Source organism: Mercenaria mercenaria, chromosome 8 (genome assembly GCF_021730395.1).
Source record: "Mercenaria mercenaria strain notata chromosome 8, MADL_Memer_1, whole genome shotgun sequence".
Classification (NCBI taxonomy): Eukaryota; Metazoa; Mollusca; class Bivalvia; order Venerida; family Veneridae; genus Mercenaria; species Mercenaria mercenaria.
The window spans coordinates 85,911,350-85,983,438 of NC_069368.1; the positions used below are offsets into that span (position 1 = coordinate 85,911,350).

At 33.5% G+C, this 72,089-nt stretch overlaps 2 protein-coding genes and 1 long non-coding RNA gene across 4 annotated transcripts; all 3 read left to right on the forward strand.

Annotated features, from left to right (window-relative positions):
• Positions 1-30,242: 30,242 nt before the first annotated feature.
• LOC123566041 (uncharacterized) lies at positions 30,243-38,849 on the forward strand. Of its 2 annotated transcripts, none has more exons than XR_006689329.2 (4): positions 30,243-30,378; positions 32,131-32,264; positions 35,283-35,432; positions 37,962-38,849. It is a non-coding gene; the product is annotated as an uncharacterized LOC123566041 (long non-coding RNA). The 2 variants fall into 2 exon arrangements; XR_006689328.2 differs by having other exon boundaries at positions 35,283-35,410.
• A 12,351-nt stretch (positions 38,850-51,200) lies between these two features.
• On the forward strand, positions 51,201-53,518 carry LOC123528573 (uncharacterized). Its single transcript, XM_053549222.1, has 3 exons — positions 51,201-51,344; positions 52,025-53,229; positions 53,512-53,518. Exons 1-3 carry the CDS (start codon positions 51,330-51,332, stop codon positions 53,516-53,518), a joined length of 1,227 nt encoding a protein of 408 aa, XP_053405197.1. The 5' UTR covers positions 51,201-51,329.
• LOC123531757 (uncharacterized) lies at positions 53,254-56,707 on the forward strand. Its single transcript, XM_053550304.1, has 3 exons — positions 53,254-53,628; positions 54,163-54,265; positions 54,706-56,707. The coding sequence occupies exons 1-3, from the start codon at positions 53,556-53,558 to the stop codon at positions 55,160-55,162; spliced, it is 633 nt and encodes a 210-aa protein (XP_053406279.1). The 5' UTR covers positions 53,254-53,555; the 3' UTR covers positions 55,163-56,707.
• The last annotated feature ends 15,382 nt before the right edge of the window (positions 56,708-72,089 follow it).

A 72,089-nucleotide genomic window follows, 5' to 3' on the forward strand; every position in this document is an offset into this window, starting at 1 on the left:
CAAAGGTAATATTTCAGTATTGTAATTATTAATAACAAAGATAACCTATTTCTCCTCTGTTCTACTTTTTCTTTGGATGAATTTATAAAACGAATTACTCAGAGTTATGAACTTATATGGGACTTAAAATGAGATGAAGTCAGAGGGGATAAAATTATACAAGAATTTGCAAACGGGTGCTTGAATATGATTGACCTACAAATATTTTAAACTGGATAATATTAAGCTCGATTAAAAGAAAAGCAATAAATTAGATTAATGGATTGTGGAAAGGAAAAAGGCGCTATGTAAACGTGATTTCTCATTATACTATATTTTACATTCAATTTAATAGCTCATTGTTTACTGACGTCGTGTAAGTTACTTATATATGGTGCTCCATAGTGTTCTATCAAAAATACTGTATTATATGTTTGGACTTCTTAACTTTTGATGGATATACACTAACACTGAAGATTAAAAAATAATCTTCTAAAGAGAGGATTTATATTCTTTGGATATACTAAATTCAGTTTGGACTGTTTGTGAAATATTAGAATTAATACTTATTTGATTTAGATTTGACTAGGACAGGATTTGGATTATTCTTGCTTATTATAATGGGAATTGGTATTTGAATTGTTACTGATCAATTTGTTATTGATAATAATTGCTAGTTTATCTTTCTGTTACCTTTATTTTTTTTTAAATACAGCCTTAGACATAACAATTGTAAAAGCATATAAACATTTAGCGGCAATATCTCTTTTTAAATGCAATATAAATACAACATACATATTGAAATTCAAGCTTAAAACACAAATAACATACATAGAGTAAAATAAATTATACTGCAAGTCCAACAAAGTGTTTTGGGAAGATCATATGTAAATAAAATCTTTCCTTATCTCAATTTAATATTTAAAACATAAACCGTATTAAGGACATTTAGAATACAGACACAAAAACTATCAAATGTAAATCAGTTACAAGGGTCAGGGTTATGGTTTTCGGTGCTTCCGAGGGATCTACTTTCCAGATTTTATGGTTAGGGTGGCTTTAGTGACAAAGGTGCTCTAAAAGTTATTAAACTATCAAAGTTATTGCTTTAAAACTTGTAACACATGTTAACATTAAAAGCTGCCTCTGTATAACAAGAAACATAACTCCATCCTGTTTTTTTGTAAGTATTATGACCCCTTTTGGACTTAAGAAATATAAGATTTCTTGTTCAAGTTTTGTGTTTAGGTCAGGTCTTCTCCTAAACCATAAAAACTATTATTGAAAACATGCAACTCTTTTTAACCAACAAAAACTGACTCTGTTAAGCGAGAAACATAACTCCATTCTGCTTTTTGCAAGAATTATGACCTCTTCATGACTTAGAAAGTACCAGATTGATTGCTAAAATTTTGCGTTTAGGTCAAGTTTTCTCATTATCGGTCGAAGTTATTGCTCTAAAACTTGGATCAGTTATTCGGCATTAAAGCTGACTCTGCACAGCAAGTACAGTAACTCTTCATTGCTTTTGCAAGAACTTCGACCCCTTTTAGACTTTAAATAGCTTTGGTATGACAATATCTCTATTTTACAGAGACAAAAAGAAAATCAGATGAGCATCTGCACCTGCAAGGCGATGCTCTTGTTTTATTTCAGCATGCTTTCATGGTAACGTATGTACCGATACCTATATTTACTTTCGAAAAAAAATGTACTGCATAACACAGGTATAATTCGATTTCTTTTTTATATTTTTGAGTTCTTGTTACAAGTCGCGTTTACATAATTTTAATGAATAAATCCCCCTCCCACACTTTGAGTAATGACTGTCTACCACTGAGTACTAGTATATCATGCTTTGTTTAGCGTACCATTTATTTCACCAAAATCTACGTTACATTATAACACTTAAGACTGACAAATTTTTCAAAGTTACACAATGAGCATTAAGTATCAATGCTTACTTAACAAGCATCTCTAAATGACTTTTGAATAATTCTTTATGTAACTTACTTTAAAGTGCATTATTTCGCCAGATGCAGCTTATTTGTACATACGTTACTTAATTAGATTATGTCCTTTGTTCATTAAAACTATCTATTGATAGAGAGTGAGTGGTGCAGTGGTTTCCAGCACAATCGGCCTAGACTGAAGGCAGGAAAGGTGAATATCACACCTGCCTTTGGCTCCGCTGGAAATAAGTTGTTCTTTCTTTTACAGGTGGGAACTTTTGTCCACTACCCACTTTAAACAAGAAACGTTACCTTTGTTTAAAGTTTTACATCAAAACAAGTAAATGTTGTGTTATATACTGATAACCTAGATGAGTTTTCATATAGAAACGTAGCTAAATAGTTCCGAAAGTTTCTATGAACTCATTGCCCTATGCTGCTATTCTGCTAACTTCACATAAACGATTTTTTTGACAATACTGAATATTGTTCGGTAATCATGAGTTTACAAGTACTTGCACATGTTTTAGCGACTCTCACATACATCCGACATCATCCTTTTCATAACACATGTATTGGCTTGCAATATTTGTTGGTATATTCCACAGATGTCACTTAAACATTCACCATTATAAACAATATGACATGTGCAAAGGTCAAGGTCACATGCACCCTTTTTGTTTGTAGATGATATTACTTCTCTTTTATATCATACAGTAAAATAAATGTGTTTTTCATCAGTTTCAGAACTAGTTCAAAAACATAATTACGATTAGTTCTGATAGATATGTAGAAAAAGGTATAAACAATATTACATTTTCAGAATATGAACACAGACGCAAGTCACAACTTTGTTGTATATATTGGTAACACAGCGTTGTTATGATTGCGATAAAAACGCTAATATGCAGTGTAGATCTGCATTGACCAACGCTGGTATTAACTTTTCTCTAGTACCTAATTGATATCTTGCATTTGTTTATTAAGGTATTAGATCACTAACAGTAATGTTAATGGCCTTTGCTTGGTATATTCTGAAAGGTAACCAAGTTTTGCAATTTTTAAACAACTTTTACCGTGCCGTTTTTTATAAATTTTTTATAACTTATGGTATCTCCTCAAGCTAAAGTAGAGACAAATTGCAAAGTGATAGCAACTATCCAAAACGTTTGCAGATAATAAAATCTGAAAAGTAGATCCCTCGGAAGCACCGAGAACAACTCGGTTTGGTTGTGTCTGTTCATGAGCAGTAATGGAAAATGCAACACTGCTCACGATAACTCATTTTTCCATAAATTTTAATAAAAGAAACATCAATCTATTGGTAAACAATCATAAAAAAAATAAAAAATAAAAATGTCAATATCATTTTATTTTCTATGGTGTCTCAAGTAAACGGATTTTATGAGACCGAATTCATACTTCAACATTGAAGAAAAAGGTCAAATGCTGTGTTTCTGTTTTGAATTTTGCTTATTCCATTTAAAATTAACCTTAGGGCAGACGTAAAACCTACCTTATTTTTTTTCCTCAATATATAATCTAAGAGCGAAAGCAAAAAATAGAGAACTTTCACCGCGTATAACTCAATATTTTTAAAGATGTGTAACTCTACCCCTTTTGTTCAAGTAGTAATTTCACTTTGAACACAAAGAAATCGCTTATAAGATTAATCTTTTTCCATATTTGTACAAAAAATCAATAATAAGTCTAAAAAGAAGTAAAAACTTACTAAAAAAGGAAAATAAGGAAAAAACTGTGGTCCCAGTAGGGTTTGAACCTACGCCCCCTAAGAATTGCAGTAAAAGTAGGTTTATAATAGGAATTGAATACTCTTAAAAAGGAGGTTCTCTATTGATGGTCTAATACCTTAATTACTAACCTTAAATATGATATTATTATAATATTATTTAATTGCATTTGTATTTCTTATTTCTTACCAATATAAAAGTATAAAAATAAAATCACATTCGTTCTTTTAAATACAGATATTAATATTTGAAAACATTCAACAATTCTAGATTTCCAGACAAATTGAAAATACATACATTTTAATGAATTATATCGTATATATAGTTATAATTTATATACGTATGGCCATACAGTACATACCTCTTCATGAATTATATAATACATATAGTTATCATTAATATACATTGTCAGAATAATTTGTATGTTTGATATACTGAACACATTTAGCACATATAGTGCTTGACTCCCTTCTCATGCTATCATAGCTATACTTATTGTTGAATTGCTGTTAATAATAGGATTTGTAGCTAATTTGGGTTCATTATGTTGATAGCTGGATCCCAGCATCACACACTATGTTATATAAAACATCAAAATGGAACCAGACATTTTGTAGAGCAAGTTCTCGTTGTAAAATGCTTTGTTTAAATTTGGATCAATCAGAAGCAAGTTATATAAAAAAGCACGCCTGTTGAGGTATAAAAAGGTAGATGGATGGCAGAGAGTGCATTCGGTATCCAGCGATCGAAGAAGACACATCGAGGATTCAACTAATAATTTATCCCAGTACCATGAGAAGGAGGTTTTTGCAACTACCCTGCCAGGGCAGATAAATTTATTAAACAATAAGACGTTTGCAGTTCATAGACTAAAGAAGAGTTTCAGAATTTCAACAAGGTTTCGAGTTATAGGGCTTAGGAGTTTTACCTTTATGGTAGTTGAATGCTATATACTATAGCAAATATAGGCTGAGCATTGGAAAGTTAAGACAGAGACCCAGAGTTTGGTAATCTACTGAGAATAGGAGAGTTCCAGTTTATAGACGGTTCAGCGTTATTGCCGAAGTACAGCCAAGGAATCGGGGATATACCTATATGGTAGTTGGATACTACATGTAATAGCATATAGGCGCTGAGCATCCAGGACTTATACAGAGTTGCAACTTCAATTAGGAGGACAGAGGCTGAGCATCTATACAATAGGACTCGTATTTGTTGATTCAAAGACATTGTCTGACGGGAACTTCATCAAAAAGACCAGTCAAGTGTAGACTCTCCAGCCTAAAGGTGTTTGATCTGATCATTATTAATTGAAGATTGTTAGTTTGAAACATTTAGTGATTTGCCTGATCCCTGAATTTATTTAGCTCATAATAGAAATCATTCACAAATCATTGATACACGAATCATTTAGGCAAGGTAGCCAGAGGAAAATTCTACATATGGGATATTTGGTCTCACCAGCTATACGTTTTAACAAAGGACATTATATTTCGTTTGTCAGCTAGTCTAAGACATAGTCACCTTAGCAATCGGACCCATTTCATAGTTCAAGATACTAAAGGCGTAGGCACTTCCCTTAGTCTTATAACTCGTATCCTGACATACATATGCCCCACAGCTACTTTACTAATCATAGGTGCCATTAAGGTAAATTGATGTGTACAAGAACCTTTTCGACTTATCTTATTTTATCTTATTGAATTGTCCTTGCTATAACTCTAGAAGTGCAGAAGAGACTTTATTCAATCTGCATACAAAATAAGAAGATATTAAGAGACGGGCTTGTGTACAAGAACCATAACTTAACATTGCTTTCTTCATAATAACCTTCCTTGTAACTCCAAAATTATATATAAGGGACTTTTTGGAACTTTTTCGCGTTATGACAAGGCCCGTTGAGAGGAAGTGTTGCCATCTCTACGCAGGACTTACTTTTTCCAATTATCACCGTTTATCAAATTTATTTGTCCTGAACATTACAAATGGGAAAACAAGAAGTTTGTATAAACTGCATACAGGGATAGATACATTTACTGGAAAAGAAAACATAACTCTTATTGGTCCACAGTTTGTCACTTTTAAATTATCCCCGTTTAATATATTATAAAATATTTTCCAAGAAATGATTTAAGGGATTGTTTCTTATGAGAACAATTTAAGGAATTGTACACCAACATACCACATTCTTTTATCATCTTAAATTATGCTTGTCCTGAAAATAAGTGAAAAAAAATATTCAAGGTATTGAGTTGACATTTGTTTTCACATAATTAGAGGAGTTACAATGTGCAGGAAACTGTCTATATCAGTTTATACCCTTTTTGTTATATTAAGCCAACAAAGCTCTTTACAGTGAACATTTGTGTACGTGCCACTTTAAGAAATATCTCCCGTTAAATGCAAAAGTAGGTTAGACAACAAATTGTATATTGGAATCGTTTCTATTCTGCGGGATAAAGGTATTCAAGTTTATACAGCTTACATAACTAAACAATGTTATATCCTTCAAATCTTTCTAAAGAATATGCGTTTATTTGTTTTAAAGCTTTGTGATTTTTAATCATAGAATGAAAATATATATCTTACTCTTCTGAAAAGAGAGAAGAATAATTTATAGGCATTTTTTCTTTCAAATAATAATGTGATTGAATGTTTTATCAATAAAAGTAAGCATTGTTAAAGTTGATAACGATACCCTTTTATATGCATGCTTATGTATCTTTTCAGTACGCAATATGATCATGTTTATTTATATTGTATAGCACTTACTGCGACCTTTGACATATATTTGTGACATTTGAACTGAGAAGCATAGATAAAGGAAATTATCTTCAGAAAAAATCAGTAATATTTGGTTAAATAGTCTCACCCCGAATTAAAACAAGTCAGTGCTGTCCGTAAGACAGCGCGCTCGACTTTTTTCATTGCTTGACTCTAAATTAGAGCTTTGCCAGTAGAAGCTTTATAAAACTTTAACCAAAATATCTACGTTTACAAGGGGCATAACTCTGTATAAATTCAAAAAAGAAGGTGTCTGCTTCTTCTGGTGTAGACTTTGATCGTAAATAACTATTTAAAGTTACAAGTCAATAGCTTTGATATTAACAGAGATATTTAACTTTATCAAAAACTTTAACCAACATGCCGTGAATGCCCAGTCCAATATTACCTCTTTGTATTTTCGCAGTAGCGAACTGTGGCAAGTCTATATCTGCATGTAGTTCTCGTGTGGCTATCGGTGTGTTACATTATCGTGTTCGCATTAACCGTTAATTATAGGCTATAGCATATATTTTATCCATCGGTATTCAAGAAATTAGAAGTGTTAAAGACCCACCAATACCCAGTGGTCCACTTTCCTCTCACATGAACTTGGTGCAAATAATCGTGCATGCTACTACATTCATTGAATAATACATTTAGACATTAAATAAATTGTCTTAGCCCTATATCTGTAACTGTCAAATTGTAACTAGATACTTGTTATTTTTCAATTCTTCATGTAAAAAAAAAGTATAATTACCATCATGGAAATACAAAAGATTACAGTTATTTCGTGGTGTGTCTTAAAGGTAACTTAACAATAACCACTACTGATCTTGACATTTTATAGGGAAAATACAAGTATATACAACTCTCAATATGACTTAACTACTTGATCTTCTAAACGAAGATCTGAGAACGACCCATTCACATACGTCTTCTGTATATTTTGGATTTTCAGTATTGCTATTTTTATTTTAACCAATCAGACGACTTGTTCAAATGTCAAAGAGAAAAGAAAAATGTGCAGTCATTCCAGGTCTCGAACCCGGGACCCTTCGCTTTTAAAGCAAGTGAGCTACCGATTGAGCTAACCGGCTATCAGACACATTATGACATTAGAATTGTAAATATCAAAAGTCAAGGCTACAGGTAGATTTGCAAAATGTTGTAAGTTAAGCTCTGATTGGCTAGCGGAATGGTCGTCAGAACGAGGCTATGAATAGGTCGTTCTCAGATCCTATGCGTAGCGTAATAGGAGATGTACTTTAGTTAGATTGATACAACTCTCAAAATGAACTAAGTATTTAAAATTAAAGCTCAAATAAGAGCTGGCACTATTAGTGACTAACGCCCCCAAAGTCACGAAGTGTGAACAAAAATGCTACAGTTGTCTGTGCAAAATATGCCAGCATAGTTTAGGTATGACTCATTTTGCGACCTTGGAGCTAGGGTCTGGATTTTGAGTATGACACACCAGCTCATCATAGGGAAGAATCGTGACAAGAAATTTCTGATGAATGACAGAGTTATTGACTGCACAAGAAGGGTACAATGTTAAGCCTATGTGTGACTTTGACCTTGAAGCTAGGGGTCTTGGGCTTGTGTCTGACACGTCATTTTGATATAGGTAACGTTTATGCCATGTAATTTTAAAATATCTTAATCGATGGAAGAATTATGGAACGGACAAGAAACACACCATGTAAACTGTCAACCTCTAATTAGACATTTACGGATTAAGTCTACGTGGACTGTGAACACCTAAGACGATCGATTTTTCAAGGGGACCGTCTCAACATGATAATTTTAATTTATGTTTGGTAGGAAAACATTCCTATAATGATGGTAAGGTCTGGCTTAATATGTCACTGCACAGGATAATATTTGGATTTGTCTGTCCGTCCATCTGTTCGCCAGAGAAATGTTTTGTTATACATATCGCAAAAAGTATTTGATCGAGCGTCATAACACTTTCCTGAAATGTTCTTCAATATTATAAGTTGCGCATCTGCGACAAAGTTGAAAAAATGAGATCTTATTAAAGGATAAATTTCTCACATGCTCCAACTCCTTACGCCTGTACAACTGGCAATGGCTTCATCTCGTATCTCAAAAGTGCAAATAGGCAAGTAAGAACAAACAGTAAACCACATTATTTATTTTGTAATAAAGTAAGCTTCTCAAATAAATATATATAGGTACTATTTCTGTGAAATACTAATGTTTTATCAACCGGAGCGGAATATATTGCAAAACTTAACTTTCGTTTTGAACAGGCTCTATATCACGACTCTCGAAAGTGCTGACGTAAAACAGGTAATCTCTGATAATCGATCTTCATAAATGTCAGTTACACTGATTAGAACTATATTGCGCGTTTAACCGAAATAAGGTTCCAAATTGTTACAGAAAGTAGTCTTTTTGTTTTGCTACTTAGAGCCTCATCGGAAGTATCATTAGCCCTTTCCTCCACTTACTTTACTAGCCAACAAAAATATGAGGATCCAGTGTTTACAGGCTGTATTATAGCTGATATTGTTTCTAAATATCTATTTTCCTCCATCCCTCTGACTCTTACACCCTGACTACCAAAACATGAGACAACAAACAAATAAGTTTTATGTTGTTCTAATTTTTAAGTATTGTCCCAAACACCCAGATCCTTAAACCATCCAGTTACACTCCTACACCGACCGTCAGTTATCTTTGTAATTTTTATTCATATTCCTTTCTTTTTTAATTCCTTGTGTATCTTTTAGTTGTTTTAGAGCACCCCATCCTTTCCCAAACAGTTACAAATACGTCACAGATCACTGTTTTTGTAAGTATGTACAGCATGCAACTTTACAGGATTCAACTTTACCTCTACACATTTTAAAAGACAATGCGCTGTAATTATAATTATACATATTCTCGATACACACGAAGTACAATAAGTACAATAAGTTACCATGATTCCAATAATATGTTTGAGTTTGAGAAAACCCCTCAAATTTGATCGCTGTACAGAGTAAGTTTACATTTACATTTCCATGTCCGTGTCCGTGATAAAGGTCTATTAGTAAATGATGTCTTATCTATCCTATAATCACAAAACATTGTCGAGTAATTGATTAGTTTTGAAACAACGATATCATTTCCGTTATAAGCAACTTCTGCAAGGGTGTGTTTTTCAGTTAAAGAAATAAAAAAAAGTCTATGAACGGTCTTTTTCTGTAATATCTCCCCCACAGTGTATTTAGCTGCAGCAATGAAACCATTTGTAGAATTTATAGGTATGTACTTGTCTTAGGTCGACCCGCTTAGCTAAATAGGTAGACATGCCATGAATTCCCATTTTATGTTTCCCGCAGTAGTGGCTGCTAATAAGTGTACTATGGCAAGTCTATATCTGCATTCATTTCTCGTGTGGCTATCATTGTGTAACATTTTCGCTTTCGCATTAACTGTTAAATTAACCATCGGTTTTCGGGAAATTACTATGCCAAAACAACGACTTGATGTTTACAGATAAATTAAAAAGAAGCATAAGGAGTTCAGCAAACTTTTTCTAACATGTGAAAATTTGAATATTTCCTGTTTTAGTACTGATCGCAAAGTAGCTCACACTTGAAACATATTGTCCATATTAAACAAATGTTTTGTCATGTGGGTTTGAAACTCGCATCGCCATCTAATTTTTATTTCATTTTTGCATTTTCCTTTTTCTTTTTGGAACTGCTTAAAACAGTCTACGGATCTAGTTTGCAAATCCGGAATCTTCGCAAACTCAGCTACCTTTTATCTTTGACTTTATGTGATCTTTTGACATCTTACAATAGTTCGGGTCTCATAGAGAAATAATTGGCCATTTCCTTTCACATATCTCAAACAACGAACTCTTGGGGCGGCTTCAAAGTTGGTCCTCCCATGGGAGTATTTTTTTCTCCCGCGGGGTTTTCGCTATCCCATGGGAGGTCCAACCGGAGGTTTTCTCCCACTTTAAATTGCGGGAGAAATACCCCACTGGGTTTTAACCAAATTTTTGAAATTCATTGTTTATCGCTGGTAAGTATTTCTTAGTCTTTACTGTTGTGTTCTTTTTATAATAAACCTGAAAATAAGCGTTTTGAAATTCTCCCACTGGAGGTTTCCTCCCACATGTGATACTGGCGAACTCCAGCGGGAGAGTTCACCTGCGGGAGAATTTCTCCTGTTTTGAAAATGGGGTTATTTTCCTGTTTTGAAAATGGGGTTATTCCCCCATTTATTCTTTCATTTATAGAATCTGTTCTTGGTAGTTAAGTCAATAATTTGTAATTACAACTGGTTTTCTTAAAATAATAATAACAACAACAGTAATAATGATAATAATAATAATAATAATAATAATAACAATGATAATAATAATAATAATAAGAACCCTAAATGCTTATTTACGTGTAAAGTTATTTATGCTTATAAGAGATCTCACCTCAATTAAATGTATGCTAGCTATCTTCTATTAGAGGTAATAAATATGTTAACGCGCACTGAAATAGCCTGCGGGTGGATTATACAGCTTCTGCGGGAATTCACCCGTGACGTTTTTCTCTTGTTACCTGTATGGTCAAAATTAAGATTTTCATTAGTGTTTGCTAAGCCTCAGTTCTTTATGCCAGATTGTTTCTATGCTTTTGCTGAAAACTTTATGCAGCCGCATTGTTTTATCTAACTGAATTTAGCGGGGCTTTTTGGCAGTCAACTCTTAATTTTCAGTCTGCTTTACAAGTATTATATTTTGTTTTATTTAGGCCTGGTGTTTTTTATATTATACTGTTAATGAAAAATACTTTTGTAGTTTATTTAGTTAACTTTACATGTTCATTTCCAAAGAACCTTTATTAAACAGACCTAACATTAACAATTGTGTAAAACTAATATTGTACCATAAACATTAATCATTAAATGATTTTCAATGAGCAAATAAGTTACGTTTACGGTATTATTATTCTTTGCTGGTTGAATTTTGATTTCATACAATGTGCAGCTGATAAATTAGCTTATTGCTCAGTTTTTCACCATGTTATAAATATTCGCGATTACATGATATTGCACTTTTAAACGATAACAAAATGAAAAACAGGCAATGTCCTTAACACATCCTTGAATTTTAATCAATATAACAATCAGCCAGTGACCACAATGCAGTAACTGTGAATATATGAAAGATCAGTGTTTTCGAAAAATAGTTTTTCTTTTACTTCGATGACCTTACAAACTTTAAGATAAAAACAATGAAATAAATATTAATGTCTATTTTTTAAAATTTATTTGTCCTTTTCGTTTCTCTGTCTATGAGGAATATGTCGCAATTAAACTAAATGCTAGTTTTCTTTGTATTTTTTTGGTTTAATCCCGTTTTTTCAACATTATTTCACGTAAGTAACGACAGACATAATATTGTCAATAGGTCAGTGCTCATCAGAGATGGTGCAACATATTTAGGGCATCCTTGATCGAATTCATGACTCAAAATCCACAGCTGCCTTATCGGAGCGGCTAAATATGGGAGGGGTGAGCAACTACATCTACGAATTTCAAATCACACATTAATCAGTAGATCTCATTTATACGAAATTCCTTTAGGGTCATCGCCTTTGAATGTGTTCATCAGAAACGGGATACTCGATAGTACGATGATAAAAACGCGAAACTACGATAACGAAAACGCGACAACACGATGTTAAATACACGATACTACGATAACGAAAACGCGATAATACGATAGTACGATGATGATAATGCGATAGACTGTCGCGTTTTGACTCACTGTCGCGTTTTCGTTATCGTAGTATCGTGATTTCGCGTTATCATCATCGTAATATCACGTACGGAAACGTTTATGGGCCTCGCAATGTCGTGTTAGATAACGCAAATTTCGACATATTTTCGCGAGAAATCAACATATTATCACAAAAAGTCGATATATCTTATTGACATGTTGCATTCCTTTTTTCAATATTTAGTCATTTTTACTCGAGATCCGCGTAAGCTGTAATGATATCTCGACATATTATGTCGCTATAAACCACCCCTTTCTTGATTTTCTAACGCAAGTTCTCGTCTTAACCCGACTATATGTAAACAAAGTGACCAGGGGCGTAGGAAAGGTTGGGTTGGGTTAAGGATTCAGTATGTATGCGTGGATCTTGGGTCTCGTCAAGCAGAGTTTTGTTTGTTTGTTTTGGGTTTAACGCCGTTTTTTAACAGTATTTCAGTTATGTAACGGCGGACAGTTAACCTAACCAGTGTTCCTGGATTCTGTACCAGTACAAACCTGTTCTCCGCAAGTAGCTGCCAACTTCCCCACATGAATCAGAGGTGGAGGACGAATGATTTCAGACACAATGTCTTTTATCAAATCGTCACGGAGAACATACGCCTCGCCCAGGGCTCGAACTCACGACCCCACGTTCCGTAGATCTGCGCTCTCCCTACTGAGCTAAGCCGGCGGACTGTCAAGCAGAGTAAACAATGAACATAAATATAAAATAAAAACATATAGTAATTCCAGAATAAATGCGGATCCACTGTGTATAGGCAGTTTACGAGTACTTAGGCACCAAATATTCACTCGGCGGATCATTTGCTTTTCTATAAAGGGACTCGGTAAAGCTGCTAGTTATAGCAAGACTAAAAATTTATTTCTGGTTTACGGCAATTTGTAAGTGCTTTAATGCTACTCGTTGACAGATAGTATGAAGCAGAGAATAACTGCATACACAGTTTGGTTTGTCTGTGAACAAATAACATATCACTAGCACATAACACATTTTTATAAATATTTTCTGAGTGCATATGTTTTTCCAAAACAGCAACAGCAAACAAATTAAACAGATAAAGAAAATTAAAAAAGAAAACAACCTCACAGTAAAATATCCACAGTTTTACTTTCACAACAGACGTCCGTCAGATGTTGTGAAAGAGAAGCAATTCTTTGAAAATTATTTTTTCTATTTTTATGGATTTCATAAATGAACACCAAGAAACCTTTGTATTAAATAACAAAAATGATGTTTTTCATAAAGCAGATCTAGGTTCAACATGGATTTCATAAGAAAAAGTAAATATTAAAATTAAAAGAAAATACAATGATTATGTTTTATGAATGAATTTCATTAAAAAACGTCCGAAAATAACAACAATTTTTTTAATTAAAAATATAAATAAGTTCATCTAGAATACAGTCGGAGTTCTTTAAAAAGGTGATTAAAGGAAAGAAATTAATAAAATGTTGATGTTTTTATATGAAGAAAATTAAGACTGCTTGGATATCCTAAAATAACTGTAGCATTGCATTTGACGGACCAATGTGTTTGTAACACTGTCTGCTATCTGTCACCTCACATGGATTAGGAACTTACATACTATAAGTGGTCAACTTGAATAGTGTATACTTTTATTCATGGCAGGAAATATGGAACTTGTTTTTGTGTACATTCATATATCTTTTGTGTGTTGTCAGGAATCATGGTAACGTCACTGTGGTTTTTTGGAACCGCTTCTTAGGACATTGCGCTCCCAAAAATTGCAAACTAAGTGCTGTAATTGTTAAAGTACAGTTTAAACTGCCCTACGGTCACTTTATGTTGGTGGTAAAACAGGCTTCTAGGAACAGGGTCAGTGCTACAATTCCCAAAATAATTTCCAAAATTGCGTTTATTCTACTTATTAAACTTCCAGCTATTTGATTTGTCTTACTAGCATGATATTGAAAATGCCCGCCCAATATGAAAATACTTCCTACGGGCCTGTAAACCCAAATTTCATATTTCTAAAGAGAGCAATTACTATGTAGGGATAACGCATGTTTTTCGTGTTATAACGTTTGCAGAATCCCTAGGGATTGTTTGGTGCCTGAGCCCATAGGGCGAGGGTACCAACGTATCCTGAGGGATTCTGTAGATGTTATAACACGAAATGAACATGCGCTAACGCTATTCTAGCATAAAACGCGGAAAAAACCTAATAAATGAATATATTCTACCTCAACGTCATTAAATTTCCATAAAATGCGCGGGAATATCTGAGTTGTTTTTCACCTTGACGTCATTTCCATTTGAATTATTCGTTTGGAGCCGTAATACGTTTACGCTTTGCCACGGAACGCGCATATATAAAAATGTGTTATAACAGCACGTGAGCGCGAAAATCTCTCTGTTAACACACGTCTTCTCTCTTGTTAAAACACCCCCAAAAAGTGACAAGAACAGCAGTTTTATGCTAGAATATATTACGAGAACTCACTTTAGTAAATCAAGAAAGGGGCGTTTTATATCGTCATACTATGTCGAGATATCTTTACAGCTGACGCGGATCTCGAGTAAAAATGATTAAACATTGAAAAAATGAATGCAATAAGTCAATAAAATATATCGACTTGTTGTGATAATATGTTGATTTCTCGCGAAAATATGTCGATATTTGCGTTATCTATAACGCGACATTGCGAGGCCCATAAACGTTTCCGTAATCACGCTATCACCATCGTACTATCGCGTTTTCATCATCGTACTGCCGCGTTATCAACTTCGCACTGTTGCGTTAAACCATCGTACTGCCGCATAATCATTATGGCATCATCGCCTTCCGGTGCGCATGTACATGCTCAACATTAAAAAAAATTAGAAGTTATGCTTTTAGAACTACAGCTCCCGCTCTCAAGGTAGGGCAATATGAAGATTCGAACCCGGTCCTCGTGTACTAAAATCCTGATTTTTATTGATGATCTCCACTAGCTACAGGTGCCATTTAGCCAAAAGCAACATAATTAACTATTCATTTTATATGTGCAACTTAAGAGAAATTTACAGAGAATGAATTTAAGGAGGCGAACAGGTTCAAAAGGCTTTGCAAATATAATTTGACTGCATTTCTCATTCCTGTATAATCATGATTAAAATTTCTGATTAAAGGATATTAATTCTGTCACTTTTGGTTGTTAACCGCTTTACTTTTTATTTTGACATCTGAAAACTGAAAATGAAATGCTATATATGTTTGAAGAAAATCACCAGACGTTGATGCATTAATTTTAAAAATAAAAATATGTGCCATGCAAACTGCAAAAAAAAAAATCTTCGAATATTTGAGATGCTCCGATTTCAGCGTAGTTATGCGTCTTATGGAATTCAACATCGATAACTTGAGTTTTACAAGACATGCATTTGCTTGAATTTTATTTTCAGTGTAGAAATAAAAGCCATCATATTTGTGAAAACATTCATCGACATATTTGTGAAAATATTAATGTTAGACACAAAATACTCTCTGATCATGGTACAATAAGACATTTTTTGTTGTTGTTATAATCTTGTACAACATAGAAAACTCATAGCGATTGACCTGCGAGTGTTTGCAAAATTTCATATTTTGTTTTACCCGGAAAACGTTATACAACCCATGAACAAGCAACAGAAATCATTTTGAATTTTAACAGTACTAAATTAACATGACAAATAGAAACCAGAACTCTGCTAGGGGAATTCTTCTATGCACATAGGCACCGGAAGGCGATAGTACGATGATGATAACGTGACAGTACGAAGTTGATAACGCGATAGTACGATGTTGATAACGCAACTACGGAAACGTTTATGGGCCTCGAAATGTCGCGTTAGATAACGCAAATATCGACATATTTTCGCGAGAAATCAACATATTATCACAACAAGTCGATATATTTTATTGACTTATTGCATTCATTTTTTCAATGCTTAATCATTTTTACTCGAGATCCGCGTCAGCTGTGAAGATATCTCGACATAGTATGACGATATAAAACGCCCCTTTCTTGATTTACTAAAGTGAGTTCTCGTAATATATTCTAGCATAAAACTGCTGTTCTTGTCACTTTTTGGGGGTGTTTTAACAAGAGAGAAGACGTGTGTTAACAGAGAGATTTTCGCGCTCACGTGCTGTTATAACACATTTTGGTTGGGTTAAGGATTCAGTATGTATGCGTGGATCTTGGGTCTCGTCAAGCAGAGTTTTGTTTGTTTGTTTTGGATTTAACGCCGTTTTTCAACAGTATTTCAGTTATGTAACGGCGGGCAGTTAACCTAACCAGTGTTCCTGGATTCTGTACCAGTACAAACCTGTTCTCCGCAAGTAGCTGCCAACTTCCCCACATGAATCAGAGGTGGAGGACGAATGATTTCAGACCCAATGTCTTTTATCAAATCGTCACGGAGAACATACGCCTCGCCCAGGGCTCAAACTCACGACCCCACGTTCCGTAGATCTGCGCTCTCCCTACTGAGCTAAGCTGGCGGACTGTCAAGCATAGTAAACAATGAACATAAATATAAAAAAAAAACGTATAGTAAATCCAGAATAGAATGCGGATTCACTGTGTATAGGCAGTTTACGAGTACTTAGGCAACAAATATTCACTCGACGGATCATTTGCCTTTCTATAAAGGGACTCGGTAAAGCTGCTAGTTACAGCAAGACTAAAAATTTATTTCTGGTTTACGGCAATTTGTAAGTGCTTTAATGCTACTCGTTGACAGATAGTATGAAGCAGAGAATAACTGCATACACAGTTTGGTTTGTCTGTGAACAAATAACATATCACTAGTACATAACACATTTTTATAAATATTTTCTGAGTGCATATTTTTTCCAAAACAGCAACAGCAAACAAATTAAACAGATAAAGAAAATTAAAAAAAGAAAACAACCTCACAGTAAAATATCCACAGTTTTACTTTCACAACAGACGTCCGTCAGATGTTGTGAAAGAGAAGCAATTCTTTGGAAAAAAAATTTCTATTTTTATGGATTTCATAAATGAACACCAAGAAACCTTTGTATTAAATAACAAAAATGATGTTTTTCATAAAGCAGATCTAGGTTCAACATGAATTTCATAAGAAAAAGTAAATATTCATATTAAAAGAAAATACAATGATTATGTTTTATGAATGGATTTCATTAAAAAACGTCCGAAAATAACAACAATTTTTTTAATTAAAAATATAAATAAGTTAATCTAGAATACAGTCGGATTTCCTTAAAAAGGTGATTAAAGGAAATAAATAAATAAAATGTTGATGTTTTATTTGAAGAAAATTAAGACTGCTTGGATATCCTAAAATATCTGTAGCATTGCATTTGAAAGACCAATTTGTTTGTAACACTGTCTGCTATCTGTCACCTCACATGGATTAGGAACTTACATACTATAAGTTGTCAACTTGAATAGTGTATACTTTTATTCATGGCAGGAAATATGGAACTTGTTTTAGTGTACATTCATATATCTTTTGTGTGTTGTCAGAATTCAAAGGAATCATGGTAACGTTACTGTGTTTTTAGGAACCGCTTCTTAGGACATTGCGCTCCCAAAAATTGCAAACTAAGTGCTGTAATTGTTAAAGTACAATTTAAACTTCACTACGGTCACTTTATATTGGTGGTAAGCCAGGCTTCTAGGAAAGGGTCAGTGCTACAATTCCCAAAAATAATTTCCAAAATTGCGTTTATTCTACTAATTAAACGTCCAGCTTTTTGATTTGTCTTACTAGCATGGTATTTAAAATGCCCGCCCAATATGAAAATACTTCCTACGGGCCTGTAAACCCAAATTTCATATTTCTAAAGAGAGCAATTACTATGTAGGGATAACGCATGTTTTTCGTGTTATAACGTTTGCAGAATTGCTAGGGATTGTTTGGTGCCCGAGCCCGTAGGGCGAGGGTACCAACCTATCCCGAGGGATTCTGAAGATGTTATAACACGAAATGAACATGCGCTAACGCTATTCTAGCATAAAACGCGGAAAAAACTAAAAAATGAATACATTCTACCTCAACGTCATTAAATTTCCATGAAAAGCGCGGGAATATCTGAGTTGCTTTTTCACGTTGACGTCATTTCCACTTGAATTATTCGTTTGGAGCCGTAATACGTTTACGCTTTGCCACGGAACGCGCATATATAAAAAGGTGTTATAACAGCACGTGAGCGCGAAAATCTCTCTGTTAACACACGTCTTCTCTCTTGTTAAAACACCCCCAAAAAGTGACAAGAACAGCAGTTTTATGCTAGAATATATTACGAGAACTCACTTTAGTAAATCAAGAAAGAGGCGTTTTATATCGTCATACTATGTCGAGATATCTTTATAGCTTACGCGGATCTCGAGAAAAAATATTAAACATTGAAAAAATGAATGCAATAAGTCAATAAAATATATCGACTTGTTGTGATAATATGTTGATTTCTCGCGAAAATATGTCGATATTTGCGTTATCTAACACGACATTTCGAGGCCCATAAACGTTTCCGTAGTATGATCATATTATCGCATGATCGCGTTTTCGTTATAGCAGGATCGCGTTATCGTCATCGTGTTGTCGTGTTTTCGTTATCGTATATTGGTGATTTCGCGTTTTCATCTTCGTATCATCGAGTATGGCGTTTCAGATGAACACATTCAAAGTCGATGGCCCTAACGGAATTCCGTACATTTAACGTTTTTATGTCGTTTTTTACGGCTAGGTAATTGTGTATTCGAAAGCTGATGATTTTTCTAGAAACACACCAATGGCATGTGCGCGACTCATTATTGTATCCTTATTTTTTAAAATTATGTAAAAAAGATTTATGTTAATATTGATTCAAATAAATCCATATTGTACTAGTATTTGGATTAATCGCTTTGTTGGAGAGAAGATTGAAAAATATCATAGCTCCATGTTCTATGTTATTGCTTCACGTTCATCAAAACAGAATATTTTTGCAGCACAAAAATAAAGACAAGTCGACGCCACGAACAACAGTATTATTTATCAAGTTAAAATGGTATCGGGTATCAGAAGAGCAGATAATTATTTAGTAATGATTTAAGGTATTAGGCCCCTAATATTAATGTTTAAAAAAATGGCATTTGCTTGGTATATTCTTACAGCTGACCGTGCTTTGCACTTTGTTGCAAATTTTTAAAAACTTTCGCCGTGCCGATTTTTTTTTATAAATTTTGTGTAATTTATGGTATTTCCTCAAGCTCAAGTAGAGACAAATTTCAAAGTGGTGACTTTTATCCAAAACGTTTGCAGAGAATTCATTATACCATTATTTTTTATGAAAGAATCGTCAAAGTATTGGTAAACAATTATTAAACTAAAAAATAAAAGTGTTAGTATCATTTTTTCTAGGGTGCCTTAAGTAAACGGATTTAATGAAACAGAATTCTATCTCCAACATTGAAAATTTAAGGTCGAATCCTGCGGGTGTGTTTTGAATTTTGCTCACTTCATTCAAAAATAACTGTGGGGCAGAAGTAAAACCTACCTACATTTCTTCCACAATATGTAATCTAAAGAATGCAGGAAAAATAGAGAACTTTCACCGCACGTAACTCAGTATTTTTAAAAATGTCTAACTCTACCCCTTCTATTTCAGAGGTAAATTCACTTTGAACAGCAAGAAATTGCTCATCAAATGAATATTTCCCACTTCTGTACAATAAATCAATAACAAGTCTTGAAAAAAGTAAAAATTTACTAGAAAAAAAAAAAAATAAGGAAAAAAAATTTGGTACCAGTGGGGCTTGAACCTGCGCCCCCCTGAAAATTGCAGTCAAAGTATTTAAGTATTTTAAGCAGTTTATGGTAGCAACTGAATACTCTTCAAAAAGGAGATACTCTATTAAGGGCCTAATACCTTAATATAATCTGTTTTCCTTTCAACATAATTTATTTCCATTCAATCACAGTCATAATTATCTTTCACTTGCGCAATGATTGTGGGATATTACGTAATGCGCGTTCCTTACTTAGTGATCATACGACACCAGGCCGACTATGTAGCACCGACCAATATACGAGGTAATAAAATATAACGGATAACGGCAAATAGAATATTTCGCTTTCTAAACCCTGTCTTACTTACACTACCTGACGTTTAAGTTCCCAACGTATACAGAATTTTTTAAACATACAAATAAACTAAAGTTTAATTTGATTTCTCCCATAATAAGAAAAACTATATATTATACATCTTAACCTATATCATGCTGGACACGGCTGATTCTGCCTTTGCGATCATTGTAGATCATGATCAGCCTGCGCATCAGTGCAGTTTGATCAAGATCTGCACTGTTCGCAATTCAGTCAGTGTTCCCTTGTAACCATGAATAGTACCGTCCAAATTGAAATGGGACCGCTGAAGTTCATTATAGCAATTTAGCATAGTACGGGTTAAACTGTATATTTCAACATTTTGAGAGACTTCAAAATTGAGTTGACCTCCTTTTAAATATTGTTACTCCTTTCACGAAAAAATAAGTTCTTGGAGTTCATAGGGGCGGGATAATAGGGGTTGGGGGTAGGCAGGAAAGAAATAATCAGTTCCCCCGAGTTACTTGAAACAATGCCTGCAGAATGTTTGCTTTGCATTTCATGCATTAACATTTACGAACAGAAACTGACTTGTTTCGGTCAGCTATGTTTTGATGTATTTTGTGAATATGTGTTTCATTCTGCAAAATGTTTTCCTTGAATACGGAAATTATATTTAATAAAAAAAAAAGATTTTTTTTATTATTTTTAACAATTCATGACATACAGTGAGTAAATAAATCATAAAAACGGCAACATTACTATTTTACTATTTACTAAAGATATTATTATATTATCTCAAAGCGTTCAAATAACGCCGTAAATAATTCCAATGTGTTAAAAACAGCGTGTATTTTGTGAATCGCTTAAAATATAATATTTACAGCTGACTCATCAACATTTAGATTGTAGAAAACATAATTAAACGATATTGGTTCAACGCCAATAAAACACAGCTTGACTTTATATTATACCACTCCCATTCATTTGCAAAAAGTTAAAAGGGTCCTCTTTTTCAGCCAATCAGATACAAAGGAGAAAAATAAGTCGCACCTACAGGCATGACGTAATATGGAAAATTTACCCTCTTATACTTGTGCATTGTTTCAACAATAAAACAATATTCAATTTGACAGAAATGTTCCGAAATGAGCTTGTCTGTTGTCTAGGTTATGTTGTTAGTAAGTAAATTTATCTAGAATAATGCAGCAATTATAAATATATGACTAAACATTAAATATTATGTAATATTTATCCAGAGAATTATTGAAATATTTGAGTGAAATGTGTTTTGGTAGTACCAAGACGAAAAATGTCATGTTAGAATGGATCAGACATGCAACATTTGGGAAAACCAATGACAAACTTCAAAGTAAAAAGAAAATTAATTTATTATATCAAAATACCCGGAGTAATATTTTGTATTTTTCAAAAGTCTGTTTGTTCAAAGAAGTATAAAATACACAGAATGGCAACTGCCTGTAATCTCGCGTGAGCTCGTGTCAGAGCGTGATTCGGCGTTATCTTACTAAAAACAAACATCGGCGAGCATGGAGTTACAATTTGTACCTTTAAAACTACATTTAAAATATATGTTAGCTTCTAAAACAAAATTAGTTTAATGTGAAATGGTCTTAAGACACGAAGTACACGCTTTTTTTTGCCATCGAAAGAAGCGTGGTCATACGGTGATAATTATTTTACCGATGAATAATTGCTTTCGCATACAAAATGGGGCGTGGAGAAAGCACCACTTCCGGTAAACGAGATCTCGTTTTTTTGTCGCGGGAGGTTGGTGAGATTTGCTCTGTATGCCTTTCAAGTTGCCAATCTATTTATTTTTATAGCTCTTTGGTTTGTTATAGAAGTGCTTATAGCGAACATAAGAAGGGAGGGCCATTATTCAATTTCCGCGAAAATGTTAATTTAACTGGTGTTTCGGTGTCGTTCTTCATTTCGTTCCTTGGATTATAAAAAAGAAACATAAATTAAACGGTGGTTATAACGAACCTTCAAGATGTAAAATCTGATTCGATGTAAAATATATAAAAAAAATCAGTTATTTTTACACAGACCACCAAAATATACATTGACTAAAATTGTTTCGTGAATCACTTTGCATAAGAGGGACATTAATATATGCTCTATCGTGCGTTGCGTGTGCTTTTATATTATTATTATTATTATTATTATTATTATACCAAGCTGTTCAGTCTCAATTCAAGACAAACGTACAAACTCGCGATTTATATGCAAGTGATATTCACCCTCTAGAAACTTGTCTTAGGTATTTCGTTCATATGAGATAACTCCTGAAACTACTCAAATATTTATCATTCTTCAAAATATATGCTATAATGAGAGCTAAGAAAATATACAGAAATGAATGATAATAAAAGAACAAGAGCGATAAGAGAGTGTCTGGTCGGTAGCAAGATTAGTAAAATAAATTTAATACATAACATTATTGTATTATTTTTAGTCAGTAATTTTCTGATATACAACGGTTGATTTTTATCTCAGGAATATAACGTTCACTGTTCCAAACAGAATGATTTTCGTTTTTACTGCCACAGGACCAAACTTGAATTCTGAAAAGTGTATGAATTAAAAAAAAGTTGGACTTTCCCGTAAAGTATTAAAAAAATTATCCATGGTATTCAAATATAAAGGAATTATAAAGATATGAAACAAGGCACTGCCTCAATAGGAATTTAAAGGTAGATTGTGTAATACAAAATACTGCCCATGCTTGTACTGATGCGCAAGGCATTGCGGTTCCGACAAGTTATATGGACGCTTATTACGCACAAGGAAAAAGCGTATTCTTCCAAAAATCCGAAGTCAGACGCTCTGTGCACGTGTTGGAAGGACACATTTTTTTAATTCCTTCGATAGTATATTTCATTTGGTATATACCGTATGTTACTGTAGAGGGATCGATCCGGATTTTCGTCGCTTCGGTTGGATCGATTCCCTATCAAACTATTTTTTTTCTAGTTTCAGAACCCTACTGTTATGAATTTGTGTATGACGGTTTCAAATGCGCATCGACCACTTCGAGTACGAGAGGTCATGGGTTCGATCCCCGGCCACGTCATACCAAAGACGTAAAAATGGTACCAGTAGTTCCCTTGCTTGGCGCTCAGCATTAAAAGGTAAACTGGCCTCATTCTCTCATACCCTCTTGGCGGTGGATTCAATCAGGAATGAGGTGTCGAGAGTGATTAATGTAAGTTGTAACTTTTTTGTAAGGTAACTACTGTCGATCCAGTTAAATCACGGGTTGATAATAAAATATGCAAAAAGGCTGTGTAGCGTAATGGCTTCTAAAAGCCACATGGCGCCAGTGTTACCAGACTTGTAAAACCTGTGGTAGAACTTTCACACACATTTATAAGATTGAAGACACAATAGTTCGTTTCTGATGTTTATTTAATTTCAGGTAGTTAAAGAAAGTCTTTTAGTACAAGTAATTTTATTGTCTCAGTGTCCATCTTTCAAATAATATTTAGCTACTATAAAATGTTAAGAACTAATTATTTATATCCTGAAGTTGTCTTTCATGAAATCTACATAACATATTTGGAAATTAACCTAACGAGGCATAATAGTATTTTTGACTTACGTTGGCAGAACCACGGTTGGTGGCTCTGCCGCCTCGCCTCCCTCAATGTCTAGTACATAGACCTTTTATATGCACCGGCCAGACTGTTGATTACCAAATTAAGATGTAGTTTTCCTGGTGTAATGTCTTAACCTGCCCAGAGCTACGCTAACTTGTCAGTTTTATATTTCAACAATTTTAAAAGGTCAAGAGTATGAATATATACTCTCCAAGACATTGAATAATTTAGTCTTTTAAAACAATAGCCTAGCTCCCTTTTTGAAATTACATTATAAATTCCTTCATTTCTTTACGAAAAAAAACAATGAAAAAAAAGGTATTTTACTATCCTCGAAAACTTTTGAATGTTATGAATTGTAATGCAAAAATAGGTGTTTGAACACATATGCTTGTTTCTTATAGGTAATATTTGACGTTTTTGCTAACAAATATACAAAAAACAAAAATTGATGGACATAGAGCTAACAACAACAAAAATTTTAAAACGCGATGGGTAAATATTTGAAATGGTAATACATGTACATAAAATTCCACGCGACTATTTATTCTGTGTTTCGTCTTTGCCAAGTGGTATTACGTGCAGACATCGTCATGTTGTAGGCTTGTGTCGTCAATCGGCATGTATTGTGTAACCTCATCGGTGAATTATTATATACTGAAATTGACTAAAAGTATGATCAGCAAATGTCATGTTCTTATTGAGTTTCGACAGCTCATTCCCAAAGGCATTTATATATTCGGCTGTGATCCTGAAAGAGTTTCTCCGTCTAAAATTAAAATTGTTAGGTCATGCTTAAATGTCCATCAAGACGCATGTTATAAATTTAAAAATATTTTATTATACTGCCACCATGATTGTTGTAAAACATTCATTGTTTCTATGGATTTATTTTCCATGGAGTTTTTAATTCGAAGGCTAGTCCATGTGAATACGACTATTTGAATTCTACTTGTCATGAGCTCGAAGAAATCCCCAATCTGAATATGAATTAATTTCTTCTTTTTTTCCACAGAATTTCCAGTATGACTTTGCATTTTATTTATTTTTTCCATGATGACTTCTGATTTTTTCACAAATTTGCACAGCATTTTTATGCACACATAGCAAATGTCTTCGCCCATTTTCCTTTCCCCTTACGTGTTTTTGAAATTTTGAACAAAATAGTTGCACCCAATTTATTACTTCCTTAATATTAATATTATATAATTTATATTTAGATCTATGCGGTTTCAATACAAGAGGACATGACATACCAACTTTCTGACAGCTGGAGAAAGGCCTTAATAAAAAAAAATTGCCCTTAAGAAAAATATTGATATTAATCATCTTCTATTTTCATTTACATTTATTTTACCATGCGTTTGAAATTCTATTTTGATGAACTGTATCATTTAAGCAAATTGTGGTCTTATCTTTTTTTACAAATTATTTTTAATCTTTTCATATGTATAACTTGTGCACATCAAAGATTTATTCTCTACATATCTATTGTTTTTAATAATGTTCCACCCTACTCGTCAACTTGTACATGTGCAACAAGCTCGGTAAACATGAAAACTTTTCAGTTGTGTCAATTTGATGAAATATATCAACATATTAATTCCAAACAAAACGCTGACAAAATGCACGTATATTGTTCACTGCTCATAAAAAATATAAGTTGGTCACGTAGACATACTTATCTACTATTCCGTAGGTATATTCTATAGGTTTCCCATGCTTCTGTTAGCATGGCCTTTATACCTAAAATAACACTAATATAGTGTTCTTTGTGAGTCACTGCTCACAGGTCATCATCAAACACATTTCCTGTGTCTACCGTGGTCTTAGTTTCTGCCACGTTACATTTACTATAATCACAATATCCGAACCTTCATTTTTCTGAAACAGTAAACCCCATACAAACATTTTATCTAAATAATGCTCCAAAAAATATGATGACAAAACACTTTTAAAACAAGTATAGTCTAAATTATGAATTTCAAATTGAATACAGGTATGTTAAAATATAATTTGACATGCGAACTGCCAGAAGCAAATTTGACCAGTTACCTACATGTTTACTAATATTTGACAGGTGTAATCTAGATTTTATACCATAAATGACATTACCCAAACGTTACTTTGACAACTGAACTTGCTTTTAATTTTTATCACAACCTACTACAACTTGTAATTTTAATAAAAATCCTCAAACAGATAAACTGCCAGCAGCATATTTTTTTTTTCATGTACTTTACATTTGTAATTTCATTTTATTCTCTTTTTTTATATTTTTCTACTTTATTTGTAAACAGTTTAGTTTACTCTACTGTTCATCTTATATCGTTCTTGATAGGCATCGCTTGTTAATGCATACCTTTAGAAAAAAATCATATATTATGTTTGTCAAAAATCAAACAACCTAAAAACCCTATGGCGATATATTTATGAAGTAATATTTCAATTGTTTTATAACCATGATATATTGACAGCTTTCGTCTGCCCGATTTAGCTAATTTACAGAGTTTTTAAATTTTATATATTTCAGTGTTTTGCTTTATTTTGCTTTATTTAATTTTCGCCTACCCTACAAGATTTGTAAATATTTTTATACATAACTCTGATTTGATACATAATTTTATTAAGGCAAACTTTTCAGTAACAGTTTTAACTTTAAACTGCATTTCGTGCTAGATTGAATTCAACTATTTTTTTCTCCCAAAATATGCCCAAAACTTTTAAAAGGAAAAATAGACATTTCTACTTGCGTTTTTGAAGATCTGGTGGCTCGTGTCGTCTTCACAGTACGGCGTGATGTATAGTGGCAGAGTACTTCGTGTAATATGTGGCCGCAACAATCTCGCAGAGAACATCCTGGTCACGGCACCAGAAACGCGCGTTGTAACGTAGCGTGGACATTTAATACAACAAACATAACCTTTTAACCAGTTTTTTTTTAACATAGCAACTGTCTTTAATATTTAAACATAACATTTTTAGCTAGATATTATCAAGTGAAGGTGACCTTATCAATCTAGCATTTCTAACCCATCTTTCTCTCCAACTCTAAATCTAACTCCAGATAATTATATTTCAGCATATATATTTAATTAAGCAGTCTAGCCGCTATGTAAAATTACGCAATTCGTCGTGCCTTTTCCTTAAACATATTTAACTTTGATCCCGGAAATAAATGGTATAAACAACTAAGTATACCTGTTTAACCCTTGGGCTACATCTTTTGTGACAGGTTTGATAATTCAGCTTTTCAATTTAGATTCAAGTGTTACCGTTTATCATCTTTCTCCGTAACATATTAAACAATGATTTATATAATATACAATATTCCGAACCTTTCAAACCTGTTACATTACAAATCAATGGTTTGATAACGACTGTCGTCAAGCTAAATGTGAATATTTTGATGCTTTTACATTATTTAATAGAATCAAAACTGATGGAAATAGGTTAAATATGCTTAGACTGAAATCGATTTATAAACGTTTAGTCAAAACGAAGAGAAAAAAGTTTGAATATGGTAAAGTGAAAGAATTAGAAAATTTACGTTATTCAAAACCAAGGGATTTTTGGAGACTGTTTCGCAAAAATAAAAAGAATTCAAATAGTTCCATCTCTGTAGATGATTTTTATAAATATTTGTCAGGCTTACAAAATGATATACAAAATGTTGTTAATAATGAAGCTGAGCGCTTTTGTTCGGAAAATAATTTCGAAGACAATGCTTGTAGCTTCGAGGAATTAGATAGTCCAATTACTGTATTAGAAAATGAATATGTTATTAAAAGGTTGAAAAGAAATAAAGCTCATGGTAATGATAACCTGATAAATGAATACTTCATAGAGTGTTTTGATATATTGTCATCTCATTTAGTGGATATATTTAATGCTGTATTGAATTCTGGACATTTTCCGGTGGAGTGGTCCAGGGGTATAATTGTGCCTGTATTTAAAAAGAACGATCCTTGCAACGTTCAAAATTACAGAGGCGTAACGCTTGTAAGTTGTTTATCAAAAATATTCACTGGAATTTTAGATAAGCGAGTTAGCGACTGGGTAGAAAATAATGATATTTTGAGCGATGCGCAGTTTGGATTTCGCAAGGGTCGTTCCACTGTTGAGGCTGCGTTTGTGTTAAATGCTATTTTACAGAAGATTTTAAACGAAAAAAATCGTTTGTATTGTTGTATGGTAGATATGAAAAGGGCGTTTGACTCTGTTTATTTAAATGGTCTTTGGCTAAAGTTGTTTGAATTAGGCATTGATGGAAAATTACTAAGAATTGTTAGGGATATGTATTCACAAGTAAAGGTTTGTGTTAAAGGTTGTAGTTCCTATTCTGAGTATTTTGAATGTGCTGTAGGATTAAAACAAGGGGAGGTAATGTCTCCTTTGCTGTTTTCATTATTTGTTGATGATCTTGAACTGTTTTTACAACAACAACCTGACAGTGGCTTAAGTTTAGATGATATCACATTTATACTTATGTTGTTTGCAGATGACATGGTCATTTTAGGAGATACTGTGGTCGATTTGCAAAATAGTCTAGACTTTTAAGTACATACTGTAACAAATGGGGACTTGAAGTAAATACTCTAAAGACAAAGATTATGGTTTTTAGAAAGAGGGGTCCAGATAAAAGTAATGAAAAGTGACATTACAATAATCAGGAGCTGGATATTGTTGATAATTTTAATTACCTTGGGATAGTTTTTAATTATACAGGTACTTTTGTGTTAAATCAAAAAACCTTGGCTGGTAAAGGGCTCAAAGCTTTAAATGTTTTAATGAATAATATTAAAGGTTTAAGTTTAAAACCCAGTGTTATATGTCAGTTATTTGATGCTTTTGTTGGATCTACTCTTAATTATGGTTGTGAAATATGGGGGTTTGGAAAATCGAAAGAAATTGAACGTATTCACCTTAAGTTCTGCAAATCTTTACTGAATGTTAAAACATCGTCTAGCAATATAGGTGTGTATGGAGAACTAGGACGTTACCCGTTATATATAAATAGATATGTACGAATAATAAAGTACTGGGGTAAAATTGTTTCATCTTCAAATATTTTATTAGTCAAATTGTATGAATTTTTTCTTGGTAGTAAAACTAATAGAAATAATTGGGCTTATCAGGTGAAATGTCTTTTAGACAATTTTGGCTTTTCTTATGTATGGAATAATCCAACGTTGGTAGACCTAGATAAGTTCCACCTAGCCTTTAAAGAACGTGTATTAGATACTTTTAAGCAGAATTGGTGCCAACGTATGAACGATTGTGGAACATTAGATACGTACAAAAATTTTAAAACTAGTTTTTTATTTGAAAAATATTTAGATTTATTACCGTTTAAATACAGGAGTGCTTTAGCTAGGTTAAGACTATCCTCGCATAAATTAGCAGTTGAAACAGGTCGTTACTCTAGAAATAGAATAGATAGAAATCTACGTTACTGCATATTTTGTCAGAACAGGGATATAGAAGACGAGTACCATTTTATTATAGTGTGCCCATTGTATGAGAATATAAGAAAAACATATTTAAAATCATATTATTACAGAAGGCCAATGTAATGAAATTTATTGAACTTCTCAATAGTGATAAACAAGTTGTTATTAAAAATTGGTTTAATTTCATTTATCATGCATTTATACTTAGAACATCTTTATTGTAAATAGTGGTAAACTTTTAGCTCTGCGTATCCAGACGCTACTTCCATGTATAGTTGTTAAATGTATAAGTCTCATCCTCCATGATAATCTATGTTACATGTAAAGTCAATTATTTCATTCAAAAATGCTTACGCTTTTTGTTATTTGTACAAAATCACATGACAATATTTTGATGTATGTGTATATATTGTATTTATGACAAAAAAACTGTACAGTTTACGTCAATAAAATATTCTGTCTGTCTGTCTGTCTGTCTGTCTGTAAAACTTGCTTTACTCAACTGGCCAAAAATAAATTATGTATAAACTAAATGCGCATAACGCTGTGTCATCAAATAAAAAAAATTAAAACACAAGAAAAGAAAATAAGAACGATCGAATTTCGAACATGTTTTTACTTCTTTCACACTTTACTTGCGTGTTAGCGAAAATATTGCATCTGATGTCCACACAGTGAGAAATATTTCCATTTAAGGCTGATTAAGAAACAAACAAATATTCCTTATACCGTAACACTTAAGAGTATCAAGGGACTTTAAAACCTTATCTGTCATGTGACATAACAATGTAATAAAAATGCCATACACACTCTTTAAATATTCAGCACCATATTGTAGCCTATCTAACACCAGTCCGAATTGCAATGGATCTGCCCAATTAAGCGCATCAGGTCATAAATGCCCCGCTGTCATGATGTAGTCACTTTAAATCGGATCAGTGCGAGAGAACATACAGGCTCTGATTAAGGACTTTATGCAGGTTTGTAGTTTTTAATCGTTTGTTGCATATTTATTGTATTTTGAGAAGCTTTATAAACGAACCAGAACGGAGAAACAGGGTTAAAAAAGTACAGAACAGACATTTTATAATATTTAACTTGAACATTAGTTTTACAGTTCATCATCTATTGTGCTATTTTTTAACCCGTTAAATGTGATTGTGCGTTCGGTATCATAATATTCGGCCCAGTTGCAGAAATTTTACATTCTTCTTGTATTTTCACGAATAAATATCTATTATTTTCACAACCTTTTTAGAAATAAATATGCTGAAAAACATTCACCAGGCCCCAATTTCACAAAAAAATCTTAAGTAATTACATAATTAAGTCTGTTATTTTAAGAGCATGCTATTGCTTAAACTGTTGTTATCTAATGTTGAATTTTTTTCTATATATACTAATGTATTTATAGCTAAATTAAACTATGGTTAGTAGTACTTGTCTGCAGTACTTATTTCACTCACGCAAATACGATATTTCTATTTAAGCACGAGATAACGAACTTAAGTGACTTTTTTAAATAAAAAATAAACATTGCACGCGATATCTTGTATTTTTATACTTCGTTTTCTATAAAATTCAGAATTGTTGTGTTTTGATCTAGGAAATAGTCATGTACGGGTCTGATAAAGATGAAAAAGTCAACATTGAAGACGCATAAAATGCAAAAACAAGCATTTCAGATAACACACTTAGCTAAGTAATTACTTAGGTTTTTTTCGTGAAATTGGGGTCTGAAGTGTTCCTTTAATGATACTTTTAAAGCTGCTATTTTTCTTTCGCCGCACATGTTTAGTTGATTCGTTATTGCTTTAAAAGAATAATTTATAAATACACCATGGATATACATGTATATTTACATGTATAAATATTTCTAAAGATGAATTATACCTTGTCAAAATGGTAGATTCATAATAATCGAATCATAGCAATTCATTTTACTTCGTGTAATTAAATGTTTCTTTGCCTCTTCAAGTAAAAGCTTTTTCCAGGTTTGAAGTACATAACCCTCTAAGGTATTTCAAAGTGAAAAAAGATGAAAAATATTAATATTTAACACAAATCACCTGGCGTAACACTTCTCATCTGACTTATGTTTTACTCTTCGAAGTCTGCGAATTTGATAATTCTATCATATGTAGCATGGCTGGTGTTTCCATTGTAACGCATTTTCTTTCACTTTTAAACAACTACATTTTTATATAATTATGGTAACGGGTTTTTCGACGGCTTCAATGTCATTTTCTTTATAAGCTAAATGAAATATTTGCTGTTTTAACGGTTAAAAGTTAGATTATGAATGAAAAATTAATGCTCAGATTCCATGATTTCGAGATGAAATCTATAAATTCTGCTTAATTTTGTTTGGTTAATAAACATAATATAAACGTCGGAGCGTCTGTGGCGGCATTGTAACGCAACAATGTCGTGTAGCGTTTCTGGGGTCATTTATTCATTATTTCGGCGGTATCAATTAAGAGAATCCACAAAAATAAATAAACAAACACATTTTGGTTATCGTAAATTCTTACGTTTGCTTCAGTTTGGACATGGGTACATTCATATTTTACGGCTTACTACAAGAACAACAGGTTTCTACGGCGCTAAAGTCAAATGATAGTGTGCATCTTTTTTTTTTTTTTTCTTTTTTTTGACAAAATTTATAAATTTTATACATTCGAACAGTGAGTGAATGTTTTTAAGTTCCCGATAAATTGTGATCATTTCAGGTATGTCGGTTCATAAAGACGCCTGATGTCGGGACGGTGAAGGCACGTCTACAAGATAATGTGTAGTAAACAGATGGTAAACGTAATTTCCGGACACATATGCGACTTGCAAGGGTCAAAGTCTTTAAATTATGGTAAGTACCATAAACGTGTGGTACGTTGGTCTAGAGTGAATAATATGAAATAAGAAAGGTTTCAAAACGAGCTCAAAGAAATCAGATTTAGCTAAAAAATATACATGTCATTTATATGTAACAAAGAAACTATTCACTACTCAAAAGAGTTCACGAGAATCTATTCATATATTTTCTTTCATTTTATCTACTTTTTCCACAACTTCGAATAGTTGTTGCATGTATTTTTTCCGACTTGAATGACCTCTACATACATAGGGGTTGCGGCTTAATGTCACTAAAGTTACTGTTTTAAGTAATATACCGGAAATCATTACGTAACTGTTATGCAATTGAATGATAAAACACAGGTCAATTACGTAATCAAGACCTTAACTTTATTTCGAGAGTGTCCTCTTATTAGAGCGGATCATAAAATTTACTGAAGCATATGACTTTGATGTGACATACTTTAAAGGCCTAGATTTTGGCAGTGGGCCAAGGGATTTCTGTCTTCACCAGCACAGTTGGGGGCTAATGATCATCACAGTATGGTTCCAATTAACAAGGGTCAATGTTGATTTGAGAGTCAGTTTACCATACAAGTGAGAAGGGGAAACAATGTAATTTATCTTAAATTGATATATAATTGATAACTTTTAAAGTTATACTAGTTTGTTTTGTTGTTTTTTTTGGCATTTCTATGTAAAGAAAAATATTTGTTGATCAAACACAAAAATAAGATAATCAGAAACTTATTTTCACAATAATGATAAATTTACTTAAAGAAATATGCAAGCTTTTATTTTTTCAAAGTCTGTCTGGAGAATTGTGATATTTCAGAAAATTGTGACTTTCACTCATCTAAAGCTTGCAGAATACTGTAAATAACATTTGTCTAAAAATTGAAAACAGTATGTGCATTTCAAAGTTACAAAGCAAAGCATGAAAAAAGTCACTTTTGGCAACATACAGAAAATAAAAATACAGTATAGATGGAACACAATAATTTTAAGTTCAAATAATGTTGATTACATGAATACAAGAAACCCAGTTTCCAATTAGATAAATATTGTTTGTCAGCACAAAGAACTCCTGAAGTTTTCACTATACTTGTGTTTTATTATTATCATTATTATTTTCAATATTATTACTGTATCTTTAATCATCCTTTATGTAATATAATAATAATAATAATAATAACAATAATAATATTTATTATTATTATGATTATTTTTGTTATTATTATTATCATTATTATAACATTAAAGTAATACTTATTATGATCTATATAATATCAAAATAATAATTAATATTATTATCATTCCACATTCACTGAAAAAAAATTAATTTCTTTCAACTCCACTGCACACATCTTCTTGGTCTAGTTGGGGTCCCTCCTGTGCTAATTGCCCTCTAATCAGTTACGGTTACATAAGCAGCAGATAAGATGGGAGTTGTATATTGGATTTGGGGGGTGGGGACACTTATATAGTAGTGAATCTAGGCCTTTAATGCCTTCGGTCAACAATGTCGCAAAAAACGCACTCGGATTAAAAATATTGAGCCGCGCCATGCTAAAACCAGTATAGTGGCTTTGTGACCAACATGGATCCAGACCAGCCTGCGCATCCGCGTGGTCTGGAGCCATGCTGGTCGAAAAGCCACTATGTGGATTTTTTCATTGTACGGCATACATATCACGTGGCGGAGCCTAATATAAATCTCTTATTTTTGTATCTCTAATGTTTACATGCTGGATCATTTTCATATCGAAAATGTATCGTGCGCAGAAGTCATTAACCGTAAATTAATAGAATAATTATGAATTCCGCAAAGAATAGAACATCGTTTAACCTTATCATGCTGGACACGACGTACTGAGTCTGCCTTTGCGACCAGTGTAAATCATGATCATCCTGCACATCCGTGCAGTCTGATCATGATCGGCACTGTTCGCCATTCAGTCAGTATCTTTTTGGTAAGCACCCCTTTTAACAGTTAATTGTACTGTCCAAATTGAAAGATGGAGAGAACATTATGGAAATTTAGGCAGGGCAAGGGTTAACAACAGATAACGAATGCAAGTGTAGAACACCCTCTCCGCTACCCGCCCCTTCTCTATTAAATCTAACTGCTGCATTCACCATCCGAAGTACTTTGATATTGTCAAATAAAAACTTTCGAATTCAAACAATCAATAAAAATAAAAAATAACAATTTTAAGATGACAAATATCTTTTGAAAACGGAATGATTTGATCCCCATTTGAGTATAATAGGATACACAATCGAAGGCTGAACTTCGTTAATTGAATATTTTGTTTTTAGCTTCGAAAGTAAAGTATTTTGAAAGTATCATGTAAGCTTATTACCATAGGTGGTAAGTTCTGTGAGATCATGTTAGGAAATAAAATAAAAACTTCATAATTACTTTATAAATTCATGGAAAATATCTTTTTTTTTTCTTAAACTAAATTTGTCGAGATCAAAATTGCTGCTAAATTTTCGGAAAAACAAGTTTATAAATCCAAAACCACCCATGATAATAAGCATTAGTTAAAGTATTCCAGGTGTGGTTTTGCAAAGATATTTTCTTTGTCTTGTGGTGGATATTTACTATAAAATAAATTCATTACTGATCGAATAGATTGAAATACAATATAACTCTAACGTAATTTATATTGTGCGGTCAAGTCTTTTTGCCCTACATAGAATGCACATGCGAGAAAATTGTCTCCCGTTGCTTGGATAATAGGTCTCTGTAAAAAGATCTATACTTGCGTTACCGTAAAGCTCGATTCTTTGAGCTCGCTATCAGTAAAACTTCTGAAAAACATTCAAATGACATTATATAGCGGCTCAAAATTTGAGTCAAATTCAAAACAGAAACTATCGGCTGCTAGCTCTACTTGAACAATCAGTAAGATTGACTGAAGTATGTAATATATGGTACATATTTGTATAAAATGCTACAGAACACTAATATTTAGCACATTATCAAAACGATACATTTTTTATTTATCCTTTATTCTTTCAGATCTCTGTGTGCATGCGGTTATCTTTAGCCGACTTGTGAAATGTCCAAACAACTCCAAAATGCTTCCTATGATAATAACACGGACGATAAAGAAATAAGTCTGTTGATTTTTAAATCAATCTTATGTGGTATGACACTTTTATCGATCAGGTGTGAAATGCTACAGAACACCTATATTTAGTTAAAGGGCAATTAAGCATAACCAGTACAATGTATTTTGTTGAGTTAGAACTTATGTATAGTTGCTTTTGTTTTTAAAGTAATCAGAAGCAGACACCTTACCGACAGTTATCATTGTATACATAAATGCACGTGTTCTTAAAATGTCGTCAGATGACGTACTAATCATAAGCACTACTTCCGCTCTAGACTTCCCTAGTATTCTCATAATTGGATTTTAATGACGTTTTTCGCAATTGTATCAACGCAGATTTGTGGCATTTGCGTGTTTTTAGCCCCTTGTCCCTATAATTTGTAAGAAAGACTCTTTTACCGAAATAGTATGTAAAAAGTCCCATTATGTTTAAATTTGTTGAAATGTTAACATGCAATAAGAAAAAAGATTTTATGCAATTTATGTAGATATATTGAAAAAGCGTTATTAGTTCGTGAAAATGTTTTAAGAAACATACAAATGTAGTTATTTAGAATACTGATTTGTATATAAACATGGATGCAATTTGTTTATATATCATCCTCTATTATATTATATATTATTATATATTTTGACCTTGTATTTGTATTAGTGATTATGTTTATGGATGAGAAACTGTACAGTTAAAATCCTAAATGAAATGTTCTGTTCTGTTCTGTTCCTATAATTTGTAAATTTTCCAAAGAACCGATGTCATGGTGACGTTATTTCCTATTCGCCACGTTATACTGGCGTTTTGAATATTAAGGCCAGTATTTCCAGTATCTTTCTAAAGTTTATCTATCTGAAGAATATGATCATTGTGAAACTTGAGTGATAATTTAGAGCAATAGAATGACGTCCTCTCTTCCGAATGCGCAGAGAAAAAAGTACTCGCCGATAGGTTTGCCTTTATCGCTTCATGCGGATATTTTTATAATCCATCACCATGTGCGTTACCGCAAAGCTCGGTTCTCGAAAAGGCCTGCTCTTAAAGTTATGTACAACGCATGCATTTATACTTCATCTGTGTTACATTAGTAAACACATTCTCTTTCCAACGTTGTTTTCAGTTTCTGAAATTATCTTGCAGATAATGTTTCAGAAGTGTAGATTTTGAAATGATGAACGATTAGACAGTCTGTTTGTGTGACAATTTCATACACCTGTTAAGATCAGTTTGTGCGTAAATTTTATAAAGAAATTACCGATTTATCGCCTGAGCATACGTAATTTGTCTTTTGTTTGGGTACAATTACTGCAAAATATACATTTTTTTCTCGCTCGCTACGTTCATGTACATTATTTGTCTTTTGTTCTAACTGAAAATAAAAAAAGCATTTTTTTCACGCTCGCTTTGCTCGCATAAATCATTTATCTTTTGTTCTGGGTGAAAAAATTTGCATTTTTCTTGCTTGCTACACTCGAATACGTAATTTGTCTTCTGTTCTGTGTTAGAAATATAAAACATGAGCCGCGTCATGAGAAAACCAACATTGTGCGTTTCCGACCATCATTGATCCAGACTAGCCTGTGCATCTGCAGTCTGGTCAGGATCCGTGCTGTTCGCTAACAATTTCTTTATTCCAATAGGCTTTGAAAGCGAACAGCTTGGATCCTTACCAGACTGTACGGATGCGCAGGCTGGTCTTGATCCATGCAGGTCGCAAACGCACTAGGTTGGGTTTCTCATGGTGCGGCTCATATGTATTTCTTTTCTCTGTCGCATAGGTAATTTGTCTTTTGTTCTGGGTGAAAAAAATGCATTGTTTTCTCGCTCGCTCTGCTTGCACATTTTAAACCAAAATAGTCCTAGGTGAACCCTCCCCATAAAAATCTTCAGAAATGTGGCTAAGAAATTCCGAGATACTTACAAAAGAATTAGTCTGAAAATTCATAAAACATTACTTTAATTAATATGTTATTTGTATTGATTTTGTCACAAAACCTGTAATTTGTGAATACCAGTAAAGTACCTAAGAACACACAGAATGCACAAGATGAGGCAATTGTTTTCAAAATTTTTAGGGGGAGCAAGACCCCAGACCCCCCTAGTTGCTCTACACTACAAATAATTTACGTCCCCTCTGACATCAAATCCTGTATCCGACCCTGCTTTATTCCACGTTTTCCTGATTAATCGTATTTTAAACATTACTTCCGGTTTATCAAACGTGTAGAGCTACCTGCTTGTAAAATGAGAACGTCTTCATCATGTTTCAGATGTATTTAAAGAATGAACTTTTACAAATTAACATTGCATTTGTTTGCATACAAATACCATATTTAATATTAATCCTACTTGTTGACAAATACTATTGGAACACAAAAAGGTACATGTCTGTGTCATAAACTCACTTGATGAATAATAATTGTATTCCACAAAATAATCATATATATGTATGTGCGTTGCACGTGTGTGCGACAGTGCGTGTGCGCACAAAAATGTGTGTGTTTGTGAGTTTGTGTGTTTTAATAGAGAAATTTTGCTAGATGATTTCATTAGTATTTGTATACGTGTTCGAATTAAATAATTTATATTTCAGATCGAATAGAAATATACGTCTCCTTGCGGTAAACCAGAATACAGCACGGCATTTTGCTTCATATACGTGTTATTCAATAGAAAACAACAGTTTAAAGCCAAAGGAACCCAATCTAACATTTGTGTCGGTCGTTGGACATTCTAAATCATGATCTGATATATTGTTTGGAAATTCTCCCCTTTGCTGATGAAATACCTTCTATTATTTAATGGATATTTAACTAGAACAGAACGGAACAGAACAGAACAGAACGGACCAGAACAGAACTGAGTCTCTCGGTCAGCATTTACATCTCTGTAAACGGCATCGATATTGCCATTTAATTTATCATATACGATTTATAACTGGTATTCTGCGGATTCTGAACTTAATGCTCCGTAATTGATACATTGACATTTTCTTGACAAAATATTGATAAATCATTTTATAGACCGATATCGAAGTTGGATTTTGCTGTTATCCGAATTCAGAAAACAGCATAATACAATAAGTACAATGATTATCAAGATTAATAAAAAATGTTTCACCTACAGTTATTTTGACATAGGAAATTCTACAAGTCTGACAAACCGGAAGTAAAGGCATGACGTCATTTAACCGGAAATATAACACAAAACCTGGACTCGGCATATGGATTCTCCTTTTCGTTTGCCTAATTTTCTTAAAATATTTGTGGGTTTGAAAACTTAAGATTTTCTCAATTTGAGCGAAAAACAACAATAACAACAACGACAAAACCACCATAATGTAAATTCTGTATGTTTTGTGCAAATTTATCAAGAGGATACATGTATATAAATGTGTACATGATATTTTAAATTAATTGTTAAGAATATTATTTACATTTGTGATATAATAGATGAATCTAATATAATGAAGTTATACATATCTGTGTTTTATTTGATAATTGCAACTTTTTGGTACCTCGGACAGTGTCTTGGATACCTTAACATCATTAAGCTCGTTTCGTGCAAGTAACTGACATAACGGGAACATTTTGAGGATGAATTCTTTTCAGAATTATTCTGGAGACATATGCTTCATCATGAATTAGAGTTTTGAAGTGTTTTTTAATACTTCATGACAGGTCCATTCCACCACATTTTAGACTCGTACCATCTCCGTCAAGTTGCGTCAATTAAGTGTCGTGAACATTGCATGCCCCTAATTTGATAGCGATAGATCGGCGGCCATAAATCTATCTTATTATTGCCTTTCTGTCGGACATGCTTAAACAAATGGGAAAAAGAAAAAAAAAGCATAATGTATTAACTACGGAGGGTTATGGTATTTTCTTTATTACGCAGATAATACACAGGAAGCGTGAGAACATTAGGTGCACGCAGCAGTTCGATGACTCGTGTACACCTGACTGGACTAAATTCGAAAACGTTTCTATAACATAAATATGAATTATTAAAAACACTTACACGTTTGTTAAATTATTATGAAACGACTGACAAGAAAGGCGCGTTCAGTTTTTTCCACGAAAATGCTTGTATGAAACTACAGTTTGTTTTCAGACCCTGTGTTTTGTTCACAGGAGATAACTCCTGAGTTTGCTCAAATTTTTTATAATTATGTCCCTTTTCTTCTCAAAAACGCTAGATAATCAGAGACAAGACTGATGAAGTCAGAATATTCAACAGAATCTTTTCTAAAAAAGATGGTTATCTAGCCGGTAGCCAGACTAGCATGAAACATAAATGCCCCCTATTTCCAGCAGGCTATAAAGAAGTAATTCGGTCAAAATATACTTCCGTGGTGTAGTTCGGAAGTAGACCCTTATGATACATATAGATCATATTTGTTCCATTTTTAGCGCATTGGTGCGTAAACCGGGAGCCAAATGGGCATTATTTCACTCGTGGAAATCCAATGTATTTTAAATAAAATAAGACCCTTTGCATACGTTCCGGTTGTTTGTTTGAAAACAAAAAGGCTTTTATTCTGCGGACAGCGCAACATGAAGATACCTGACTTTTTCACTGCGTATTACTCACTACCCGTTTTCCTTTCGTTTTTCTTGTAGCAAATGCTTTGATCGATGTTTTGTTGAAAATAGGTCTTCCTACAAACTGTATCAAATTGGATCTCAAGTCGCCATATGACCTATCATGTGTCGGTGCAACGTTAAACCAAAAAAAAAACTGGATCTGAAGTAGCAGAATTCTATATGAAACAAAGAGCAATTTCATTTATTCGTATTTTCCTTGCAAAGAATCTGACTATTTATAAACATGACAATTTGACTTCATCCCATTTTGTTGTATTTCAATTTCAGCGGTTGCATATTTTTGATAAAATCGGATTACAGTATTTTTTATAAGTTTGGTGTATAAAAGGCCACTTTCAGTGTTTTGAATTTTTTAATTATTTGACATTTGGAGGTTATTGTTGTAAACAAGTTTTAATAACAGTATAATGTTACAATACAACCCCCTCCAATATTCACGGCTTTTATCCCAAGGACGACCGACATTATTTTAAAACAATCTCGCCAGGTATACATACATCTTTGACAACACAAGAAATGACGTCAGACGACCTTCAGCTTTTCGCGGAAGCAGTGAAAATGAAAGTACATAGGTTAAACTCGGAACTACGCCGTCTAAATGTATCAGCGTGGACTTCCTTTTTATTTGCTAATATGGGGTCAATGTTCATTTTCTTCTAACGATTTGAAAATACCTGGGCTTTAATAAGACATGCCAGCTTTTCATCTACGAAAAAATGTTTGCACTCGGAAATAACACAAACTTCATCAAATCATTCCGAAGATCTTTTCTGATATTGTCTAAAAGTGTTAGCATATACCTCTGATGTCAGATAGTTTATAATTTGAGCGCTGCATACCTACATATTTCAGAAATATTCTAAAACAAATGAGCCGCGCCATGAGGAAACCAACACAGTGGCTTTTCGACCAGCATGGAACATTCCCGCAGTCTGGTCAGGATCCATGCTGTTCACTAATGGTTTCTCTCATTGCAATAGGCTTTAAAAGCGAACAGCGTGGATCCTGACCAGACTGCGCGGATGTGCAGGCTGGTCCGGATCCATGCTGCTCGCAAAGCCACTATGTTGATTTTCTCATGGCACCGCTCATATATCACGTGGCGGAGCTCATCTTTTTAAATAAAAAATAAACATTTCACGCTATATCTAGTATTTTAAAATCAGTAAGAATTAATATACATGCACTTGGAAAATATATTAAGGGAAATATCCAGTTGATTCTATGGAAGCGTTAAATGGCCTTCAGACGCTTATACGTTTTACAAGGCCGCCCGGGATATACCAAAGTAATGATATTTTCATACGCGCAAGACGATATCTCGTTTTATGTTCTTAAAATGATATAGACTAGCCACTAGACTGATGATATATATATTTCTACATTCCCCTTTTTTTCGAATTTAATTCCATAGAGACAAAAGCCAGTCTGTTTGAGAGATTTTACAGAGGATATTGAACATAGGATATATTCACTACATTGTCATAAAATGTAAAAAGATATTATAGTCTATGAGCTTGTCTAATAATGATACTGAATATTAAATTTTGCGAGAAGGAATTTATAAATTGTTTGTATGATAAATAAAGGCCAAGGTTGCATAATGAAAAGCAGACGACCGCTTTGCACTTTACTAGAATCCACTTTTCCATACTCAAAAGTCAGGTTAAACATTCTACACAGATTGAGAAGATACAGCTACAGTAAACAACAATTAAGTTAATATTTTTCATGTTCATTGCCGGAGGATTAACTTAAAAGGTTGCATAAAACAAAATCTGTGCGTTGTTTATGCTCATGACGTATACATAATACACATCGAATGAACCACATATACACTGCGAGGCTAGAACTACCTACGGTACTATGCCCCAACGATAACTTGATATTTACAAACATGACTATAAATAGATTAAAATAGAACATAGGGAATTCAACATTTTTCTAACATGTTACAATCTAAATATTTCTAGATTTTGCACCAATTGCTAGTTAGCTCAGCGGTAAAGCATACAGTCCATGTTAAACAGATCTTTTGCCGTGTGGGTTCGAAACTCAGCATCGACAATAAACTTTTATTTCTCATAAACATTTAGATTCCTTCATAAACTATGTGTCAAGACCATTACTAAAACACGGAATGGAATGGAATGGAACAATAGAAAATACGGAACAGAAAATAAAAAGACGGAACATATATTACGGAATAATTTTAGATGGAACAAAATAAAGATCTGTATATCACGGAATAAGTTTAAAATAATAAAAAACATGGTCATACTGGACATAAATTAAAATGGAACATAGATGAAAATACAGAACATTTCTATTTTTCGAATAGAAAACAGCGGAACAGTAGTTAGAATACGGAACACTGCTATTTTTAGATATTTTTTTTTGGATTTTCCAAAAGAAAACGGATTTTCCAAAGGAAAAATCTAAAAATAGAACATATTTTGCATACGGAACTGTATATTTTAGACTGAACAGGAATTGAAAAAACGGAACACGGAACACTTCTATTTTCAGTAACTGTTACGGAACAGTAAATTACGGAACAATTATTTATGGAATAGATTTAAGAATCGCTATTTAGAAGAAATAAAAAGTGTACGTCATAACGTAAATTGTAACAATTAAGACGTGGCGTCGTTCCGTAGCAACGTCAGTTGATAGGCAGAGTCGCCAACATGACGTAAGCCATGATACCAGATGATGAAAAACTATTCAAACAAGCCCCTTTGTGTTTGAACGAGATCTTAACATTGCTGAGAAGCAAAGACACCGTCAGTGAGATACCATTTCGACCATCAGGCGGTAATATTTATGTTTACAAAGCTGAACCTTTGAAGTCAACTGACTGGACAGCGGATGGACATAGGTAAGATTTTGTTAATACTCATAAATGTGTTTCATTTTCAAATCTTGTTTTGTTAACGATGATACCCAAGTTTTTCGTTTAAAATTGCTGACACAAGCTACTCTGTTACTTTTCAGTTGGAGCAATCAAGGATCGCGTAAACCACTTCCTAGAAAATCTCCAAAATATCTGAAGTCCTACTATTACATAAGTAAAGTAATAGATCTGCCCTTGTATTGCGTGTGCAAAATGCCAGACACTCATAGTTTGTATGTTTATTGCGATGAATGCTCAAATGAGTATCATCCAGAATGCGTGGACTTAGGGGATAGGAGTATACATGCTTCGTTGGCATTTGTATGGCATGCCCAGAATGTAAATCAAAATCTTAAATTTTATTGAATATAAATTTATCATATATACATTAATGAAATAACAAAAGCATATGACAATTAAAAACTTGTCTTTAAATCTCGATTGTGTGCCATGATTTTTTTTTCTATTCCATGTATGTTTCATATAGCTTCTGTTCAAATAATAGGTTGTTCCGTAAATGTTCCGTGGATTGGTTGTTCCGTGAATTCTCTCCTTTTTAATGTTCCGTTTTTATGTTTCATATAGCTTCTGTTCCAATAATAGTTTGTTCCGTAAATGTTCCCTGGATTGGTTGTTCCGTGAATTCTCTCCTTTTTAATGTTCCGTCTGTTCCGTGTTTTAGATTGTATCTATCAGATTTGTTCCGTTCCATTCCGTTCCGTTCCGTTTCATTCCGTGTTTTAGTAACGACCATGTGTCAACACAACAGAGAAGTATCTTAAGCCGATATGGCAGATCAGAAAAGTTTAACATTATATCAAAGATGATATTGACTAAATGCATGCATTAAAGCCATGCAATAATAAACATACTGTTGTGTTATATAAAGGCATACATACAAATACAAACCATCAAAGAAAAAAAACAAAAATACGGAAACAAAAATGAAAACGAAAAGAAAAAAAAAGACATAAAGACAAAAATTGAAAAAAAACCTCACGAAGATTCGAACCCACAAAATGATTTGCTTATATTCAATTGTTATCTGCGTTTTACCCGACTGAGCTCTGTTTCCATATAATCATAGTATATTTAAGATGAAAGAAATACTAATATTTACTTAGAAATTAATGTGTAAGCATTATGGATTGGTATTTCATCGGTTATCATGAAATAGAATCGTCCTCGCGTTTCAGCGGGAACCTTGTTATTGTTGGGGATTAGTAGCACAGATGTGGCATAAATATTTTTATTACCTGTTTATGTTTTTATTTGTTTCGTGCTCACATACCATCTAATACCTGCGCGTATTGATATAAAGATTGCATCTGCGCACGTATTAAGTAATATGTTCGCAGGTAATAGCTGGTAAGTACTTACACAATAGTTATGGTAAGCCAAAACACCGGTACTTTCCTACATGGCGAGTGATACATTTTTACATGTGCGAGGATATATGAGCCGTGTCATGAGAATACCAACTTAGTGGCTTTGCGAACAGCATGGATCCAGACCAGCCTGCGCATACTCGCAGTCTGGTCAGGATCCATGTTGTTCGCCTACGGTTTCTCTTATTGCTATAGGGTTTGAAACCGAACAGCATAGACCCTGGCACAGACTGTATGGATGCGCAAGCTGGTCTGGATCCATAATGGTCCCAAAGTCACTATGTTGGTGTTAAGGGTTTCGGATAAACAAAACTAGACGAGTAGATGTGCTCTTCTATATATTTATTTTCTATGCTCATAGCATGAAATTCCAACACATGTGAGCGAGCGATTCTCTGAAAAATGTACGTGACATTATTTATTATACGCTCGAAACATAAAAAACATATACATGTACGAAATTATAATAATGTACAATATCATAAACGCACAATGCAATGACAACATTGCTTAAAATAATTACTTAATTATTTTAGGAAATAGCACAAATGTATTTATAACAATTAAATATAAGTTGCATACCGACTATGATGTCTTAAACGTCGAAACCTTTAATAGTGTTTTTCATGGCAACGCGCCGCTTCTTAACGGAAGTAATTCAAACGTTGACATACGGTATAAACAACTGACGTAACGGGCGTCGCGCAGAATTGCGCACGACGCGACGTTAACAAAAAGCGCCAAAAATGACGTCTGCTGGATTAACTATTAACTTTACTAGTTTTAACAAGCGATGTTAAATAACAAATTAATTTAAGAATCAACATTTAAATGATTCTTACAGTTGGTATTCTTATGACGCGGCCTATATATATATTATATTGATTTCAATACAAGTATGTGCGCGTTTAAGATCTAATACGTCCGCCTGAAATAATTATTATGTGCTCACGTATTTGTATGAAATACAATAATCTTTATTTCTCCTCGGGTAACATTCTGTCCTCGGGTTGACAATATCAATGTCAAACACGCTGCCATATGATATTTATATTATGTGACCTCAGTGCCACCGTAACAAACACTATATTCCCCGATATTTTAGATGAGTACTGTTATTTTAGGAAACGAAAAACGGCATAACACCTCTAAAATTTATCACCTCCATTTTCGGATTGATGAATATTCATTTCAAAAGTATTCACTAACAGAGCAGACAGCCTAATCCGCACCCGCTTCTTATATGGTAGGTCGTGGGCTCAATCTCCGACCGCTTATTTATGAAACTGCATACTAAGAAAGTATTTTAAACGGTCTAGTAAAACATGACATTTATTCTACAATTAATGAAAAAGCACTTATCAAATGGTACGTTAAGTACATACAGATTGTAGGCTTTCTGCGGCATTAGTACAAAACACATTTTGTAAAATGTAACGGACATAAAATAGCCTGGATAAATGGTTCGGAATATTTAAACTTGATACTAAAATACAAAATATGGTACGAAAGTCTAGTGTTTTTAATCATCAAAATAGTAAGATCATTCGTAATTGGCAGAATAATGCCTTTAGGATTTTGACCTCAAATACCACTGAGCTGCCGAGCGTACCGATCGCGTCAAAGCAGATAATAATTCTTACATAAACAAACTATTAACTTTTAGTAGTTGCGTTGCTCATAGGTGTCTTTCATGCCTTTTTAACATTTGAGGAACCAAACATTTCTTTTTCATTGAAAATGCCGCTTAAACATGATCAACTTGAAAATAACGCCGAATGCAGTTAATTCATGGGTAAAACATATGAAACTGATCGTCCAATGTGTTACTTTCAATTTCACTTTACATCAAACTCGTAGCTATTAAAATTTCTTATACCCCCACCCACCCAGTATGTATCATTTTTATGTACGGTTGCTTAAGAAGAGATAAGTGCGTTATCCTGTTTACTTCAAGTAAGCTGAAAAAACAACATTCTCTTAAAAAGTTGGTTTTAGTAACTGCATTCTGACTTGATTTGATTTTTTTAATCCTAGTATTAACAGTTATGATCTTTTAAGTTTTTAACAGTTAAAGTTTTACGTTACAGTATTATTTTTTTCAAATTCTTTTTCCAGAAGATGCGGTATGCTTAGGTTGTTGGAGGATGGTCATTATGTTTTGAATTCGAGTTTATTTTGTTTATAATGCCATTAATATTGAAAATTATTGATTTCTTCGCATCGTATTTTTTAACAATTATATGAAGAATACTAGTACATTTGATGGAGATATATTAGGCATTTCAAATAAAAAAGGAAGTACTTAATAATGATTGAAGTCTTTGACACTAGCATTATGAAAGAGGCAGATCGGGTTAGATTTGGATATGTTTTTCTTTGTGAACCTCAATTTAAAAGGAGATTTTTCATCTAATCTCCTGCACTTTTTGTATTGTTGGATTAAAAAAGTCCCGCGGTGCATATTTGTCAGGTCAAATATATCGTATATGCTTCAGTAAGTTTTCTGACCCGTCTAATTATGTGACATCGTTGAGATCGCAATGCTACGGTCATAATCAGCAAGGCGGCCTGTGTGGAGGTGGCATTGTAATTATACAATGTATAATATTTCCGCTGAGTAGAAACACAGAAATTACTTTATGATGGAATATTATTATTAAAATAAAATACTGATGTTTTGTTCTGTCAAAATGTCACAATATTTATTTTTATTTATTTTCTAACCTCCCACGGGATTGTGCTCCCATTTAAAACAATAGGAGGTTTTCACCCGCGGGGTTTACGATTTATTTTTATTTTGCACAGTAATACATCTTTAAGTTAAATTTGAAGTGATATTGATAAAATTATAATTAATTAGCAAAAAGTGAAACATTAAATGCAGTTTCAAAAATTCATCCAGTCTCCAGTGGGGGGTTTCCTCCCATAACGAAAATGGGAGTTTTTTTAAAGTCGTTTTTTACGCGAAATCATGTCAGAACAGTTCTTTATTGTATAAATTGTTAATTTGAGTTAAAATATTTTGATTTGAAAACCCCATGGGAGGAAAAATACTTCCATGGGAGGACCAACTTTAAAAACCTCCCATGAATTCATTCTTTAAGATATAAAGAAGGAAATGACCAATTATTACTCTATGGGACTTGAACTATCGTTTAATGTCAAAAGAATCAGAGAAAAGTCAAAGGCAAAAAGTAGCTGAGTTTGCGAAAATTCCGGATTTGCAAACTAAATCCGGAGACTGTTTTAAACGAGAGCCCGTTCACTGACATTTTCACATATAGACATGCATTTTTTACAATATATATCAAAACTAAAATGACACATTACAAATTACAATTTATACTTTTCAAAAAAAAAACTTAGTTGTTTTTTTTTTTTGTGTCAGAAGGAGTCAGTGTATCATAAGCAACGAACCAAGTCGGGAAGAAACTAAGAACGCACAGTGATTTCATAGAAAATAAAAGTCTCGCTCTTGTATCTGTAAATGGGGTCATGTTCCAGAAAAGATAAATCTATGGGATGTTGTGTTGCAAACTGAAGGGTGTACGTCACGGGTGCAACACTGTGATCATCTATTGCCAAAAATGTCCATAGTGTAACATGTGGTAGAAAATTTTTCAAACTGGATTAATTTAAAGCTTTCTGGTTACATTTAATTTCGGTGATTTCTAGAAGTATATATCGGAAATGAAATTACACAATTATATCTTTTTTCATTGAATTCCCAGTGTTATACTTCCGATTACTTAGGAAAATGCTGGTCTGGCATTTCAGCTTTTCATATGTTTTTTTTTCTAATAGGGTTTGCAAAGCACTTAAAAACGTAAATGACAAAATAAAGAATTTAGAAATATAGTAAAGAGATGTTGTATTCTACCACACGCGCATTCAGTAGGTATATACAATGAAAATGTAAATAGTTTATAGTTATCTGCAGCCGACATTACCAGATACTTGAAACAATTCTACATGTATTCTTTATCTGCTACAGTTTCCAAAGTTATAAACATTTATTTTTGTTTAGTAAATGTTATGATTGTATCGTACAAAACGATACGAAAATATATATTTTATTTTAGAAAAATGTCATGTGAAAGTAAATTTATTTTACAAAAAGAAAGAAATGGAAAGTTTGTTTGCATGTTTATCTTCACTCTCTATTCTAATACAGCGTCTTTCTATCTAAATCAATATCTTTAGTTGTATTACATACTGAGAAATGTTCTTTCATGTTTTGTATAAAATGCTATTTGTTTTACAGTTTAGCATTTAGCTTATTTGTGAGTAATTTCTAACCGTCATTAAATAATGGCTGTATTCTATCTTCCCTTCTTAAGGTCACAGTTTGGTCACATTACATGGCCAAAGGTCAAATAAGTGCATTTTGCTATACAGGTAAGATTTTCATCAGTCATGCCACATTTTTAACATTTACCTCTGGTGATAATTATGCATTCGGTAAGTAATACAACTTCGTGTAATTTGTTTGAAATTTGGGACTGAAGTAATTAAGAAAAGACTAACATTATTCCGACAGAAAGAGCTAAAACGTTCATATGCGCTAACAATTTGTTGCTCCTTCTAAAACCTTCGACGTTTAGACTTTCATTTAAATAGACCGTCTTGTCATCCGCATGACCATACAAGGTTCAAACTTAACTGAGCGTATTTGTGTACTTCATCAAAGCTATAACAAAGTCTTAAAAGGAAAGCCTACACAGAACGCAACAAAGTAAATAATAGTTTAATTATACCATTGTCGCGGCTAAGTGGCTAACCTACGTGTTGTTAGTCTGCGAAGTCTGGTGTCTGTCATCCAGGCAGTGATCTGTCATCACTGGTGCCGGTAATACGGTGTGACTACTGAAACCAGTAAACGACCATCCCTTATTCCTCAATTTTATTATTTTTTCATTAATAAAAATTAGAACTCCCAAGTGAATTAACTTTTTTCCTTTGTTTTCCCTTCTCTTTCCTTTCTTTCTTGCCTTCCCAAAATCTGTGCATAATATTCGTATTGAAATTGATGTGATTTTGATTTGAAACATGTTTAGTTTATGTTTGACTATGTATATCATTGACATTGTGTATGAAATTGTATGTCATATGTATTTTATGCAAAGGAAAATAAACGGGTTTTCCCAGCTTGGGCCTCAAAAAAAAAAATAATAGCACATTCAGTTTGATAAAGTATTTTCTTGAGATATTATGAAATGAGCAAATCCTGTTTATTATTTATCTAAAACGTTGCTAATAACAACTCTTTCAAAGTAGTTTACGCATGTGTAATTTCTTATTTGTGTGGGTGTTAGTGTCATAACAATATACAAAAGGTTCAATCAATGTTATAGTTTGAAAGTAAATGATAAGTTAAAAAGTTTCATTAGCATGGAAATAAATGATGCTCCTCAAACCTTTAAATGAGCTCAACTGATTTTTTTTTATATTTACTAAGGCTTATATAAGAAACGAAGATAAAGACACTCCGCTCTTTAAGAAGTCGTGTCTTAGCCCTACAATTTATTTACGATGTAGGTAAAAAAATTGATTCTACGGATATCATGCAATACGTATTATCTCAATGCGTAATATCATATTATATCCTAAATCTCGCTGACCATCACATTTCATTCGCATGATTCTTTTGATTCTGAATGAGGTAGCATGACTTCTTTACACATTATCCTCAGGTATCTATAAGAAATGAACCAAACGCGTAGCAGTCCCCCGTCATGTGTTTTACTTGTTCGCTGGTATTTGCTTATTGTATATATATTATTTTGGACTTCAAACAATTTGTTTCTGCCTTTTATGCCCTGAACTTGTTTTTTCGCTAGAAATATCTCTTACATATTACTACACTATTACTACACTAACATATTCCGTAATTTTGGTTGGCTAATAATGTACCATTTAACCAAACAGATTCTACTAGTTGCGAAATTGATTTATATAAAGTTGTCTGATTGATATATATAATGATAAGCTACAACTGAAATAAAAGTTTCCAACATAGCACTTTATGTTATCTAGTACGGAAACATTAAAACATAAAGAACTAAAAATATCAAAATTCACCAGTTTTTAAAGTTTATTTTTCCAAATATACCTCTTAGTGCTCCATTTGGAAGCATTTTTGTGAGTCATTAAGGCAGCAAAATATTTCTAAAATCTTAAAAAGCAATTTTTGTTTGGTAGATTTAAATACCGTTTTCCCATTGATAAAAAGTGGGTAGGGTAATTATGCCAACATGTTAAAATGAAAGAGCTTTGTCAGTGACATATTTTGAAATCCCTATAACATTAATTGGGACATTATATATTATATAAAGTAACCCAATTTTTTCAATTTAACTTTATTTCAGAAATGATTCAACAGTGGGTGATGGAAATGCCCTATAAAATAAAAAACAGTGTGGTGACCAGTGCTTTTTTCTGTACTTATTAGTCTTAGAAACTAATATTCTTTAAGCTCACATAGTATGAACAAATCTAAACTGTAGAAATAATACATCCTAAAAACTTTTTAGGGTTACAGACAAAAACGACTTACTTTCCTGAAAAAGTTATAAGAACAAAAGGTGCCAACCGGCAACATTAACAGATTTTCACCCCACACCCCATGTTGATTCTACGCATTTAATGAGGTCCCGTCATAGTATTTCATATAATCAAGCCTCTGAAGAATTGGGAACCAAAATAAATGCCTGGAATGTTTTATTGTATTAATACAACTAAATGAAAGACTCTAATCAGTATTGAATATGCTATTATTCCTTTTCTATATCAAATTAAGGAAATAAAAAATAATCATATTTTACAGTTTGATACAAGTATAGTACTAATCTTCTGAAATGAAATTGTAAAACAGTGCTAAACCCAACACATTAAAAATGTTACAATGTAAGTATATTATATGAGCCCCGTCAAGCATAAAAGGTCCTTATCGTAATTGACACGTTTCCGAGATAAATGACGTCAAAGTCAAATGATGACGTATCAATATGGCCGCGCCCAGATGTTGACATGCATCAAGGTTAAACGGAAGGAAAAACAGAATAATGGATACATTTGAGGCAAGTGATATTTAAAATAAAAAGCATACTTTACATATATTTCTTTTAATAGAATGCTATACATGTTTATTTATTCTACCATGCTTTCTCTACTGGAATAATACAGATAAAACTTTTTTAATATCGAGTTATTCGCATCAAGCAGATTTGTTTAAAATATGCCAATGGCAATGTTTACCTGTTAGCATGGACTTATATGACTATAACATGATATTATCTGTTGTAGGTAGGTTGTTTTAAATGCGCAAAGTAAGAAAAACAATTGTTTAAACATAAAACTAAAGATAGATCTGCAGGTTTTAAATTTTTGTTCCAAGTAATTTTCATAGGCATGACGTTTGTTTTCCATCTAGATCTGTTATAAAGAAATGGTAATTAACCGCGGCATTAGTTTTGGTATGTTGAAAGTAATATTCTTAGAAAACTGTGGAATTTAAAATCGATGCTACCGATTTATTTTATTGTTTAACGTGGGAATTAAATAATCTAGATATTAAAGACATTTAAAGTCAAAGTCCTACGTGGCGCCAAGGTTAAGCGGGGAATTTGTAAGCCAGAGGTCTGGAGTTCGATCCCTGTTGGTGGAAACTTTTTTTTTCTTTTTTTTTTAATTAAATATAAGATAAGGTACCAACATTAAAACTTTTAATTAAATTTTTTATTTTCTTGTGTTTGTGCAGGAATTGGATGACTTGCTTTCGGTGTTTGGGTTAGGCGAACCACCCACACATGCCTCACAAGATCAGTCTTCCGGTAGAACATCGCCGACTTTTGCTACTGAAACCTCACTAGAAGAGCGTGTTAACCGTTTCTTTATAGCAGTGGCGGTTACAGAAGAGGCTTGCCAAGCAGACGACACAGAGGATCAACATGACGACCATGTCCCTGTGACCAATGAATATGATCCTCAGAGTGATATAGATGACGTCTCAACTAAAATAAATACAGGTTGTCCTTGCAAAAGGAATTGTTATCTGAACTTTACTGTGGACCGAATTCAGACGCATATTCTTAGTCTACGAGAGATGTCCAAGAATGAAAAAGAAATGCTTCTAATGGGGACATTAAAACGGATAGGTGACAATTCCAGATGTAAAAATAAAGAAAGAACGCGACAAAGATATGACTATTATTTCGATGGCAAAAAGATCTGTCAAGAAGCATTTTCATTTATATTTGACACTAAACATAAGACCCTAAGAAACATTTTGGCACACATGAAAGAATATGGAACGGAACCGCGCGTTCATGGTCACACAGGCAGACGAGCACCAAATGCGTTTGCGCCAGACGTAATTAGAAATGCAATCCAATTTCTAATCAACTACGCAAGTGAAGTCGGCCTTCCCCAGCCGGCAGCTCCCAGAGGTCGCAGTGATGAACCTCCAATATATTTGCCGTCGTCGGACACAAAGCTTTCAATCCATCAACAGTACAAAGAGGTGTGCATAGAGAATGACAAACTATACGTTGGTTTAACAACATTCAAAGACCTGTGGTCAACATGTGTTCCGCATATAAAGATAAGTTCACCAATAGAAGATGTGTGTCGCACTTGCGAAGATTTTAGACAAGAAATTAAACTTGCTATGAGTGAAGATGATAAGTTGTCGGCGACAGGAAGATATCAATCACATATTCTACAAGCTAGAAAGGAGAGGGACGTGTACAAGAAATGTGTAGAAAGGTCAGCTGAAATGTTTAGGAAAAGACAAGAACTTGGTCCATCTGCGGGAGACGATTTTTCAATGGACGATATACATTATACATTTGACTTTTCCCAGTACGTCAAATTGCCACATCACTCCAGAGAAAAGGGGCCGACATATTTTATTCAGCCCGTCAAGGTACCGATATTGGGTTTCCGGGTAGATGGTTGCTGTCAGTACAACTACCTAATCAGTGAGAACGAAACATTAGGTAATTATGTATTTGGTATTTGTGCGTGCGAGCGTGCGCGTGTTTCCATTATTACTTTAGTAACCATCTGCACTTGCTTATAAAAGAATTTATTTTATATTCGAAAACTCGATATCATACCCTTAGATACACTTTTACAATGCATTGGTTTTGTCAGAACAGACGGTAATTTTGATAATATTCTAAAATGAATGATTTCAACAAAGTATAGTGTGCTAATGTGTAATAAGTCATCAACATATTGCAGGTCGTGATGGACAGCTGGCTCACGGACCAGATTCAGTTATTTCCATGTTAGACCATGCTTTCCATTCATACGGATCTGGTGAGAACGACTGTAGCATTCGTGCTGACAATTGTTTCGGTAAGTAAGCTTGATGATTATTCTTCTAATTTTATTATGTTTTGTACTGTTCGCTGCTTTCCTAAATGACTATTTAAATGAGTAGTGTATTCATCATAAAAATAATAATCTACTCGTATGCGCAAACTCAAGTTTGTACAAGTTAAACGAAGTTAAGCAGAACAATTCTGGTTTATCTATGTTAGGTGCAACAGTACTAAAAGTGAAATAATTACGTCATAAAAATATAGTAATTTGCCTTGATTCAGAAGTCACATGTAACGATATAAGAACGATTTCGGGCATTTAGCCCTGAATGCTCTTTAAACGTATGGGAATACTATGATCGTAAATGCCAAGGAAAAAGTGTAAGACACGGCTTATTGTTTGGAAATCAATAAAATTTGTTTTGTAAACTTTTGTCTTGTTCCATGAACTTTAGTCCCAACTAGTGTGTTTAGAAACTTGTTTAATGTTTATTTATTTAGTATTGCACGCGATTGTCGGCCGATAGTGATACTTACACGTAATTAATATTTTGTGCATCTTCGACAGGTCAAAACAAGAATCGTTACGTTCTGGCGTATTTTGCCTGGAGAATCATGGTTGGAAAACACAGAAATATTACATACATGATGCAGATTCCCGGACATACTCGGTATGGTTAAGATAACACGTTTCATATGCGTTACATATCTATGCTCTTTATCATTTTACTATCAGAACATCTTTTCATGCGAAAATCTGCTTGAGTCGGAAATTAAAAATGACAAATTATGTCGTCTGCTGCGTACGTAAGTTCCTTCAAACGACCTGTCGTAATCACAGTCACTTTCTTTCATTCATTGATATTCCAGATGTAATGCTAGCAACTTGCATGTAATATTTACGTGTCTACTGTTTTGCAAATTTAAACACTATGGGTCATTATAAGACAAAATCCTGTCATTACCGGATATGCAGACATTAAGAGATGAAGTTCGGATTATCCTATGTACATAAAAGACTATGTCAGTACCTGCTTGATAAATATATATAAAAAGTAATAACTTTAACGCTTTTCTATCGACTTAAACTTACTTTATTGTCATTTCACAGGTGCTTGATTGATGCGGGATTTGGAAACATTAAAAAGTTATACCGGAGAACAGACTGTGACACACCGCAACATATAGCTGAAGTAGTTGGAAAGTCGTCAGTCAGCAACTTTCCTGTAGCCTATGGTGCAGACGGATGGATATGGCGGGCGTGGAAAGTATTTCTGTCAGACAGATTTAAAAAAGTTCCGAACATATCAAAATACCACAGTTTCAGATTCACCATTGAACAACCCGGCGCCGTCTATATGAAAGAAAACGCAGACGATATAGATGAAATCCGATTCATCATCTGTAAAACGCATTACCTACCAATGGATGTCACCGATATTCCGGACGTACTGCCACCTGGCGGATTGAGCAAAGAGAGACAGGAATACTTGTTCCGGCACGTGAGACCACTTGTTAGGCAACCATTTCAGGACATACTTTGCCCGATTCCTACTCAGACGGAATAGAGTCGATTAGTGTTTAGTTTAATGCCAGTATAGGTAATAGACGATTTTTTGAAACGACGTGACAATTTAGAGTATTGCACAAAACTTTAAACGTTACCATGGAAACATATAATAAATTATTAAAGCAGCTATTAAAATTCATCGGAAAGTGTTATAATTGAAGATTATTTCTGACAACTTATTCAGAATGAACTCAACTTTTATGTTTACGTACCCGTTTTAAGAAGCATTATATGAACGTTAAAAACAAAAACTACTGTGTTATTGTTTAATATTTTCCAAAACCTGTGTAACTATCGTATGCAGTAAGTAAGCAGACGTTCTTTCTAGTAACGGAACTTTAGTGATTTGCGTAACATATTCAATAATCGTACTGAATTTGAAATGTTCCGAAGGTCATTCCTTGAAAGTCACATTTTAGCGATTTTTAGGAAACAATATCATACCATAGTGTTACCATGGAAACGATAAATTCTTGGTAGTAACTATTTGCTATTATTCTGTAAAACCTGTGTGGAAGGGAAAGTTTCAAGTACAATTGCCTTTATAGAATCAATGAAAAGGAAACAGCTAATGAAATTCGAGTTGAAAAATATTTCATATATGATTAATGTTCATTACCACTGATTGTTCTTCATACTTCACTAGGCCTATATTGTTTTCTATACTTTGTTGTTTAAGTAATAGCTTGATGGGATTGACTGAACAAAAAGGACATGTTTATGAATTTTAGCGGTTTCTAAATATCACGTGCAGAAGTATTAATTAGTAGCTATTTCGAGCCTTTTTAAAATATCATTTTCGCTACTATATTTTAAAAAGAAAACAGTTGCCATGGAAACAGTAGCTATTGATTCTGATCATTCTGTGTTTTACTCGAATGTTCAGTTTACATGACAAAGAGTGTACAAGTCAATAATTTAATAATATAAATATATATATATGTATTATTACGCATATAGAGAAACCGATTGAAAGTTATGATAAAACTGATTCATCAACTTCTAAATGCGATATCCAAAACCTATGTTTTCCTGTTAAAAGGAAATTATTTTACATGAAACACATATTTATGCAAAATATATCATTTTCAATGTATTTGGGTGTCTTTTTTTTAGTGTGAGCATTTCTTCTCGATTTTAATATCATTGATCTCCTAAAAAGAATTTAATTTGTTAATTTTGTTATTCGTTGCTATGACAACGAAAATTATAATAATTTTTATTCCAGTTGCATCTTATAGATTAAAAGCATCATTTGTGTATATGCTGCCGAATATTCAAATAGTTGATTCTTACTTTTTAACTGCAGATAATAAGCTGATGAACTCTGTATACTGTTCAAAATAAATAACTCCGAATGAGTACTTATTGTTGCTTTTTTGTTTTATTATATCATGTCACAAAATATAGCATATTTCCATAATTACTGAAGATAAACAACTGAAATTTCGGTTTCTGATACAAAATTAAGCGTTCTTTCAGAAAATGGAAAAAATTAAAAAACATAAAAAAATACCATAAGGACCTTTTATGCTTGACGGGGCTCATATAAAGTTGAAATAAATCCACCAAGACTAATTACAAAATAAAAGAAATACACTTTACAAACGGTGTAAGTTCATGTGTCTACAACATTCATAATCTGTCTGCAGTACCATGTACAGTCCTTTTGTCTCTCAAATTAGCAACGATTTTGCGTTATGAGCCGATGGTAAATGCAATTATTTTCAATGGTTAGTGTATTATGACAAAAACTTCTGTTATTGCTTCAAAAATCCAAGAAGCACATTTTAATTATATGCAAAATACAAACATGTATACGGGGTTGACAAATGAGTGGAGGCGTTGAGAGAAGTAGAAAAAGCACTATTTAACAGGGGGAAGCCAAGCTCCAAAAACGCAGTCTCCTTACACTGCAATCCACAGCAGCGCAAACACGGACGTGTGCACACGCACACGCACATGCACACGCACGCACAAACACACAAAGCAAAGCAAAGCAAAGAAAAGCAAAGCGAAAAAACAGACAAGCAGATAAAAAACAATACAGTGTGGACAGCCCAGGCACGTTCGGTGGCCAAAAAAGTTTGGAAACATAATTTCACTCTTAGTAAAAGGAGAGGGGGTGTTAATGCAAGGTGGAGATTTGGGGAATTAGAAATGAAACGAAACCGACAAAAAAGACAATATACATAGCATAAAATACGAAATTGACAAAAAAGCGAGCACAACCCTGTAACGGTCAGTAACCTATATAAAGGAATCGTGTTTTCTCTTTCAAATGGTTGCTCAACTAAAGCTGTCAGTTTTTTTTATAAGATTGTGTGGTAAATTAGTATAATAAAGAGTAGAAAAATCATTAGTACTTATAGTCGAACAACTGTAGTGTTTGTATAATAGCTTTTTGATTACATCTCCGGAATTTTGGATGAACCAAAATGGATTAACACCCGAGTAATTACATACCTTAGTGCAATATTTATTCACATGGTATTGTATTGCAGTTAGACCAGAAGTCAAAAGAAGAGAAATATATTTTTTTGTAGTGCAGTATGAATAATTAGCAATGAATCGCGCTTTATATTGGGTTTTGTGTAGTTTAGGTATCCAAAAATATGTATGGAGCTCGAGTTGATTGTCATTTAGTCTGACATTAAAATTGATACATTGATTTACATAATCTTTTAAAATAGCATTCTAATTTAGGGACGATATTTGATAGGTTTTCGTATTTTTCACTTAATTTTGTAATGTATCTGTGTTGTAAATGCGTCATATAATGATAATATTATTTGAAGCTTTGTCTACAAGAGTGAATTTCAAAGTAAGGTTTAGGAGATAATTAGGAAGGATTTGATTCATAGAATTTTATGCGAGTGTATATTTTTGAAAATATTCTTCTTCCATTCAGTAAGAGCGTTCCAGTCTGTATTTTCTTTCCGACACCATTATTTAGCATAATCATCAATGGACTGCGTTTTTTTTTTCAGAGAGGCATGTTTCAAAGCTTATACACGAAGGGATTCTCTATTTGTAACGTTAAAAATGATTCTTTTATCATAAATTTTAAAATTACCCGATATGATATGACCGGTCGGTTGATAACAATATTAACAAATTAAATAATATGTTTCTTTGTGGATCCGAATGTGTTTCCCGAATGTATAAATTAAGTCGTTGTCGGCGCAGCCGTTTTAAGCTCGCTTTTATCCGGAGGTCGACAAGATCTCGGCAGCCAATAAAACGTTGTTGTAAGGACAAGTTATTTATAGACTCTGAAACTAACCTTGTAAAGCATCTTTTGATTGGATGGTTTCGCATGTAAAAGGTCAATGAAATGCTGTTTTGTTTTTCGGTTTTCATAAAAAGTGCTTGCCTTATATTATATAAACAGCCCATCAACATAAGCACTAATATGGTCGGTGTGTAGAGTAATTACGCCTTTCCTACTAATAAAACACTGTTACTTTTCTGGTAGCATTGCCTACTATCATTACTTTTTCAATTTGCCTGACTGCACACGGCACTACTGTATTCGTCGGAATTTTACTTTTTTCATACTCAATATAAAATAAAACTGATATGTAATAATAAAACATGTATTTTTGAACATTAATACGTAAAAAAGCGCTTTTAAGAGAAAAAACTATTCTAAATTTTACTTTTTACCTTTGACCTGACTATGACCTTGAAATGACCCCTTAGATACGATAGCCCCGAATATTTCCGCAGGTGACACATACAGCTTTGCATAGCTGTCAAGCATTTACAAGCCAGTTTTTCCAGATATAAAGGCAGACCATAATAAATACAAAATATATGCCAATAAGGGCAGAACTAAATAATGTTGATACTTTTAACAATATGTAATGCCTTAAAAATTTAGGAATGTACATGAAAATAACAGCAGTTTACATTGGTATATATAAATGTACTTATTTGACCTTTGGCCTCATCATACCCTTATCAGGAAATCTAGAAGGCGACATCTCCTTTACATTTCATGTTCCATCTTATGTTTCACTTTTATACAAATATCCGAGTATAAACAAAGAATACCACCAAAGGTCAAAATTCCTAGGATATTTACAAACTATGTCTGATTTTCAAAGTAAGTCAAATTTGATATAATTACGTAACAGTAAAACACTGCTCGAAGTCACAAGGGGACAAGCAACATGCTCATGGAAGAAAGACATAAATTCCTTCTTCGTTTTCACCGGAGAAAAGTTTAGATACGGATGAATTTAGACCAGATCGTTTTTATCATTTGTTAAACTGTGGTATCATACCCGTAATCTATCCTTACTGTGCGTAAGGCGATTGGTTTTGTTTCTTGACAGGAGATAAGATGAGTCAATTACATGTTCCTGATTTCTTTTCTAATCGTCGAGTAAAGTAGAAATAAGTTTTCAATTAGGCCTTTAACGAAATGTCATGTTCAAATACTTTGTTTTGAATAATGAGTATCAATCAAAATGAGAACCATACGAAATGATAAGACCTACGGTGCTTAGTGCAGAGTGTTTTTGACATTCTTCGTTTCTCAATCATAATTTTATTTAATCGTCTTTTAATAATGTTTGAGTCATTCTCATCAAGTGCAGGCCAAAGTTTTTGCACCTTCTTTAATGTGATAAAGTAACTTTAAACAATAAGAAACAAACACGTCATCATCATAGCGGCATACATACCTCGTCACACCTATTTACAACATGACTGGACTACAAACATTCTGATTTTCGATATATGTTTCAAAACTTTTTATGAACTTATTCCTAACACAAATACAGTGGGTTTATTTATTGCGTATAAGATCCCTATATAGACGAAATATATTGCTACGAGGGCGGGTCATTATATATCGAGCCTAGATCACTTCCGGCCTTTCTTTGTCCGTACTTATATTTGAAGGAGTCTTTCTTCAGACTATTGTATGAAGGAATGAATAGTTTGTGCAATTATTATATTTTACGAGGATATAATATTCACTTACCACCCATTTTTCGAAAATTTAGAAGGGAAATGTCTCACTCAAATGTTACATTCCTTACAAAGTATAAATATTTCTAATTTGTGTTAACTGTCTAAGGTCAACAACAAATTAAAGTATTTCGTCAAATTATTAACAAGAAAAGATAAAAATGTCTCAGAAGGAAAGTCTCCATGTAGAGCTGTACGTATAAAAACACTGTACATATTCAAAATGATGCTGAAACTGTAGGTGCGCTACTTTCATGGACGCTTCATTTAATCTTATAAGACAATATCAAATATAAAGTACACGCGGTTACAATTCTTTTGGAAATTTTCTTTTGTATTAGTCATCAAACTGGTTTTTGACTATTTCTAGAGTAATGATAAGTTCCGGACGTTCTACAAATCGCTTAAAACAAATGTTAATGCTTTGGTTAACACTAATATTTGAATGGGTGAAATTGGTGTCGGTTAGCAATAGCCTAATTGAAATCGAACATGGTTTGACTAGTTGTAGAGATAAAAATTGAAGACATTTTGTTGCACGTTTACGCTGTCATAATTACTACTCTACTTTCAAGGCCTTTTATAATAAATAACAAGGATGTGTTCTTACCATTTCTATTACAAATATCCCGTAGTCGAGTTGTTCCTGTTGCAGAAATGGGTGAATATTTCTCAAGAACACTTTAAGATGATTTTCTCTGTCCCTGTAGGGAACGATGATAGCAACCCTCCATCTAGATATACAGTGACGAGGTGTGTAACGTCCCCCTGGCAGTACATTATTTATTTGATGATCTAAAACCTCCCAAGATATATTTTCAGTTGAAATGTTGTAGAATGAATCTACAAAGAGAAATACGTTTATAGATACAAGAAGAAAGACTTTAAGAACATAGGAAGCTCAAACGCTATCAGCCTCAATATCAAACCTGATCAAGCACAACGTATTTCTGTACATTTTTTGTGTTTTGGGTACGACAGTCTGATACAGTATAAAACATTAATACCGCTTTGATTTTTTCTAATGCATTTTGAGCCCTTGGTTATTCTTGGACTTTATAAAAATGTCCGTAGATTTGATTTAGTAGTTTGTGTAATATTTTTGCTATTAATGATGTTTCCTTTCCTAAGATCATATCATGCGTGGTAATTATCAAGATAAATGAAAGTCATTTCTATTTTTTAAATGATTTGGTTTGTAGTTACAGATGATGTTTACCATTTGATAACAAAACGAGTACTATATGTAATTAATAGCCGGTGTAATGAAGTATTTCGACCCCCATAGAATAATGACCCCCCGGTCATTATTCTATAGAAAAAGTGACCCCCCGGTCATAGTATTATGACCTCCAGATCATAGTACTATGACTCCCCCACGTGAAGTAAACTGAACCTCACGAAGAATATTGACTCCCATAAAAAAAACGACCCCCGGTCATTTGGTCAAATTTAGCGATAACTCATGTATCTAAGGCCTAATTGCTGCATTTTATGCTCCCACTCGGCGGAGGGGGGCATATAGATTTGCCCTTGTCCGTCCGTCCGTCCGTCCTTCCGTTTGACCATTAGCCCCAGATACAATCACTTGACACAGAAATCAGAGCATTCCGCAACGGGAAAAGGGATTCTATTTCTAGACGCTGTATCTTGGTGTAAACATTTTTTTTCAGGAAAATAACAATTCACAATACGTTCACAAAACATACCAGGGTCAATAATCCCTGCAAACTTCGGTATGAAGTAATTCTTCAGAATAAAACCGCACAAGAAACTGCTAGCATAGAACTTAGTATTAATAGAAGTTGCAATACTTAGCAATGGCAGTAAAGTACGGCAACAATAGAAAGTAGTAGTAGTAGTAGTAGTGGCAGTGGTAGTGGCAGTTGCAGTAGCAGCAGTAGCAGCAGCAGCAGCAGCAGCAGCAGAGGAATAAGTGACAACAACAACAGCAGCAGGAGAAGAAAAGGTAGATGTACAAGACGTATTAGTGGAAGCAGGTATAGTAGTAGCAGTAGTAGCAGTTGTAATAGTAGTAGTAGAAGTAGTAGTAGTAGTAGAAGAAGAAGAAGAAGTACATGTATTAATAGCAATAGAAGTAGCGGCACCAGTAGTAGTAGTACAATCAAAATGTTAACTATTGGCAATGGAGGGTATTAGAGTTGTAGATCTAGTAAAATTGTCCGTTATGTTTGGTGGGGATCACTTTTTAATAGATATTATCGTCGAAAGTCTTTTTAGGAGCCGGTGTTTTACACGGAAAGAGTAACTTTTTAAAATAAAATAATGTCCGGGAATCGATATTGTATGAGAGTTCGAATGTAGTAATTTCGGCAGTGAGTATTTTACATGGAAGGAGTCACTTTTTCTATAGAATAATAACCGGGGTCGTTATTCTATGAGATTCGAAGAGAGTCATCTTTAGGGAGTCAGTATTTTTCTTGGAGGGGTCAGTTTTTCTATAGAATAATGACCGGGGATCGTTATTCTATAGAGTTTTCAAAGGGAGTCCGTTTTTTTATAAGGGGAGTCAATATTTTACAGGAAAGGAGTCACATTTTCTATAGAATAATGACCGGGGGGTCGTTATTCTATGGGGGTCGAAATACTTCATTACACCGGCACGTTTTAGATAAATTTATAAAAGTCGAAGGTTTTTGTTTATTTCCATAATAAAATCCTATCATATTGAGCAAACAACTTTTTTACCTATGAAAATGAGCTTGAATGAGTTCATCGATGAACTTTTTTTCAAAACTCAATGTATATCAACCCCTGTTTGTTCTTCCCGAGGTATATCGGCACTATATATGGAAGTCAAATTTATCAACCAAGTACCCGATATTACGCTGTGTTGATGTTGATGGGCTATTTACGTAATATAAAGAAACTTTTACATAAAAACCGGAAAACACAACAGTATTTCACTAACCTTTTACATGCAATATCATCCAATCAAACGATGTCTTGCAAAGTTAGTATCACAGTCTTACAATAACCTGTCATAACAACAACGTTTCATTCGCTATCAAGATTGTGTCGATCTCCCGGCAAAAGCGAGCTTAATACGCGAAAAATGTTGATAAAAGTCGACTTTTGGGAAGCACATCCGGACCTACATAGTCCTAACAGTTTTATCTTTTACTGACTTCACTTTCACAAGCAGGACTAATTGTTTTTATTTAAATGAAAACTATTTTATGAAAGTCACATCATTATGAAAAGAAAATCAACATACCTTAATATCAGATGTAATTTATTTTTTGGTACCATCTTTATCTAATATATTTTTTTATAATATGTTTAATCCTCTGCGTTGAATTCTTTCTAAACACAATTCTTACTATACAGCAATAAGATAGAAGTGAATTACTTGATATTGGTTGGCATGTTTTATAAACTTTTCGGCAAATCGGGATGTCAATGAAGTAACAAGTGCTGCATGAAGCAGTTGCAATCATTGTTCAACCATTAAAGGAAACGTGTACACAAAATTTCTATTAAATATTCAAAATATTAAATCTTTACAACATGATGTCAATAATCTGATCAAAATTAAATTTTAATCCCTTAGAATAATAAGTGTTGAAATGTTCAAATATGGTAATCGGGAACTTTTCGTTCCCTGCTCACCGGGTTTTGAACACTCTTCTCGCCAAGGTTAGCGTAGCTAATATGCTAGCAGCTTACAAAACAAGCACAAGAATCCCCAAAGAATATACACTTTCCTAGAACGCAGCCTCTAAAATCTAAATCCCGCAGCAGCGTTTGTATAAAAAATAGACAGACTAGTTAAGAACAACATACGGTGTACATTATGCAGCATAAGTAGATATTCCAGTATATGTTGGACTGCCGAGGTAACCTACTGGTAGCGCGCCCGACTCAAGCACAGGGGGTCCTTGTTTCACTCCATGGACACGTCATACAAAATATATTAAGCAAGGTACTAGCAGCTTAGGGCATAACATAAAGAGTTTTGTTTTAGGACTGGTCATCCATGTGTTAGTACAATGTAACTGGGTAGGGTATAATGTCACATGTCTACGGGGTGATGTTTTATGGAGGCAGCACTATAAATGTGGGCATTGTTTCCACTGTTACAAGAAGATGCCGTCTTTATACAACTGAAACATTGTTGAAAACAGATTCTAAATCCGAACACACACCGACACACGCGCGCCTCATTCATGATATTTCCGTTAAACTCCCATGTGCATTTTCCAATATATTTGGTACAAATCATAATTTGTCATGTAGATAAAACAGTCTGTTATGTACATTTACTAGTTTGTCCGGTACATTTATTAGTTTGTGTTGTACATAAAGTAGTTTGTGCTGTCCAATTAATATTTCGTTATGTGTATTTTCCCGTATATTAAGAAAACCACATGACGAACTATCTATTGGACAGCAGAAACTGACGATGTAATATCATAGAGAAAGCATTGTTAAAACTCCAGTGGCTAACTTTTCTAGTTAGTCTTTTCTAGTCTTTATGAAACCGGTGTAACGGTCAGTTTATTTCCAAGTCAGTTCTTTTTTTTTTTTTTTTTTTTTTTTTTTTGATTTAACGTCGCACCAAGTCAGTTCTTTTCGAGTGGAAAACCTATTTGATTTTTTTTCACCGGGAAAAAACACTGATACAATTGTTTCCTCGGGAAAACATAAAACGATCAGATTTCAGCTGATGACCTGGTTCGAGCAGCTGTTTCGGCATATACCTATATTTTACATTGTTCGGTAGGAATATTTCAAGGCTGTCGTTTGAAAATATGTTTGAGTATCTAGAGTCGACCAAATAATGTACTAAGGTAGTGTTGATAGGATTCGAAATGATCATATATTGCTGTTTTGAACATTACAGAAAGGTATTCAAATTTGATAGAAGCATATGCATATACTATACATGGTTTGGTAGGTATAGGTCCTGTATTTCATTTGAGTCTGTATTTGAGTTTCTTTTCTTGATAGCATTTATGGTCGTAAAAAGTGATAAAATAGGGATCGAACCTAGAAAATATAATATTTTGACAAGGTCTGAATAGGTTTCAACCAGGCTCAAGATATTATACATGTATTTTATATAGCCATACAGGTACGTTTCATTATATTCTAGTCTTAGACTATTTTTGAGTACCTTGTGTAGAAGTAGAGGTCTGGACAGGTCAAACATGCATGTACTATATGTTAGATTTAATTGAAACAAAATTTCATTTGTGTAGAAATAGTTTATAGTAATATAGTAATGTCATGGTAAATCTAATATCAACCACGACTATATTCAAGACTTTAGATGCAGATGAGTTCGGGTTCTTCTGTATATAGTAGGGTATGAGGTCGCGACTAATCTTCCTTGACAAACTGAGCTACCTTAATTGACCAAATGGTGTCGTTAGTTTTTGACAATATATAGAGGATATGTGTTTAAAAATAGTCTTGAAGGCAGGATTTAGATTCTTTGGGAATACTAAAATCATCCGGGCTATATTTGAAATGTTTGGAATCAATACTTACTGGATGCAATTTTGACCAGGACAGGATTTGGACTATATTTGCATAAAAAGGGTAGGAGCGTTGTTTTTTTCTCAAGATATCCGAAATTTTGAAAAATGTTACAATACTGCATGGACATTTTTTATTAATCTGCTAGGCCATTTATTGTTGAAACTCAGTCTGACTTGAAATTAAAAGAAATAAAGTTAAAGTAGGAATATCAAGAGAGCAAAAATAGAATACGATTAGAAGACAAAACGTTAGAAATGCAGAGAGAAATAAACAAAGGAGAGGGAGAGAGACAGACAGACAGAGAGAAGTAAAAGAAAGACAGATAGAGAGAGAGAGGTGGGATGCAATTTTAATTAGAAATGAAAAAGTAAGAACTGGCAAGTAGGAGAACAGAATCTTCTCCAAGTTCTTCTCACTCTAATGTCACCAAACAGATTAGGTTAGTTCTAACTTTTCAAGAAAAAGAACTTGATAAATATTTCGTACATTTTAAAAAAAGTAGTGGAAAACCTTAAATTGCCCAGGGAAAATTGGAGTCTTCTTTTACAAAGTGTTCTCATTGGCAAAGCCCGTGAAAGTTATACACAGTTGTGTGTCGAAAAAAAAACACCTAGAATTATGATGTTGTCAAAGAATTCACTTTAAAAGGTCATCAGTTTGTTCACGAGGAATACAGGCAAAGATTCCGAAATTGTAGAAAGGATTCTGACCAGACCTATGTTGAATTTACGCGAGTTAAAGAGCAGTTAGTACATCAAAAAAGAAAGCATCTACTTATGATAAGCTGAGCCAGCTAATGTTAAATGAAGAATCCCAAAGGTGTATTGACACAGAGGTTAAACATTTCTTGGATGAAAAACAGGTTGAAAGTTTAGAAGGGTGGTAGATTGGCTGATGATTATCCTTAACTCATAAAGTTTCCTTCAACAGACCACCAAACGTTTACAACAAGAAATCCTCTTTTTCAAAAATACTTCTAGGTTCTCATCTGGTAATTATTCTAATACAGGAAATCCTCAAAAGTCAAAATTTACAGGTAATAAACTTACTGAAAAACCCTTGTCTCTACCTACTTGCAGCTATTGCAAGAAACCTGGACTCATTATCTCTGAATGCTTCACTCTAAAGAGAAAGCAGAAAAGAGATGAGCCATAGCCTACAGGACTGACCTCTCTAAACCCCAGTCTTGTACTGATATTAATACTACTATAGAGGTCAAGAACAGCAATAATGATTCTATCATGAAGGATTATGAGCCATTCATACCTACTGGCTCCTTATCACTTATTGGTGATTGTGCCCTGTTTACTCCTATAACAATTTTACGGGATACCGGAGCTTGTCAATCTCTTCTTCGTGCAAATGTCCTGTCATATCTTAGAACAGTTCTTCCAGGACAAATGTATTTATTCAAGGGGTGGAATGTGACTTTCTTTCTGTATCCCTCCATAATATTTATCTATTCTCAGATTTGATTATTTATCGGCCCTGTGACTGTGGGTATAAGACTTTATATGCCATTTAAAGGTGTTCATTTACAGTTAGGAAATGAACTAGCTAGCTGGAGATAAGGTAATGGTAAATCCACGTGTAACCGACAAAACCTGTTTCGATGAAAACCTTGATCCAATTGATCATGACCTTTACCTCTCGTGAGCAGTTGCCCATTCTATGGCTAAGAAAGCCATTTACAGTGATCTGTGTCAGATATAGATTTGTCTGATACTATTACCAATGTAACATTTTATTCTAAGACAGCCAATCTGTTTCTTCAAATCTGTGTGATTCAGACAATTTCTATGATCCTTCGCTTTTCAATGACCAATGTCATATCTCGCAGTCAAGATCAAAGCTTATTCAGGAAAAACACAATGATCCTGGAACTTCATTATTATTTCAAAAGCTGTTAGTGAAGAAGAAGCTTCACAGGTCCCTATCTGCTATTTTATTAATTATTTTAATGAGAAAATGGCGGCCACTAGATGTCCCTGCTGATAATGAATGGACAGTTAATTACCAAATTGTGGTCACAAAATTTTATCGTCTGGAAATTCTAACCCTGGCTCAAAAACGCCAATGTCAGGTCATAGTGGTGTAAATTAAACATACCACAAAATCGTAAATAATTTTATTGGCATAATTTAAAATATGTTTTTAATGTGTCTCGATTTTGTAGGTCTTGTCATACAAGTCAAATGGTAGGCAAACCCAAGGCACATCTTCAGCTAATACCGGTATTTGATGAACCTTTTAGTAGAATTATAGTGGGCTATGTTGGTCTCTTGCCTAAAACAAAATCGAAGCGGAGCAGTGGTCTAGTGGTTAATGTGTTGGTTGCTCAACCCGGAGATCGTGGGTTCGAGCCCCACTGGGGTCACGACCATGACTTCTAATATGACACTAGTACTGAGTTTTCATATAAGCTTAAAGTTTTTATCATAATCAAGCTAAAATAAATTAACAATAACTAAAACAAAATCAGGGAAACAGTATCTTTTGACAATTACTGCCAATTTCAGAAAAGCTCGCCGAATGGGCGTTTACATCAAACGCATGTAGTAAATGACGTAGCTGTCACTCTAGTTATCAGTGAGAGGATCACGCGTGTAGTTTGCTCCGCCCAAAAGTGTATTTCTATCGATCGCAGTGGTTTAAAATGTACAAAAAACGATGTAAAGGGTTAGGTACAAAAGTAAAATATTGCGGGAATTTATTTCAAGATAATCCTGCATAATGCGTACATACTTGTGCATGACACGTCCGCAGCATATACACATAAAATTATTTAGATTAAAGATTTGAACTGTCTGAGGATTGACACTGATGTACTCTAAACGAAATACAACAAAACTTATTATTTCTTAGTTCGATTCTTTCAAACCAAATCATTCGGAGAAGTAACAACAAACACTGTGATGTATTGAGTAGGTACAGTCTCGTATTGTGTATTATACTTTAACAATATTTCTTTACAATTATACCTGTAGCAGTGTCACTATATCGTTAAAAAACAAAGTTTTGTGTAAAAAGTTTTCAGTCTGTTAAAAACTAGATCTATGTGTCTTTCAATCTAATCATGTGTCAACATTTTCAATGTTCATTCCAAATGTATTACATAATGATAAGCACAGTTCAAGTATCGAAATTGTAGAATGACAACTCTCCTTATATAGTCCAACATAAACAATTCATCATTTGTTTTCCTAGTTCTTGTAAACGATCACTTCAATCATTTGTAAATTTAATGACTATTAATAAACTTTGATAATGTAGCAGTTGACATCTTTACAATCGACACCATTTACTTTCAAATACAGGTTGCAATATAGCCCCAAGGTAATTTTATGACGGATATCTTTCAACACCCCTGGGCTTATCAAGGATACATACAATACTCCAACACCACTCATTGAGTACACTCAAATAAATTACCTAACGGTCACGTCTTTACTCAGGAAAGATTCCATTTGTATTCATAAAGGTGAGTGACAGTCGAGCCAACTCTCAAGAGTGAGTGACTGTTGAGGGAGGTCCTGTGGACCCTTGAGTGTTTCTCAAGGTCTCATAATGTTAGTTTAGATGATAAATTTTCAATATCTAATTAATTTGAACGTAAGATAAAGTGTCATGTTAAAGCGGAAGTTCATATTTGTGCAAGGTATTTTGGAAAAATATAATATGTTCTTTTTTAATACATGCTGTTGAGAACGATGAAAACACAAAAAGGCCCAGCAAATCAAAAGACTGTTTGAATATACAATTACGAAACCTAGCCTAACGGGGCTCATCAGTCACTCCCAGAAACACACGACGTAGTAATAAATATTTACATTTCACAAGCTTAGATATCCGTTAATTTATATTGAAATATATACAATCCGTCAAATTAAATGTCATGAAGAACCTATCATTATTAAATCTCATTGTTTAAATGACAACGGAAACATTTACTTATACAAAAAAATATGAGCCGCGACATGAGAAAACCAACATAGTGCGTCTGTAGTCTGGTCAGGATCTATGCTGTTCGCTTTCAACGCAATTAGAGTAACTATTAGCGAACAGTAAGAATCATGAGCAGAGTGCACCGATGCGCAGGTTGATCTGGATTCATGCTGGTCGCAAACGCACTATTTTGGTTTTCTCATGGTGCGGCTCAATTATGTTTTAACTAATACGTATTTCCTTTCCTACATGGTAAAAAGCTACATATGATGAGATGTAATCCGATTGTCGGTAAAATACAATGTGATGAGGTCACTACTAGTATAATTATGCGTCTATCTGGGTCTGGTGTCTAAATGCTACATGTATTTCGATTTTTCAAAGTTCGACGCCCAGAATTGTCGAAGTTGGACAAGATATGATAGGAAAACTATAGTTATGATTTTAAACTTTCAAAAGCACATGTGACTATATTGTCAAATGGTACGGTCGTTAAATTCTAGTATTTGTGACAGGCAATTTAACGGTGAATAAAGTCTATGCAAGATCGCCTTTTACAATTCAAATTCTACTATTACAGTTTTAAAGGAAATTAAAGATAAAATACTTTTACCGATATTTTCTCTCAAACGAGTCCACTTTTGAGACACGTAAGTTCTGTATATATACGCGTGATGTGTAAAATATTAAAACAAAGGATTGTCATCGATTGAAATTTCATTGGAAAAGTCTTCCATATCAAAAATTATAAATTTTTCATAGAAATCCGTCAAATTATTACTGCATACAGAAACCATGTAGTATGTGACGTCATGAACATTTTAGTCAAACGGAAAAAATAGATGTAAAAATAAGCTGTTAGTCTAACTCGTCGCCCTAAGTCAATGCTGACTTCTGCTTTATTGCAATAATGTGCACGTGTGATTTCTAAACTAGGAATTGTAGTATCCATCCATCATGTGACTATCCCCGTAGTCAAGTGGTTAGTCGCTAACTTGAAATCACTGTAATCTCTGATTTGGTCAATTGGGTGGGTGGGGAGGGCACGGGTTCGAGCCTTGCTACCGATCACATCTCTTTATCTGAGAAATTTGGACGTTTCTTGCAGAGGTTCTTCCCATGTACCACGGCTATATTTCAGTTAATTCGAGCCAATATTTGGTAGAATCTCAAACTCACAGAACTGTTTATTGCCTTTATAGCTTGAGTAACGTATTTAAACAGGGAGTTTATGTTTAAATTAAATATTTTACATTTTTGACATGAAAAGTGATGCCAATCGGGCTATGATTTACTATTGTAAACTTAGATCTCTGACCAAGTGGTAAAAACACATGTGTAATTTTACATGTATAAACTTTATGCGCTGACTTAATTTGCATTTTGTAGTGAGGCTATAATGGATTAATGATTTTTCATGATCATCGCTGACAGAAAAATTAAGTACTTTTAGATAATGCGACACTAATCGGGACAGTTTTACGTAATTGTAATCAGTCACAGATTGTAAAAAATGTTTGATTTGAAACTGATTCTGAGATACGACTTAAACTGTAATATCACCAAGTTTTAAAACCATAAATACATTGTATGACTGGCAATTTATGTGTTGTTAAGACAAATTAATGGGAAAAACCCACATAACTTGACTCGCGACTTGGGCGGAGTTAATGTAAATGACTGTTACAAAATTAGCCACTCACGATAAGAAAATCGATATCAGTCAGTGACTACAAGTGTATGATGCAAACACTGAAACGGCGGGCTATTCTGAAATTGGCAGTATGTGTGCTTCAACAATATTACCTGAAATTATTACTTTAGAAAATATTGAGATAGAATCCATTAGCCTTAATTAAATTGTTCACACTTGTTGCTCTCTCGAAATCTGTAAAGTCTGACCAAGGTTTTAATTTTATTTCTAAGTAGAAATTTCTTTCAGAAGACGTCATCTCATTAAATATGCTACAGAATGTTTCTGACTTTAGAAATTAGTTGACAAAAAACTTGTGAATGTGCGAAAAATAAAATCAAGATATGATCAGTGAGCCGAAGAAACCAGGTGATAGAGTTTTTGCACTTTTACCTATCCCTGGTTAACCATTACAAGCTAGATATTATGGTCCTTATACTGTTAAAAAGAAGTCAAGTGATCTGAATTACAATATTAACACTCCTGAGAGGCGCAAGTAAAAACAGTTATGTCATATAAATATGTTAAAAGAGTAAATTGATAGAAATAGCATTGTCCTACAACATGTTAGTGTTATTTTACCTGTTAGTGAAAAATTGAAAATTCAAGTGAATGTGACATTGAACATGATAATAGCACTGTCCACGGCCTTATAAAATTTCAGATTTCAGACATTCTTCAACACCTTGATGAAAATTCACATTTGGAACCTCAACAAAAAGATGAACTGAAGCAATTTATCCATGATTATGAACATTTGTTGCCAGATATACCTACTATAAAGAACTGATAAAAT

Excerpts from the sequence above, each read along its gene's own strand:
- LOC123531757 (XM_053550304.1), top strand. The coding sequence starts at position 53,556 with ATGTTAGACCATGCTTTCCATTCATACGGATCTGGTGAGAACGACTGT. Across the intron at positions 53,629-54,162 it reads TCGTGCTGACAATTGTTTCG|GTCAAAACAAGAATCGTTAC; the intron begins GTAAGTAAGCTT and ends CATCTTCGACAG. Across the intron at positions 54,266-54,705 it reads CAGATTCCCGGACATACTCG|GTGCTTGATTGATGCGGGAT; the intron begins GTATGGTTAAGA and ends GTCATTTCACAG.